Source organism: Cydia strobilella, chromosome 4, assembly GCF_947568885.1.
Source record: "Cydia strobilella chromosome 4, ilCydStro3.1, whole genome shotgun sequence".
Taxonomy (NCBI): Eukaryota; Metazoa; Arthropoda; class Insecta; order Lepidoptera; family Tortricidae; genus Cydia; species Cydia strobilella.
The window spans coordinates 13,101,696-13,166,914 of record NC_086044.1 but is presented as its reverse complement, the minus strand read 5'-3'; the positions used below and the strand labels follow the sequence as shown (position 1 = coordinate 13,166,914).

At 37.1% G+C, this 65,219-nt stretch overlaps 2 protein-coding genes across 4 annotated transcripts; one reads left to right on the top strand and one right to left on the bottom strand.

Annotated features, from left to right (window-relative positions):
• Nucleotides 1-5,007: 5,007 nt before the first annotated feature.
• LOC134741072 (26S proteasome non-ATPase regulatory subunit 6) lies at nt 5,008-14,048 on the top strand. Its single transcript, XM_063673835.1, has 6 exons — nt 5,008-5,417; nt 5,666-5,840; nt 6,599-6,758; nt 7,256-7,440; nt 10,134-10,309; nt 13,486-14,048. The coding sequence occupies exons 1-6, from the start codon at nt 5,140-5,142 to the stop codon at nt 13,658-13,660; spliced, it is 1,149 nt and encodes a 382-aa protein (XP_063529905.1). The 5' UTR covers nt 5,008-5,139; the 3' UTR covers nt 13,661-14,048.
• Nucleotides 14,049-14,816: 768 nt separating this feature from the next.
• LOC134741046 (homeotic protein spalt-major) lies at nt 14,817-43,803 on the bottom strand. 3 transcript variants are annotated; one of them, XM_063673794.1, is made up of 9 exons: nt 43,355-43,803; nt 26,581-28,341; nt 25,507-25,686; nt 25,109-25,242; nt 20,633-20,728; nt 20,055-20,280; nt 18,961-19,139; nt 17,232-17,399; nt 14,817-16,915 (listed from the first exon to the last, which is right to left on the bottom strand). In XM_063673794.1, the coding sequence occupies exons 1-9, from the start codon at nt 43,422-43,424 to the stop codon at nt 16,553-16,555; spliced, it is 3,177 nt and encodes a 1,058-aa protein (XP_063529864.1). In that variant the 5' UTR covers nt 43,425-43,803; the 3' UTR covers nt 14,817-16,552. The 3 variants fall into 3 exon arrangements, with proteins under 3 accessions (XP_063529864.1, XP_063529865.1, XP_063529867.1); XM_063673795.1 differs by having other exon boundaries at nt 43,557-43,802; XM_063673797.1 differs by lacking the exon at nt 25,507-25,686 and having other exon boundaries at nt 43,355-43,799.
• Between the last annotated feature and the right edge of the window lie 21,416 nt (nt 43,804-65,219).

Genomic DNA, 65,219 nt, shown 5'->3' with positions numbered 1-65,219 from the left:
CCTAGTCAAATATAAATTTTCTATTTCATAGAAAACAACAATAATTAAACAAGCAACGAACAAGCATGACATGTCACGTACTTATTTGTTTGCCACAATTTCGGTTGTGGCAGCGGTGGAAAAGTGAAACTATGACAATGACAAAAAGTTATATATTGCTCTCTGTCACTACTACTGAAAGATACATAAGACTATCCCGTTCGGTCATTTCGCCCCACCCCTCATGACCGATCCATGTTATACTAGATTCATGTTGTTGAATTATAGTTGGTCAAACCAAATTGGCAGTAAATAAGAACAAAGAAAACTATACTCGTAAGATTAATAGAGAAACGTAGATAGCAGTTATTTTTAGACACAATTTCTATTTTTAAACCCGTATAAAACTAAAGAGTAGGTAATTTGAGTGTGACGTCAACGTTACATGGTAGTGCTCAGAATAATATCTAATGGTGTCGCGAAATGCGCGATAATTGTAAATAACAACCTAACTAGCAACACTAATTCCGGAAACGGAACACAAAGATGACAATATACAATATCTATGGTAAGTGACGCAACTTTTTCGTTTTCTGCAAATATGGCGATTTCATGTTCCTAACTTGCTCTGTTACTAAAAGTTAGATTCAGTGTTTGTGGTCGGAGATTTCCAGATTCCTGTTCGTAAAAGCAAGCTAAGTATTTAGAGATAAGAAAAAATATAGCTATTACCTAATTCACTTGATGCATAAAGTTATTGACGACCGGTCTGGCCTAGTGGGTAGTGACCCTGCCTGTGAAGCCGATGGTCCTGGGTTCGAATCCCGGTAAGGGCATTTATTTGTGTGATGAGCACAGATATTTGTTCCTGAGTCTTGGGTGTTTTCTATGTATTTATGTATATTATATATATCGTTGTCTAAGTACCCACAACACAAACCTTCTTGAGCTTACTGTGGGACTTAGTCAATCTGTGTAAGAATGTCCTATATAAAAAAAAAAAAAAAAGTTTCTGTGCAATTATATGTGTGGTCACTACAACTAACTCCTTCAAAGCTGTTGGCTTGCACGCAAGGTGCATGATACAAAACTACGGTCTTTGACCATCGGGCATACAGGTCATGTATGCAATAAAAGGGGTATAGCTTACCTCGAGGCAATGCAAGAACGATTCGCATGATATTCAGGTTTGGCACGTGTAGTGGGGGCTTCAGGTGTCTGTAAGAACGATGCACAGACCACCTGGTAGCTTGTTTCACCGCAAACTTGGTATGTCGGGCCTCTAATAATGAAATATATCTTGGTACCAGGGTATAGGTCTATAAGTAACAAATAAGAACTGTTCAATGGTGAAAGTTCAGCCTAAAGGTGTTGGCTATCAATAAAATAAATAAGAATCATTCTATGAACGATTCCGTCGTAAGTGTTTGACAACTAATCTACAATAATACAATAGGAGTCTAGCTGTACTGATTAACAATACAAAATAATTATCCTTATAGTTATTTAGGTAATCTTAGTGATTCAAGTAGAATCAATTTTACCAATCTTTAAACAGATCATGCCATTTTTAAACTTCTTCTTAATTTAGCTGCATAACAATCATGTTAGGGATACCAGATGAAAATATCATAATTTTATGGGTAATTTTGACCTCGAAGTTTTTTCGTACTTCTAATTCCAAAAAAAAAACCAAATGTTATGAAGATTAAATGTGGCGTACATTAATTGGTGTGATTGCGATTTGTGTTTTGTTTAAATTATAACCCATAATACATTTTATTTTACGTTTTATTTATTGAACATGTTTAGTTTTGTACCACCTGCGCGAATTATAGGAGGTATTTCATTGTTCATACGCCTAAAAAGAACGGCCCATTGACATTTTATTTAACAATTTTTTAATACCGTCAAACAAGCTAACTTTGCCTCCAGGGTAATCGCCCCAACGTGATATCAAATATTGGGGTAATTTTTATCAATATGGTATCCCCACGTTTAGACGTCATCTATGTCTATCCCTTACGGGCGCACGCGGTAGGCCGCATCTATAGAAATATACTAGATCTATGCTAATGGTAGTGTTTCATATATGGATGGTATAGAAAGGATCGCAATCTCTTATGGCAGAATTGTTGTAAAAGTGACCGCGTTAAGCTTTAAATAATAGTTCCTAATCTCTCCAGTGGCGCTAGTTAGGCTGGGACATGAGTATAACATGAACCATATAAGGCAACAAATAACCCGACCAAATTACGTAGGTTGTTTTTGGTAGTATTTCGGTGTATGGTGGCGCCGCCTAATTCTCAGAATAATGACTAAAGCATAGAAGTAAGGCAAAAATGCTTCGCAAATATGTATACCCGTACTTTACTTCCTTACGAATTAGATAATGTGCCGAAAAGAGATGCATATATGCTTGTTATTTCTCATTTACGTACGGTGTCATAAGTTTGATAATTTGCTAGGGATGTAACTGTGTCGACTTTTTATATCGATAAATTATGCATAAGTTTATGCGCCGTGTAAAAGAATAATCACGAAATTGGCAAATTGATAGTCTGGCTAATGAAAGTTGAACCTGAAAAAACGCGGCAATTTCAAGAAATCTGTAGCAGGCGGCTCGTTGAAATGGATTGCATAACTTTTATACTTTTTAAAATTTTCATATTCTAAAAATCATTAAAAAGTATAAAAATTATGCAATCCCTGGAATCAAAGAGCCGCCTGATATGAAGATTAATGCATGTACCTAATATAGCTTTTATCTCATTTGCAGTCTACCACTCAGAACCGTCTAACTATACCTCTCGTTTTTTTATCATTAGAAAGAAGCGAGCGATCTTAACGTGTCGTTTTATCGAAAAACACTTTGAAAATAAGTCACAACAAATATAATATACGATAATTTACATACTTTTGCTTTCATAAGTAAAATATTGCTATATTTATAAAAAAACTTGTCAATAAAAAGACACGTGGAAATGGTTTACCGTTTTTTCTAATGCTAAAAGACTAAGTATAGTTTCTAGTCATGTACAGTCAGCTGCAGAGAAAAGGCACCCCCCCTGCATACAAAGTTCTGTAAATTAGTATGGACGTGGGGTACCTTTTCTCTGCAGCTGACTGTACCAAATAGGAAATGAAAAAGAAAAAGCGTTCGTGTAATATATTTTTTTTATTTAATAATAGGGAATATTACGCGAAACTCGGCGTAGGTGGCGCCACTATCACAATCTGAGGGTCTATCGCGAAACAAGAAAATCGAACTTTCGTTATCTAACATCTCTGTCACTCTTGCGTATTCGAGCGATAAAGAGGCAGCTAGATAACGAAATTTCGGATTCGAGTTTTCCGGTAGGTCCCCTGAAAACTTGTCAAAAACCTGTTAAAGGTACAGTATAAATAAGTTACTCTACGGTGCACTAAAAAAGCTAGTGCTGCACTCTGGTGGCAGAACATTGCAGTAATATCCCCTATTCCTCGTCCTTTGGAAATCTGAAATAAAAAGTTGAGTTTTGTGACCAACAATATTAATAAAAGGAACATTCATCAATGATCATTAATGTCTTTTTTGTTAGGGTTCCATACCCAAAGGGTAAAAACGGGACCCTATTACTAATACTTCGCTGTCCGTCTGTCTGTCACCAGGCTGTATTTCATGAACCGTGATAGCTAGACAGTTGAAATTTTCACAGATGATGTATTTCTGTTGCCGCTATAACAACAAATACTAAAAAGTACGGTCCCCTTGGTGCGCGCGTCCGACCCACACTTGACCGGTTTTTAGTATTAAACTATAGTCTGGCAAACACAATCTGTCAGTAAGTAAGAACAAAGAAAACTATAGGTACAGTCGAAGGCAAAAATATCGATCCAGACAAATGGCTTAAAAATATGTGAACACGATTTTATTGTCTAAGCGTACACATATTTTTGAGACTGGGAATGTATATATATTTATGCCCTTGACTGTACTCATCAATTAAAATGAGACAGTCCTGGGCCAAACTATAAGAAAGCTGTAAATGTCGATAGGTTATTGATCTGAGGTCGATACATCACTATGCCAAAAATATAACCTTTCATACTTAGCAGAAAAGTTCGAAAATATATGCAAAAATCTATATAGACTTGAATGCAAGTAATAATTACATAAACAACATATCGATTTCTATGTTTAGGGTCAGGTCCTATAAATTAATTTCTTCAAAATTGAACAAAACTCACCGATTAAAGGTTATCGGTTCATGCGTATTTTCTTTTCTTCCTGTATGCGATTTACAGCCCTCGATCACACAAGACATTATCACAAAGGGAACTTCAAACCATTACAAATAAAAACTCAGCACGTTTTCCAACAATCTTTCAGGAATAGCAACAAAATAATTAAAATAAACCAAGATGACCGCTGAAACATCCCGAAATATTTCAACTAAAATAATACGACTATGTCAAGTTGTTACAGTTGACACCTACCTGTGAAATAACGAACATATATTTTATTTGGCTGGATTATATTATAGAACCACATAGGACCATTTGACATTTCCCTCAGTACATCTTATGACAATACTGAAAAAAACGAAAGAACTTGCGGATTGTTGTCTCACTCACTCATAGACAAAAAGTAATAACGTGTTGTGAATACGATATCTTTTACCAAGCTTTTATTTTTGCCCGGCTTCTTTGCTTTAGTCATTATTCTGAGGCCTAATTACTGTTTTTTGATGGACACTTTTCATACATAGAGATTTGGCTCCTTTATACAGTCTTATACAGTCTCCATGGTTTCATATTTTCCATTAAATTTCATATCTAGTAGCCATACTAGTAGCAAAATTGTTTTGACAGTTCGAAAAAAGAGACTGATTTGATTAGTAGTCAAAATTAATTTAAAATTTAATGAAAGCAATTTTTAAAAAGAAGAAGTACAACAATTCCGGATGTATGTGCCATTTTGTCTACTAGTAACCCTTCAATGACCAAGTATTTTTTGACAGCAATCGAGTGACAGCTCGTCGAGCTCGTAGTTCTGAGGTTCTGACTGGCTAAGTGGCTAGTGGCTAGTTTGGATTTTGGAATTTTTGGATACGCCGTGTGAAATTGTTATTTCGTGTGATTCCTATTTGTTTAATTATTACATTTTAAATCGAAAAAATGGAGCTATCAGCTGAGGGGAAAACTCCCGAATACATGGCCCTAGCCGGCATTAAATTCAAGCTGACTTTGCCCGATTTAAAAAAAGATGCACAGCTTCGGGAGCAACTATTTCAAGGGATAAAGGCTGGAAATATGGCCCCCTATTACAAGGAGGTCTGTGCTGAGTTAGGCTGGCCATTTGATCAAAAGTTATATGATGCCATGGCTAAAGAGAATCAAGAACGATTATCTAAATTCGAGGAGGATGATTCCGAGACGCCAGTTTGGCAGGACAGGTAAGGAGAGCTTTCGCTGGCTGGTGTCCAATGTTCATTTCGTCTCATTCTCTCACTAAGCAAAATGTGAGACGCAAATATAGTGGAATACCAACCTTAAGCGTTTTGTTTATGTGCCACATGAATGTTTGTTGCATTATAGGTCATTGTGATCTTACTGTATTAATTTTGTAACAAATAGATCTGAGGAGATTATACCGATTTCACGTAAAGGAGTTAGTGTTTATACTTAAGTATGTAACTTTCAGATTGGACTACATGTGCTCTATTGGCGACAAAGAGGGAGCCACGGCTTTGGCTACTTCTAAATATGAAGACTCTACCTTGACCACCAACAGAAGACTTCACGCTATATTTGCGTTATTCAGAATTGCCTACTTCCACGGCTGCAATGTGAAGGATATGGGAAAGGCTATTAATAAGGTAAACATTATCTGTACATTGAAACTTGCAGGTCATGCTGAGGAAAACAAAGTGTTTTGTTGAGTCATGTACACCATAATTTTGTTATTGGTACTGATGATTAACTAGTTACATCCAAAATATAGTTGAATTTCCATTCTACTATTCCATTCTAGCGTTTAGAAATCTTACACTATGTGTGTCTAGTTTTGAACATAGAGGTTCATATAATTCAAATGTATCATCATCATTATTATCAGTTGATCTAAATTCCTAGTGTTCTTTGTTTCCATTGGCACTGGCATTATATGTACATCATGGAAGGATCCATTTAAAACTGGCATTTTTATATAGTGTTTGAATATAGTGTTGGTGAATACCAAAGAGCATCTGGTACCAATTTCAAGAAAGTTGAAAGTTGTTGTGTTGTTGTGTTTCAGTGTAGGGGTTCACACTCACAACATATATAGCTACTACTAGCTAGGTAAGATATATTATGGCTTCCAAGCCATAACCATTGATACGGTCGGCAAACTTGCGACGAAAAGCCTACTGCAGTAGAAATCACCTGTTTAAGGAAGCTTAAAGAGCTGCAAATGTTGTTTTCAGCAACATAAGAAGTCTTAAGGTTCATTTTATGGGTGACATAAAGGGCCGCAATTGTACCTCCAAAGAGCCACATGCAGTTCGCGAGCCTACATTTGCCGATTTCTAGTCTAGTGGCTATCAAAGCTTTATGGTAGCAATTTAGGTTATTAGCAGAATATATATATTTTCAGGCCCATGAGCTGGTAGACAAAGGCGGAGATTGGCGTTCAAGGAACAAGCTAAAGGCCTATGAAGCTATCTACTGCCTGGCTGTCAGAGACTACAGCAAAGCTGCAGACCTCTTCATTGACTGCGTCTCCACTTTTGAGTCTTATGAATTGGTTGATTTTGGTAAGACGATACTTTTATTATCTTAGGTCTATGGAGTAAAGTTTCGTAAGAAGTAACTTAGATCATATTGTATTGTATTTTTTTAGTAGTTGCATGATTTAAGGCAAATATTGCTTAATGCACGCTGTCTTGCAGAAGCTCCAAAATAAATTTCTTGAATAAAACATGATATTAGTTAGAACAAAATTATATGAGCAGCCCTTTTGAGTTATAGTCAATATCCCAGTTAGTTCAAGTTAAAAATGTAGAAGTTGACTAAATTATTACTTTAGCTTGGCATCTCTTTTAATCACTTTATAATTTCTCAGTGACTGGGACTTTATTATTATATGAGACTGAACATCTTGACCCACAGCTTTGTGCATGCTTTGCCCAAAACCGTGATTTTCATCTAGCAACTCAAATGTTTGGTAGTCTACAGTACTGCATCTTTTTTGTTCAATTTGCCTTACCTTGGAGTCTAAGGCTTAAACCTCTTTTCTGATGATATTTTTCAGGCACCATAATCCAATACTGCGTGCTAGCCTGTGCTTTGGCGCTGGAGCGGCACGCGCTACAGGCGGCGCTGCGGCGGCAGGGCGCCGCCGTGCAGGCGCTGCGCTCGCGCTTCCCCGAGCTGCGCGAGCTTGTCGAGTCATTGCATGAGTGCCGGTACGCGGATTTCATGAAGAGCTTAGCCTGGGTGAGCACTGCACTGGGGCATTGCCTTAAATGGGTCATTATCAGAGCGTTTTTGTCCCCCTAATTTTTTATGGGCATTTTCTATGAAAAGGGACCTTATTGTCGATGGTGCTTACACCATTATTAACAATGCTCCGATATAAATACAATGCCGCACGACGCTGTGCGGCGTAAGCGCCGTCGACAATAAGGTCCCTTTTCATAGAAAATGCCCCATAGAGACACTTAGGGGACAGAAATGCGCGTATACATATGTATATTCCAAATACGCTATGAAATGTGTGAGTAAAATATAATGGTATGCTTCCCACTGATATGAAATTTTATGTGTTTGAATACTGAATGTTTGTTCTTTTATCATGCAAAACCTCTAAAAAGATTTCAATGAAATTTGACGCACTGTTAGTTATTTTTTTTTATTTATTATTTTACAGGACCTTTATACTGTTGTACATATCGGCCCTATTAAGTCCGCTTCTTATAATTTCAGAACAACTATAATCTATTTAACTGTTAGTTATAATCTATGAAAGTACAGATATAGCTAATACAGATGTAGGGCATAATTCTTTACCATCGTATTTTCACGAAAACGCTCGAACGTGTTATGCTATTCCAGTCAGTCTCAGTATGATAAAAGGTTGACTGAAGTAGCATGACAAATACGAACGTTTCCGAGAAAATACGATGGCAAACAATTATGCACTAGCATCTGTAGCATACTTTATATCCTGGAATTTATCCGCGAAGGAGTTGATATGGGGGTTGCAAATTACTAGGAGAATACTAAATGTAGGAGGAGAAGGGCAGTTTAAAGACGGTACACCGAAAAAAAAATCTGGTTTTTGTAACGAGAATTCGGTAGACCCTACAATTTTTATCGTAGTATATGTGACAACTCTACAGATAGTAAACTCACCTATTAACTATTATATTAACAAATTGAACATTGCCCGTTACAAACGAATTGTAATCGCTTCAAATCAAATGGTTGGCTAAACAGAAAAAATGTAAGGATAACGCAAAATTTGTTACAAAAACAAATTCTCATTTACAATACATTCTAGTAGTATTGTAAAATAGTACATTTCGATGCTAGTGCGGAAAGTATGTCATTACTTCACGAGTACCGAAGTGGCAAGACTCGGGACGAGTGAAGAATGACATATCCGCACGTGTATCGAACCACGTTTTTTATTACAGTTGCGAAAAAATAAGAAAAGCAACAAGTAAGGAATCTAAACTTTTATATTATTAATTCTGTGACATCATTGACATTGACATTATTAAGACGTGTTTTTCTAGCTTTTATTCGACTAGAATCTAGAATAGATTTTGTTATTATTATTGAACCCACTTCAATGAGTTTTTTTTCAAATGCATGTTCTATGATACGATTATTTACGATTATTTGTGTATCGTATATTTATAAAAACAATACCGAATGTTGCCTTTGGAAACTTCAAACATTCTTGCAGTAAGAAAATACGCCTCTTCTTTGACAGGCGTTCCGTTCCATTCAGACAACTTATTAAGAACGGTTTTTCAACATTAAAAAATAAACGTGTTATAATACTTATAAATCTTAAAAATGATGAATAGGTAAGTAATAAAATATGAAATATGCATATTTTTCGTATTCTTACATTAACAGTAGGTTTTTATGTTGATTACGACGTTTAAGGGAAACTAATATTAACACTCATCAATAAGTAGTCATGAATTGGAACAAGTAAAAATAAAAAAAAATTAAAAAAAGTGAAAAGCACTAGTTCGCGAAACCAACTTTCCGCACGCTAAACAGCCACGAAAAGTAGCACTTTTTGAGCAACTGTATTAAAAAATATTTTTTACAGTACATATGGTGCTACTTTCTCGCACTAGTGCGTAAAGTGCACTTTTTGTACACATGTCGAAAGTTTAAAGCTCCATATGTACTGTAAAACGTTGAACGATACACGTGCGAATAGGTAATTCGCAACTCGTGTCGATTTAAAACACTCCCTGCGGTCGTGTTTTAATTTATCGCCACTCGTTTCGAATTTCCTCTTTTCCGACCTTGTATCGTAAATAACTATTTCCGTGTAGTCGCGGGCGGGTTAGCTTAGGCCAGGATTACACTTGTAAGTTTTACTGACGTAAGTAGGGACACAGCTATACTACAGAATGAGATATGAATATCGTTATCTCATTCTAGCAAATAGCTTTGTCCCTACTTACGTAAGTAAAACTTACAAGTGTAATCCTGGTCTTACATCATTCACATTATTATTTTATCAGCATTGTTCTGGAATTTTGACAAGGCTCGTTTAAGGAGCCAGGGGCCGTTTTTCTCTATTTTATCGAAATTAAATTTTCATTACATATTTTGTATTAAATAAATAAATAAATATTAAATATTAGGGGACATCTTACACACAGATCAACCTAGCCCCAAACTGAGCAAAGCTTGTATTATGGGTGCTAGGCGACGATATACATACTTATATAGATAAATACATAATACTTATATACATAGAAAACACCCATGACTCAGGAACAAATATTTGTGTTCATCGCACAAATAAATGCCCTTACCGGGATTCGAACCCAGGACCATCGGCTTCACAGGCAGGGTCACTACCCACTTGGCCAGACCGGTCGTCACACGTCACGTCATTAATGCATTTCATTTAGATTTTGTGTCTACTTCAGGTGGAGACCCAGATCTGCGTGGACCCCGTGTTCCGCCCCCACTACCAGCACTACGTGCGCGAGGCGCGCATCAAGGCCTACGTACAACTGCTGCGCGCGTACCGCTCGCTGAGTCTCGACAACATCGCTGCCACCTTCGGCGTCACCCGCGAGTTCGTTGAGGAGGAAATCTCCAAGTGAGTTCTGTTACAATAGAACACATAATATTAGCGTCAAAAGACGTTAGACGTAGCGTTATTCATAAACGAGTTACTGGGTTGAATTAGCTATAAATCGTTTGTCCTTATCTGTCTTACTTATGTATTTGTAAGAATTGTAATAGCATCGGTGTGCGGATCTGCATCCAATGTGAGAACCGCCAGGTTTACCGTTGAATTCAGTATGTGTATAGTCTGGCAAATTAATTTTGTCTGTAAAAAAAGGCGGCAAATTTGAAAAAAATGTAGGCAAGAATGGTTGATGTCCCATACAAATTTCGAATTTCGCGTCTTTTTAGGGTTCCGTAGTAAACTAGGACAGATACGGACATGGCGAAACTATAGGGGTTCCCTATAGTTTCGCCATGTCCGTATCTGTCCGTCCGTCCGCGGCTTTGCCCGTGATCGTTAGTGCTAGAAAGCAGCAATTTGGCATGGATACATAAATCATGTATGGCAACAGAAAGGTAAAATAAAAACTACAAAATAGTTATTTACAGTACATATGGTGCTACTTTCTCGCACTAGTGCGTAAAACAACACTTTTCGTGCATATGTCGAAAGTCTAAAGGGTCATATGTACTGTAAAACGTTGTACGATACACGTGCGAATAGGTAATTCGCAACTCGTGTCGATTTAAAACACTCCCTGCGGTCGTGTTTTAATTTATCGGCACTCGTTTCGAATTTCCTCTTTTCCGCACTTGTATCGTAAATAACTATTACAGTACATATGGTGCTACTTTCTCGCACTAGTGCGTAAAAGAGCACTTTTCGTGCATATGGCGAAAGTTTAAAGGGCCATATGTACTGTAAAACGTTGTACGATACATGTGCGAATAGGTAATTCGCAACTCGTGTCGATTTAAAACACTCCCTGCGGTCGTGTTTTAATTTATCGCCACTCGTTTCGAATTTCCTCTTTTCCGCACTTGTATCGTAAATAACTATTACGATACAAGTGCGGAAAAGAGAAAATGCGAATTACCTTTTCGCACGTGTATCGTACAACGTTTTACAGTACATATGGCCCTTTAAACTTCCGACATATGCACGAAAAGTTCTCTTTACGCACTAGTGCGAGAAAGTAGCACCATATGTACTGTAAATTTTTTTTAGGGTACCTCCCATACGAAATGTTTTTCTTTTAATTTTTTTTTCGCTTTAATTCAATAGTTTGGGGTATCGTTGGATAGTTCTTTTAAAACGAATAAGGGTCTTCACAAACCATTTTTTGATAAAGTAAACATTTTCAGAAATAATCGCTCCGAAAGAAAAAAAATATGTCCCCCCTCTAGTTTTTGAATCATCGTCTTTTGAGTACAAAAAGAAGAGTATGAAAAAAATCGTACAACAAAATCTTGACAAATATGTCACTTGGTTTTAGTCACTCGCGCGACATGTTTCGGAGAGCCTAGGTGTCAAGCACTAAATACTTTCAATACTATACTTTTAATGAAAACTATAGCGAACATGATCAGTCCAGTCGTTTTTGAGTTATTGCAGTCTTCTCTTCTTAGGGCCCCTTACACCAACCCATTAACCCAGGGTCAACCCGTTAAACTGTTAACCCAGTGTCAAATTGTACTGGTAACCATGGTAACTCCAGGTTTAACCGGTTAACTCCAGGTTCGTGAATGGTGCAAGTGGCCCTTAGTAAAAAGACGTACAAAGCGCTGCGAAGTTACTCTCTTATGCTTGTAATCATGATACTTACTATATAATAGCCCCCGTTTCGCCTATTCTAATGGAATGGTAACTACGGAACCCCATACTGAGCATGTCTCGACATGCTCTTGAAAAATAAGTCACAGCAAATATGTTACAATGATAAATCATATACTATTCTTCTTTTGCTTTCGTAAGTAATATAAACAATTTTTTTAAAGCGTTTTTTAATATTTTTCAATAGGGATGATGATTGATGACACATGTTGAATTTTATAACAAAATCTAATAAAATAGATAGCAAATGAGCAATTTATCACAATAATGTGGATATTAAAATAATAAATGGAAATAATACAAAAATACAGGACCTGAAAGTTTCAAAATTTAAGTTTTTCTTAAACTTAACATGTGATACTAAATCAATTAATTTATAACATCTGTATGTAATTACCATGTTTAAGCAAATAAATATTTCATTTCATTTCAAACTTCCAAAAAGGTAAAAAGTAAGGGTACCACTACCATTCGATTCGTTACATTTTATCCAAAAAAAGAATGTATAGCAACTATTGTAGCATGACGCTACATCTGTCGTTTTGTTTTGGAAACTACTTGCTTGTCAGTCATGTCTAGTTTGCTTGTTTGTTTAGTCGTGTCGTATAGTGTGAATTGATTCACGCAATTACGGTTAGATGGCGGTTTAAAGAAACACATGGAACCTTTTTTAGACGGTGATATTTTCGATATTGGCAGGTTACAATTGCGTTGAATTTTGATTTTCTATTCTGATTCAGAAAGTTTTCTTTTCTTCGGGGTACTTCAGATCCGCATTTATTTAAGGCATTTTTTTTAAATTCTAATTGCCCCTAATTGTCAGGCGAAACTAATATTCGGCAATAAATTTAGGTACGTATCACCCGTTGAAACAGCCATTATCGTCCATAATCTCCATCTCATTAATCCATTTCTTTCCTTCTACAGCTAAATTTATACGCCGTTATCTTTCGCACGTAAACCAGTTCACGCCAGTGCGGAAAGCGGACCGTCAGAAAAACAATTTGTTTTGGTTATATAATTTTTTTAAATTCCATGTGTAGATTTTTTAGTGACTTTTGGAAGTGCTTATCAAATTATACGTTTTGTGCAGAAGTATTTGTTTTACTGCACTATATAACACGCAATATTTCACCGACAAAAACGCAGTTTTCTTGTTTTGTCTATACTTCAAGATGGGCTCTCAGTGACCTTGACGTCACGTTCACTTATCGTTTTGTTAGAAGCGTTTCGCGATTGAGGTACGACTGTCGGACTTTGACTATCATTTCTGACTTTTGTATTGCTTTAACACAATGGGTCCCATATAGACATTTGATCCTACAAACACACCTGATCGATTAGCACCATTAATGGAAATTTGTCATCTAGCCTATTAAAAGACACGTCAAGATTGTTTACCTTTTTTCTAATTTTTCTAAAAAAACCAGCTTCACGGCGGCGGGGCGGCTGGTGTGCCGCATCGACGCGGTGGCGGGCTGCGTGGTGACGGGCGCGGGGCGCGGCGCCGACGCCGACCGCTCGCAGCTCTACCAGGCCACCATCCGCGAGGGCGACCTGCTGCTCAACCGCGTCAAGAAGCTCGCCAGCGTCATCAACTTCTAGGTGCTAGTGCTACCCGTTCCCCTGATCTAGGTATTATCTATCCGTGTGCTTGCCCTTTCACATGTATAGTGAGTGCCCCAATTTAAGTACCCGCGTCGCCTTCGACTGTACCGCGCAGATACAATTGAGTTGACTGACAATTTCTTGTTGCTATTCTGTCCCATCGGCCAGAAGAAAACAGTGAGAAATTACATGTGATGTGAAACATGTGAAAGGGCCAAACTTTATAATATTAAGCCACAATTGTAACATTTTAAAAGTCAATTGTACGAATTTCATCACGCATATTTTAGCAGCAATCTTATTATTTACCTACCTTACTAATAATTTAATTGTACCTACTGAAATTTATTTTATAAACATCTCAAAATAAAATTGTAATAAGTAACGTTTTTTTTCATTTTCTCAAAATGTAGGTACAGGTACCTTTATTTTTATTTAGAAAGAACAGTAGAATTGGTAAGTTGATATTTGTGATTTTGAATCAACTTTTTCACTAATTTCGTTTTAAACTCATATTTAAGGGGCTGTCAACACCCAATGTCCTTGAAGTTGATGTTACTTAAGCAGTTTTTTAAGAAAAACTATTTGTTTTAGTAAAGCAAAAAAAAAAAATGTTAATACTCATTATATTTCAACCATGGCCGTACTCGATGCATGATTGAACGAAATCGGCTCGATAGAAAATAATCTTTATTGTTTTGACAATTTTAAAACATTGATTGATTGATGACATTGAGAGAAGAGCCGTGGAATGAAGGGTAGCCCGTACATTCTTTGACTCTTCTCTTTCCGCACAGACTACCTAAACCGCTAACTAGCAATGTTACACAAATAATCCACATTTTTATCAATAATTTTCTTATTATTCCCTTGCCCAGGCCCAGTAACATGCGAGTGCGACAGTGCTATCTCGTTTACTTTGATACAAATAGACAGTGTGCGCGTTTTAGGTATTGACAGCCTCTGAACGTACAAACCATTACGTGTTCGATCCAGTTTGAAGAAGTTCTTACCGCACGTGCGAGAATAGACCTAAAATAATGATGAACTATTTTGTTTGGTGTATGTAAAATAAAAGGAGGTTTAAAGGATAAAGGAGAACAAAAAAGAAAATAATTATTAATATAATTGTTTTTTTAAATAATTTGAATACTTTTTGGACATTTACATAAACATTTAATAATTTACAATGATTATTTATAGTGACATGACCATGACACATCATATTCATGACTAATACTACTCTCTAGGATCTATTTGCAACTTGAAAATTAATGAATCGTAGGTGCTATGAGAATTTACTCTTTACAACTAACTGTAGTGAGGCCTACCGCCCCACAAGCCATCGTTCAATACTAAGAGTGCATGCATGATTTATACTCCATATAAATAATTTAGTAGGACATTTATACACAGATAACTAGTAATCATAAAACATACATAGTTCGTTTAAAACCCAACACGGAGACTTGTAATCCGCTCTTATGATAGCTACCGATAGTCCATAGGCATCGGTGACTATCATAAGAGCGGATTACACTATCAATATTATCATACAATACTTACATGTCAATATCGTATTACATAAATATTGATGTGTATTGAAGCAGATTTGAAGAATGAAATTGATATGATTGACATGTCAGTATCACAAATTATTAATATTGATAGTAAAAACCTTGCCATTGAGAAAATGCATATTGGAAAGAAACGTTACAGTAGTCCCGGGAACATCTCGCAAGGTCAGTCTGAGTACTGGCCAAGTGGCCATACGCTAGCGGTAGTTACCTACAAATTTCAACAACACTTCAACAGCCGCTCGTATTTTACAAAGATATGTCAAAGTATTCTAAAGCAATATAATAGCTATGACTCTAAATACTTACAACTATGTAGACCTCAAATGCAAATACTTTTTTAATTTACATGATATGAATACGTCATTAACCTCTGTTACAATAATTTAAACTTAGGTCAACAATTGGTAGGTAGTTTGAAATGTGTGCCTTATAAATACAATATGTTGTAGTCACATACGGCATTAGGACAGATATTTTATTGTACAACAATGTAGGCTCGGCGAGCCATGTGCAGGTGACTGATGTTCGATGTAGTATTAGGCACTTAATGATTACCTACTAATATTTCGTGCCCGAGATTAAATACGTTTGAAATAATAATTATGTTGGTTGGAATGTGGCATAAGATAAAAATCATGCATATTGCACTCCACTCGAGTGTTGTACAATAAAATGTACTATAATTGTCTGTAATATTAAATTTTTCGCTATATTAATTTATAATTATATCATACATTTTATTTACATTTATAGATATAATACTTAAAACTTTATTTAATTTTTGGGATAATTTATCTATTTATATTTACTTTGATGTTAGCACATTTGACTGTATTCAAGTTACTTGGCATTACCGAAGTAATTTGTCGAAACTAGATACAGTAACAAATGTGCTCTATCACAGAGTAATGACATAATACACGCGGGGCTGCGCGCCCCCATTGCCCCCGGCCCGTACTCATGCATATATAACTTACTTACTGTTAAATAGGTACTAGGCGTATAACACTTGGAATAACGTCATTAAATAGCACTACGCTTTGCACATTTACAGTCGCCCGTTTCGTCGTAATTAGTCCCTTAAACTCCGGCTAATATAATTTTGTACATTATAAACATGACGTACCTATATCTAGTAGATATTATCTACTAGGTTCACCCGTCGACGACGGCGTTACTAATATGACCATCGCACTAATTACATAAGAAGCTCACATCGCGTATCAATATTTGGAATGTGTTCGGGTGGGAGCTCCTATGAGACCTGCTTCCGACCTGATATAAATGCAGTTCCAATCTTTAGGTCCGATTAGACCGTGAGTCCTTCAGTGCGGGCGGGCGGAGGGAGCGAGGCGAGCGGGTGCGGGTGCGGGTGCGGGTGGTGCGGCGCGGGCGGCGACGGTTGCGCGGGGGGAGGCAGCGAGCCGTGCGCGGGCGGCGACCGGTACTGCTCCTCGTCGCGCATGCGGCTGCGCTCGGCGAGTTCCCGCCCGCGTTCAGCGAGCTCTCGCATAGCGGCCTGGCGCTCGTCGCCCTCCAGCGACGGCGGCCGCTCCAGCGGCGATGCTGCGCCTGGGCGCACGCCGAACGCACCGAAGCCGAGAAGGCCAGGGAATTTTCCGGCGACGCCGTTCTGACCCGCGCTTTGTTGGATCACAGATATTTCGTTCAGCTGTTGAAGAAAATTATGCTTTAAGCTTACGATCATAATTTAAGTACTAAATAAAGCAAGTCCAAGTAGTCCGTGAGTCAGTAGTAGTATTTTTGTAAGTATTAAATAACGAAGAATCAAGAGGCGAACAGTGTAAACACGCTTGTAAGAAACTAGCGACAAAATAAAAAATTGAGACAGTTTTCTTTGGGTCGGTTTGGTAATGGTTGATTTTGTCGCGCATCGCTCTCGTATCACAACAATGAATGACTTTTAACTTGGGTAGCGTATTTAAATGTATATAGGGTAGGTAGTCAAGTCTGCAGTAAATATTTACCTTTTGCTGCATGCCGTTAAGGAAGGGCGCGGGCAGGTACGGGTAGAAGAGGTCGGGCCGCCGCAGCAGGTCGTGCGGCTCGTGTAGCGGCCGCGGCGGCAGCTCCAGCGACATGCGGCGCCCGCGCCGCGACGCACCGCCGCTCCACATATGCGTGCCCATGTGCACCTGGGGCACAAGTTGCACATTAGTAAAAAAAATGTATTTAATAGAAAAAATCCGACTTCACAAAACCGTTTGAAAATTATATACGACCATAATGCATCTCATAACTATTACAATTAGCCCTTGTCTTGTTTAGCACTTGTCGTGGAGGAGTTCCATTTTGGCCTTCATGAGTAGTTCCCTTTCACCAACTAGCACTGTTAAAATGCAAATGCTTGGTTTATAGATGAAAATAAAAGAATCGCTATAATTAGGCTTGTAAAATTTGAGTTCCCTCAAAACCTTATGGGGTAATTGGAAACAGTCCGCGGGGAAACTGGAAACACTGAAGATTTTCAATTTAGTATCACTTCCAGGATCTTTTTTTATCTCACGGGACATATAACAATTTACAAAGTAAAAAATATTGGATTTTCAATCAGTATGTAGTAGGAATCATTAAGAATGCAAGGGGTAATCGGGAACGCTCTCGTTTCCTTAGTTCCTAATTACCCCAATTGAATAATATCAATCAAAACGAGTATCACTCATGGTTGTAATTGTTTAGATTAATCGTGGCTACATATGCGTAACTTCGACATTCACTTAGGCACAAGGCCTCTGTTTGTGTTAACATACTCAAGATTTTTTTGTGTAATAAATAAATAAATATTATAGCACATTCTTACACAGATTGACTAAGTCATAGTGTATATATATAGTAATATATCTTACTGTTTTTAATTAGCCGCCGTTCCCAATTCCCCCAATCTCCCCTATGCGTTACCAACTAATGTTTTAAGTCGGTGCCAAGCCAAGTAGTAACAATACCAGTCAAAAAAAATTAGCTTTATGTCTATAAATCCCATTACAAATGTAATAAATAACAGTGAAAGTAATTCTGTCTTCCTAGCTCTTTGTCATGGCTACACAACTGAACCGCGTTAGCATGAAGGTAAATTCCTTGAATTGTGGGACTCTTCGAACCCTAAAAAGAATAATATTTTATTTCATCCTTTTTGAAGTCTGTTTGGTTTTGTTTGTAAAAAGTTTTTAAGTTATTATCTATGCTCGAATGGTAAGTCACATTTTAATATCATTTTTAAAAATGGCTTAAGAAAATAAAAATTAAGAAAATTTCCGAAACGAGTTATAATAAAGTCGAACAAGATTATTTATTTTAAGGAGAGCAACAACCGAATTATGAAAATATTTGCGCGTATTTTGAAACCTAACCTAAGACTATATTAATAAAACCTTTAAATATTTTTCTACTATTATTTATATAGGGACGGGATGAATGCTTACCGAGGTCAAATAATGTTTTCAAGGTTAGTGAGAGCAACTAGTGAGAATACTTTTTACAACCATGAAAAGAAACTGGAACCGTTTCTGGACTACTTTGGAATTATACAAAATTGTCACGGAAGGAACTGTTGCCTGCTATCATCAGGTTAGGTAACAGTCTAACCCTCGTTTTCTAGAACAATGACAAGACCTCGGGTGCTAAAAAAGCACGAAGAGAGGTCTACCTATTCGAATAGTGGAGTGATCAGTGACAATAATGAGTTTTATGTGGACTGACCTTGAGATTCCCTTTGGTGGTAAAAGCCTTCTGGCAGACTGCGCACCGGAAGGGCTTGTCGCCAGTGTGCGTTCGCATGTGAATCTGCAACGCCGATGACGACGAGAAGTTCTTGCGGCACACGCCACACAGGTGCTTGGAGGACACCGGCGGCGGAGGGTGCGTTGGACCGCTTGCCACTGAGGAGACAAGGTTAGTTTAGTTTAGTCAAATTATTATCACATTTTGCTATTTACATAAAGTCAATAGGGAGAATCGGGACTAGTGCGTCGTCGTCGTCATAGTAGTTTTCATGCGACAACTGCGGTTTTTCTAAATTACACTTTTAAACTTAGATAACTTATAATGGAAGGGTTAGAGGTCCTTTGACGTGGCGACTTTTCCCTTTTCTAGCTGGATATTTAAAAACAGTTTTGCCACACTCGCCACAGAGATCGCGTTTACTACTTAATTTGTTTACTGTCATCAGATATTAGGTACGATTTATGTTTGATACTTTTATGGAGTTGGGATTTAATGACATTATAATACAGCTGGCCAACGCTTGTTGGTATCTCACTTTCACTCCGAATGTTAATATGCAATTATCATTCAATTTCCTTAGCTAATATATATTATAAATTTCTCAATTAGACACTTTTAACTTCTTATCTTAAGGAAACCCGGTATGAATTTTTAAATATAACGCTAGGGACTGGGTAGGTATAGGTAAGCGCCGCAGAGTACCGGCGCCGGCGGGTATGGAAATATCACTAAATCTAGTTTTCCTTCGATTCGACAGCTGGTAGGTTTCCTCTAGAAAAATTCTTCGTCTCAGCGCGACTGTTTTGCTTTCAAAGTCTTGTCCAAGTTTTACTACCTAACCTATTAATCAAATATTACCTAATTCACAAAACACACATGTTAGATACATGAACGAGGAACTCCTACCCCTGGTCCAAAATATTAAAAACATCATTATGAGCGGGATAAGAAATTTTAATGAAACCTGTCATTTGTCGTATAAATAAATCGGTGGATCATGGATTCTCGTGGTGAGTCTCGATTTTACGAAGATTTTACTAAGGCAGAGCGTAAAAACAGCATCAACTAACCGCTAGGTCGCTTGGGCATCGGCGGCATGTCGATAGGCGGGGCGTGCGACATTGGCGGATGCGCCGGGGGAGACCGTTTCAGCTCCAGCTTGTCGGGCGAAGACCGGCGCTCCGGGCTCGCGTCGCGCTCTTCGCTCGGCGGACCCGGCGGCCCCGGCATCCCCTTCTCGAACGACGGTGGCATGTCTCGGATCTTGTGCGTTAGCATGTGCTGCTTCATGTTGCCCTGGACAAATACATATAATGTTAGGAAACAGGAATAAGCAGTCAGACCGAGAAGCTTGTGCAGATAAATATAGTGCCTTTCAAATTTATATTTACGTAAATATTGTCTTCTTAATTGTCAGATCAGTTGATTTTTTTTAAATGAACAGTTAGTATAAAGGACACATGAAGCACTGCTTAAAGTTCACAGCCATTCTAGTACCAAGCAAGCTTTTTGTTAATTAAAAACAGAACGCCGTGTCGTAGCATATCTCAAACTGTTCTATGGAAGTACAAAGGTATTTGAATAGTTTATAAAAGTTTAGCTATGACACGAGATCTGCGTGACACGCTCAGGCGTCAATCACCCATACCGGATAAACGAAGGCGTTCCAGAGATCCAAAGCAGTGGCGTGCGGCGGGCGAGGGGCGCGCGGGCGCCTACCACACCGACAACCGCCGCCACTGCTCTGGAACCACAAAAACACGCAACATTACACACACACTCGCACACCGTTAAATGGGGACAAACAATTTAAGTCGGTACACTACATGCCGAAAGGGACACAGTTAAGCTTCATTTAGACGGTTACAGCACTTGCATGCAATATTCGATTCATTGCTAATAACTACAGAGTACAATGAATTCAGTCGAATCGACCAAATACTGCAATGTAACGAAAATCGCATGCAAGTTCTTGAACCGTCTAAATAGAGCTTTAGAGTATTTAAACATATAAATTGGACGCGGACATTGGAACTAAATGTTTCGTGCCGCACCTAAATCGATAAAAATGTTGTTTAAAACTTCAAAAGTTAATTGCTTTAAATCGTCATGTCTCGGCTTAGATGGCAAGCAATATATCTATGTACAATATAATAATACCCCGTATACTTCTGTCTTTGTATACCTTTATCTCAGTGTGGCCAAGGCACAATTTTAATTCCAAAAACATCTGTAGGTAACTAATTTATAGTCTTATCGAAACGTTATTTGCTAAAGGATCTATCTTTACTAAAGGAAAGACCAACAACAATAAAATAATTCTTTAAATTTGCTACTCCACGCTAGATGGCGCTACAAGAAGCCAACAAAATGAAAGCTGTCTGCTAAATATTTTATAATATTGGTTTGTTTGTATTTACTGAAATAGATATAAAGCCGGCCAAGTACGAGTCGGACTCGCGCACGAAGGGTTCCGTACCATTACGCAAAAAACGGCAAAAAAATCACGTTTGTTGTATGGAAGCCCCATTTAAATATTTATTTTATTCTGCTTTTAAGTACACATTTGTTGTTATAGCGGCAACAGAAATGGGCATTTCTATTTAAAGTTGTACCACCCCCAACTTAAATTTTGGAATTTTTATATTTTTTTCACTCAATCACGAGCTCTTTCGGTCCTAATACGAGAAAAAAAGTGTCCTCAATTTTTTCATACAATTTATTTTTGTCCGTTTTGTTACGGTCATATAGGTAGAAGGTTGTATAGAAAACCGGTACCAAACGGACCAAAAATTTTGGAGTCACTTTTTTTCTCAGTCAAAATGGAAAAGCTCGTGATTCTTGAGTAGAAATAATATAAAAATGCCCAGTTCTAACACAAAAATTTTTGGTACAACTAAATAGAAATGTCCAAATACATCATCTGTGAATATTTCAACTGTCTAGCTATTACGGTTCATGAGATACAGCCTGGTGACAGACAGACAGACGGACAGTGGAGTCTTAGTAATACGTTCCCGTTTTTACCCTTTGGGTACGGAACCCTAAAAACCTGTAAGAGACTTCTTTTTATAGCTCTATCAATTATAAATATTATATATTAAGTAGGTGATTCCTATGATGATGAATTTGTTGATAACCTGATGAGTTCAATATAATTATTTTATGCACATATTTATTCGGAATTTAAATACTTATTATACAAATCGTCCTTAAAATTCGTTGATAATCATGCTGTCGGTGATGATTTTCATTTCTTATAGGGCATTTTAATCTTTAACTGAATTTGTTAGCAGGTACTATTAACATTTAACTAATGCCATGAAAGTAGGTATTAAGCGCACCTCTACGAACACACGCGCAATGCTACCGTGTAACTAGATTTCAATATTCGATAAAATGTTTGACTCGTGAACTTTCGTTAGGTGCCGGTGGGTGTCGACTTATTGTAATTTCAAATGTGCATGTAAACGGCACGGATAGTCCCCAATCCAACGTATCCATTCGCTGCGTTTGCTAGCATCCCCAGCTTTTCATTGCGCATATTCCAATGGTGATAATGCGAGAACATTATGGTTAGTGTTGGCAGAGTACTGTATTAGGTACTAATATATTAACTAAATAAGAGTTAGAATAAGTACTTTTAATTATATTTCAGAATTCATAATTTGATACTTTTTAAATCCCTTTTTCGCGGCTAAAGTAGGTACTTGCTTTTTGCTTTTTTAAATACGTAAGTAAAACAACCTATCTATTTACTGTTTATGGTCGCGTTATCGCCTTCGTATTTAATTAGTATTGCTATAATTTTACCATAAAACGTTGTAAGTACAGCTACATATTAGCGGCGTTTGGGGTTGAAACCCTGGGGCCGTGGCGTCGTGGGGGCCTAGCGCGCGTCGCCTCTATAAGGAGCTGTCAAAGCGCCTTATAGAGGTTTCTGGTGACAAAAGGGATCAGCATAGCTATCCAGCGGGGCAATGCGGCCAGCCTTCTGGGCACCCTACCGAGTGACCAGGATTTAGGGCATATCTTTATGTTTTAAATATTTAGTTGTAAAACGTAGTTATATTTGTAAACCTAACAAGAAAATATTTAATTATATAGAATAAGCGTAACACCAAAATAAATCCTTAAATTTAGGCTTCACAAATTGATTTATGAAGCCAACGTTTTAGGTTTGATGTCACATTTAATTCGTACAGTCAGCAGCAGAAATAGCTTAGCGCCCTTAGCGGGTAAAATGTTCAATATAATGACCTACCTAATCATAAATATGCCTGATTATTTGATAAGTATATCTCAGGGTAATATTATACCTATCAGTTTCAGTTCTAGTCGTATAATTATCTGAATAGGTGTAGATAGATATGGATGCCGACGTGCTGAACTAAAGGTAACTCGGGACTTTCTCTTTAGCAATTCAAGAATGTTCACGATCACGATTATAATTACAAGCAGGGACAAAGAATTTATTCTCTTGTAGTGAGCGTAATGTACTCGTATGTTTATTACAACTTGTCGGAAATTATCTGAAACTGCAGATCACTGCCGACGCGTTAATTATTCCCACGTTTATTTCGAAATTACACCTTACGTAGGCAGTTTCGGACATACATTATTAACAAATAAATTCTACACAATCTATAAATAGGGGAACACATTTTATAAAATGACATACGATTGCATTAGAGAGGTCTTTAAACTTATAACTCGCGGCGCCGTCATAAATATTAAATAATATTATATTTTACTGATAAGACCAAAAACTTTTGGTAATATACGAAAAATGTTACTTTGTCGAGCATAAATAATCTTTTTATGACGAGAAGCGTAGGTAAAAGCTCAAGGATTTATAAGCAATAAATATTTTACGACGTGAATTAATATTCTGATCGCTTTCCGTGACGTTGTTTTTATGAGTTATCATTTTTGTGTCGCGCCTCGCGAAGCGACTCGGGCGGCGCGAGCGCACGGGCGCAGCGCGCAGCCGCGCAGTGTCCCTGCCTCTTGAAATATTGGCCGAACCGGGTATAAACCAGAATCGCCATAAACGTGATCCATACAAGCTTTATTTATTATTATATAAAAAAATTAATTAATTCGTTTAGCGTAAGATGATATTACCGGACAGTCTATTAAACATTTCCCGCGTCCTATGTGCGAAAAGTTAATTTGATTAGTAAGACTAGTTTTAAATATTACCTTGTACTTAAATTCAGCTTCTTATTTTAATTGCGAATACAGTTTTAGACTGTAACAGAAATGTGTTAGTATAACGAGTTGGTACTATTTTATTATTTTAAGTAGGTATCAACGTAAATTTTTGTATTGGACATTTGAGTCGGCGTCTGACAAGAAGGCATCAGTACAGTTTTGATTAAATCGGATCAAACGAGCCTACAAGTTTAACAAGTTGGTCGTCAATTACTCGCAAGTCGGCAAGTCGCGTCGGCTCGGATGCGCGGAGACAACGGCCCAAACTAATGCGAACTAGAGGCGACGACTAGCGACTTGTAATTACAGCTTGCAAAATTAATGCACTCAAACTTCTCTGAAATGAAACCGGCGCAAGAACTTCCTCGGCGTTCGGGCAACTTGTCTCCTCGACAGCTAACTTGGAGTTCGATGCTCCGATCACTTGACACGACTACTATCTATTGGACTCGAACTAAGTATTTACATCTATTTACGTTACAACAATCACGATTGTTACAAGCTTGACTTTACGCTCAAAATAGCCACCGCCTATTTATTTACACGCCGTAAAACAATTTATTTTGCGAGTCAAAGATTTTATTGTCAATAACGTTTATGCAGATGTGGGTCTACAGAAAATTAGTGGAAATGTAAACGCGCATATATCGCTATTTGTGTTACAATAAGATATGGACTGGCCGCTGGCCAAGAATACTCGATCGGTGTCGTGTGTCCTCTTATCTGATTATTAAATAAACAATTGTAATATTTTATACGCGATAAGTAGGTATATATACTATATACTGCCTAGAATTCTCGGGTCCACTCAATATCGTGTTAACAGAAATGATGATAACATGGAGGAGTATTACGGGACAGAAAACAGAATAAATACATAAAGCAATAAAGATGATAATTCACTAACCTTTGTTGAAAAGCCGCGATCGCAAACAGTGCATTTAAAAGGTCGCTCTTTGGTGTGGCTTCGATAATGTATCTCCAGGGCAGAGTTGCAGGCGAAAGTCTTGTAGCAGATGTTACACGTTGTGTTGCCGCGCACTGTACACAGACAATTCCTCTTTACAATACGAGTATTTTACACAATGTCACACTGTATTTAAATCGGAACGCACGATTACACTGTAGAAGTAGTGATTCAACATCTTCTAGAGTTAGATAACTGTATAATTACAATCAGCGTGTATTCGAGCGCCCGGCAAGCGATCTTTCTTTAGTTGGCAGGCGGAGGATGAATGATTCGAGGGGAATGGACGTGCGGGCGACCGGGGCGGACGAAATAATAGATTCCCGCTTAGCGCATACCTGCGGGAGGAAAAGCGAGTCCGAGCGGGCTGAAGGGTGATCCTCCGAGAGCACCAAGCGCCGCGAGGGGGGCCGGCGGCGAAGGCAGCGGCGAGTGCAGCGGCAGCCGCGGCGGCGTGGACAGGCAGGACAGCGCCGGCGACGGCGGCGATGCCCGCGCGCTCCGCCCGCTCTCCGAACCTGTCGCCGATGGGAGGGAAGCCGTTGTGGTGATGGTTTTTACTTCGCATTCGGACGCCGAGGCGCAGACGGAGAGCGGCGAAGTTCGACGATCCTTCGTATCTGAGTCGTCGTCGAACTCCCTATTAGCGGGCTCGCGCTCGTCCCGGCCGCTCTCATCGTCGGTCCCGCGGGAGTCCGCCCGTCGGTCGCCGGGAGTGGACGGAGTAGGGAATAGGGGCTGAGGGACACGGTACGAAGGAAAGTCCATGGTGTCTAATCCATTGCTCATTGGTGCATATCCGTTAATATCAACGTTGCGAATCTGATCGTATTGATTGCCTGTACGCTCACCAGTATGTAGGCGTATATGTTGGTGCAAAATAGAAGGATCTGAAAACTTCTTGTGACAAACCGGACATTGATGTAACATTTGAGTGGGAGGTCTAATACGATGAACGCCCATATGAGTCTTTAAGTTGCCTTTAGTGGTAAAAGCGCGACCGCACAATTTGCACCGAAACGGCCGTTCGCCTGTATGTATTCGATAATGCATTTGTAAAGCGCTTTTGCAAGATAGAACACGATGGCATACTATGCATTCATTAGGATCGGATACTTTGTTATCTATGTTATCTACCAACTGTTGTAATTTTGTTGTTTCTGACGTTTTTGTTATCTCTATCAAGTTTTCCCACGAGTTGTCGTTGCTACCCGGACGGGGTAAAAGCGAATTATAATACAAAGGATCGCGAGCTAGATCCACGTCAAGAATGCCATGGACAGAGGAGTGGAACGGAGTTAAACTACCTGAAGAAATACTGCTAGGCGGGGAGTTGGGAAACAAAGGAAAAGTGGGAAATGTACGTAGTCCCGTTGCTATTGAAATTGGTCCAGATATCGATGAATTCTTACTTGATAAGTTTTCCGGTTGATCTGGATCGGGCTTCACATGCGGACTTTCTCTGCCGATTTGATCTTCATTGCTGTATTTTGAGTCCATGCTGCAGTCATCGTAAGGCGACGTTGAAGGATATCGGTCATGTTCAGTCTCCTGAGTTGCATCGTTCTCTTCTGGTTCTCGCTTGGGTGATACGCGTTCTGATTCTTCGAAACTAGAATCCCGTTGGCTCTCTTCATCCTGGGGCTCAGATTTGAACATTTCGGGTGCAGATCGGGAAGGGCTCGGCGCGGATGGTTTACTGAGATCAGCCGGAGCATCTTGTTCTTCACGCAGTGCGAATAGTGGATGAGGCGGTAGAGGTTTGTCTCCCAGTGGACGTGGAGGCAGTAGATCGTGGTGCGGTGGTCTGTACAACGGCAAGCCTGGTGGGAAAGGTGCAGGTGCGCCTGGAGGGAACTGAAGTGGATGGGGCGGCATACCCGGGATGGGCCCCGGCGACAGTTGCGCTAATAACGGAGGGTGATATTTGTCCAAATGCTCTGGTATCGGGTTAGGGTTCATCTTGACGTGTGGAAACTTCGCTGTATGTCTTTGGAAATGGACTTTAAGATTCCCTTTAGTCGTGAATCGTGATCCACATACGTTACATTTAAAAGGTCGTTCACCTGTATGCGACCGGATGTGAATTTGTAGCGCTGAATCGCTTCCAAAGACTTTCCCGCAGTATCGGCAGCGATGTTTGAAGAAAGGTTCGTTTCGCCCTCCACTTTTTCCATCGTAGGGCGACATTTTTCCAGACTTACGAAATGCTAATTCGTCTGCAAGGTTATTCGCCAGAAGACCTTGTGATGCGTTATCGAGTACTTCTTGGGCACGCTTTTGTAGCATTTCAAGCGTATTTGGTTCGTTGAGGGATGGTGGCGGATCATTATTCGTTATGATCGAAGATGCTAAAGAGGACGATATGGAACTGTAGGGTGGGTGGGACATCATAGGTGGCGTAGAGGTTGGGATTTTTGGAATGGAGATTTGCTCTGTCTTAGGAATAAGATGCGCGTGCGTTGACGGTAAACTTTGGCTAGTAGGAGGCATGGGTACAGGAGGTGTTGGCTCCCGTGGCGGACGAGGCGGCGACGGTGATCGAGCGACAGGCGCAGGCATGATCGGTTCGTCATTCGGCGGCGGGCTTCCGTCATCATCTCTCGGTCGTGTTAGCGACAGTTGGTTTTGTAGTTGTCGTATCAACTGTAGTTGAAAAACTTGTTGATGTTGTAGCGTAAAAAGTGTACTTTGTAGGACGGCAAGTTCGTGTAGCGCCGCTTCATTGTCGGCATTGTTCGCCATCGCTGTGGCGGCAAATTGCGCTACAGCGACTTTCGTGTTTTGGAGCGCTTCAAGCGTCACGTGTCCGGCAGCGGGAAAAGGTAGTCCCACTGGCGGCACGTCGGCCTCGGGCACTTCTGCTTCTCCTTCTTCGAGGCTGTTATTATTTTCTGCATCTTGTCGATGCCTTCGCACTTGTTCTAATCTTTTGTTTGGTTCATCCATTTCTTCGTCCCCTGATACGACCATCTCCTCAGGGTCGGAGTGCATTCTTTCCTCGCCCATCTGTAGCGCCTTCTCATCACACACTCGTTTGTGGTGCAGGAACTCGTGCAGATTATCGAACTGCTCCTGGCAGCGCGGGCACATGTGCGCCTCTGTTCTAAGTCTCGCTTCTTCTGGTATGACATTGTTAATTTCTTCTTCCGAACACGAACCGGAACTTTCACCTGAAACAAAGAAAACTTCATTACCTAGCGAAAGATTTTTTGTTTTATATTGTGTACAGAAGTATGTGTCTATGTTCTTGTTTATTTTATGCTAATTAGGGTATTTCACCTAAATTCCTACCTATGTTAATGTTATTTATTCCTAATTTTATGTCAGTGTCGCCATGAAATCGCTCAATAAATTAACATTACTCTTTAGGTACCGCTAAAACTAAAATAATCATTACTTTTTTTGATACTCGTCACGTTTAGAGCAAACTATGTAAAAGGATAATTAAATTGAATGTCATAATTTATTTAAAGGATTACATTACATTTACCTAATGAATTAAAATACATTCCAACGTTTTGAACCATTTACCGGCACTCGATATGATCCTTTTAAATTGCTTTATTTCATTAATGAATATGGCAGTAAACGAAGAAAAATATTAATTAAATGGTAATTTAATTGTAAGGATGTTTTTATGTTTGTTTTAATCTAAAAGTATGTTTTACAAAATATTTTCTTAGTAGGTAGGTTCTTAAGTACCTATTCGTTTTGAACAAACATTAAAATAAAAGAAGTAGGCGGTGCAGCCTCTATTAGGTACTGAAGTGTTCATGCGTTCAGTGTTTCTTTTCTGATCTATTTTTGTATCAACATTGTGGTACAATTTTCAAAGGAGTTTAAATTAAATTGACTGACTGACGTCACTCACGCTTTAACCTATCAATATTTATTTCTAAAAACATGAAAGTTTAAAACCGCATATATTTCAGCTGTCACGAGTTGGTCTATAATTAGGTGTCTACCCAGGTATTCATCTGCATTCAACCCGTCCGAGTGTCCGTCACTGTCGATCCATACCATATCAAGTAGATTTTTACTATATTCAGTAAAGATTATAAATACTCTTATTAAGCACTTGTAAAATAAGGAGTTACTTGTATGTACAAATGAAGTAGGTATGATTGTAGATTTTTTTGGATAAAATTTCCGGTCAGTATAGCTAGTAAATTATAAAAAAAGACATACACCTACTGCTTATTTTAATATTTGTTTTAGTAGATTTTAATTTAAAATAACTTCGTTTCAGTCTTGCTTCTATGTGTACGACGTACCTTTATAATGAATAATTATGGGAGTTTTCATTAGCGTGAGTAGTTAAGAAAAGTTAATCGCAGTCAGTTTTGTGACGACAATTAATCATTAAGAAATCTTTATGGGAATCCACTTTTTGCCTTTTTTACATAGTAATGATTATGAAAAACACCAAAACAAAGTTTTTATGTAATTTAATGCTTAATTATTGTCACAAAACTGAGAGTGATTAACTTTCTCTTAACAACTCACGCTAATTGGGTGCACTATTTTCTAAAAACTCCCATATTAGTACTTACTACATTTTGTGTACGTAAACCATTAGGTACCTATAAACATTGTTCGGTAACTGCTTCGATGCCTGCCAGACACAAGGTTTTGTGGCAAATCGGATCAAAATAAGTAGATATTTATGCCAAACACACAAGTTCGTGGTTAGTTACGGCTAGCCAAGCAGCGTCCCAAGTTGGCTCTGTTCTCCCCGCACGCTGTGACAGTGACTGACATTGGTTAAGACTCATGCGTCAGTCTTGGCGACGCTTTTCGAGTGCCTAGTTCTTGCGAATGTGTTGTGATTTTTCCTTTGATGCAAAAAAGGACTTAATTTTTTGTGTAAGAATCAAAATCAAAGGAAAGGTTAGTATTTTAACATTAAACTAATTGTTGATAAAGCTTCCTGTTTTCGTGTTATGTCATTGGCAAATCACAACTGTAGGTGTCTGAATTTTTTTTAATTTTAGGAATATATATTTGGGACTATTCGGATCAAATTTCGAATCAAGTTTTATATTAAAAAAATTGCATGAGATTTGCATGTTTGTATTAATTTGGTGCTTTCAGGGAGTGTGGAAATGTGAAAAAATTAGTCAAACTAAGTAATAAGTAGGTACCCACTAAAATAACTATCAGTTCGATTAGCTGCCAAGTCGTACGATTTCCCGTCCACAAGCTTGCAAAGACGCTTTTAAGTGTTTCGTAAAATACTTAATAAAACGTTGTGGTCGATAACCGGCATTGAACGAGTAAGCAGAAAAGCTTTTATGATAGCGGTCATCGCGATGAAACACTTTCAGGTTGAAAGTATTTTTCAAGTAATATATTTTATTTACAAACGTGTATTGTATAGAGCTACAGTTCAAAATTTAATGGGTGGTAAGCACGTTACAAAGCTACCCAATTTATTGAACACATAAATGCAATGCAACTAACGTGCCAATTCGAACAATGATTTAGAGATAGATATGAAACAGAAACGATAACCAGATATTTAAGAAAGTCATGTCAAATTTGACATTTCCGCGATTCCGAATGTCCTCTTGAACGATCTCTTTAAGATTTGCTTAAGATATTACTTAGACATCCAATGGATAGATATCCCAAAACGTCACAATAATTGTAGAAAGAAGCGCTGGTGGCCTAACGGTAAGAGCTTGCGACTTGCAATCCGGAGGTCGCGGGTTCAAACCCCGGCTCGTACCAATGAGTTTTTCGGAACTTATGTACGAAATATCATTTGATATTTACTACCAGTCGCTTTTCGGTGAAGGAAAACATCGCGAGGAAACCGGACTAATCCCAACAAGGCCTAGTTTACCCTCTGAGTTGGAAGGTCAGATGGCAGTCGCTTTCGTATAAACTAGTGCCTAGTGCCTACGTCAATTCTCGGGATTAGTTGCCAAGCGGACCCTAGACTCCCATGAGCCGTGGCAAAATGCCGGGACAACGCAAGGATAATAAATGTCACGATAATTGTAGCGTGAAATGACAATTGGTTTCTCGAATCGAACTGCAAAAGATAACTAGTTGAGAACTAAACTATAACGTATCTATTAGATCTCGTATTGTTCTCGTATCTAGTAATTATCACGTTGTTCGAATAGACCGGTTAGAATAGCTTATATTTTAACAATGTTACCAATGTATGTACCTATTGGTAATATTTTTTTTGACGGAGTTATTATTTGATCCGTTTTCAAATCTGGACTTATGGGGTAGTGTTAAGTTTAAGCATTAAATTATGTTCTAATTATGTAATTGTATTTTTTGTATTGTTTTCTGTAATGTATGTTCATTAACAATGGATTGCTTAAATAAATAATGTCCTTTTTTATAAAAATACTATTTAGTAACCATTAATGAAAATAAAACCTGATTCACCTTGGCCTAATTTGTAAGTAGGTAAAGTTTAGTAAGAGTTAGTGAAAGCATATCCTAAATTAATAAAAATATTTCCGAAAGATTTAAATCTTAAAAATATATTTAAAGGGACGAACGTCAGATACTTGCACCGTACGTAGGTACTTAAGTATATTTTTGGACGTAGAATAGAACGTACAAAAATAACAATAGGTACAACCTGTTCTTAATCACTGCGAAGTGTTACTATGACATATCGATTACTAGTGTATATTCAATTCAATAATATTTTGTTTAATTTATGAAAAAAAAATCTGTTTAATTTTACTGCATAAGTACATCGAATCTACATACATGCCTACACAAACTTCAGCTAGTTTCATAATTCAGTAAATACAATGTAAATATTCTGAAATGAGTGTGACGTTAATTAGGTACATACTATAATTATATTAGTAAAAATCTTTCAATTCTCCACATATCAACATATTTTTATTTCGTAATGGCCGTGGTGTAACTACTCATCACTAGGTGTCGCTAGCAACCCGTTAATGAGATAGCTTCCGCCCGCCCGGAATTTGAAATGATGTTGAAACTATTATTTCCCTTTAACTGAATATTATTAATTTCGTTCGACTTTTAAGTGCTTATTAGTTACACGGTAAAATAATAATACATTTATTTATTCATTTATCAAATATAAATTTTAATGGCTTACCTACTTGTGTACTAATTCTAAAACACCAAAAGTTTTAAATATAAAATAACAGCAGTTAGGTAACATTAAATTTATCAAGGATTTTTACTTTTTTAGGGTTCCGTACCTCAAAAGGAAAAAAGCGGAACCCTTATAGGATCACTCGTGCGTCTGTCTGTCTGTCCGTCTAACACAGCCTATTTTCTGCGAAACTACTGTACCAATTAAGTTGAAATTTGGTACACATATGTAAGATTGTGATCCAAAGATGGACATGTAACGTTAACAAATGAATTTTAAACATGGGGGCCACTTTTGGGGCGTAAATGAGAAAATTAAAAAATAATGAAAATCTTTATTTTAAAACTATATCGTATTACATATCAAATTAAAGAGCTTATTGTGAGTATCTCAAGTATATATTTTTTATAATTTTAGGATGAACAGTTTAGAAGTTATTTAAGAAAATAGGCAAAAAATGACCATTCGCCCCATATTCGCCTCCTTTATTTCCGAAACTACTGGGTCTAAAATTTACTAAATAGTTCTGTACCTACAGAGATGACAGGAAAACCTATTAGAAATGTGCAGTCAAGCGTGAGTAGGACTTATTAACTAAGTTTTTGATCCGACCCATAGGGGTCGGGGGGTTTCACATGAAAAAATGCATTGTTAAAAATTGTGTAATGTCTTGGAACTCGAGTCCGACTCGCACTTGCCCGGTTTTTTTACTTAAGTCAGTTTTTAATTTATTTTATATTATGTGTTTTGTGTAATTGGTTGTGTATATATTTGTAAATAAATTTAATCTGTATTTAAGTATTTTTTAGGGTTCCGTACCTCAAAAGGAAAAAAGCGAAACCCTTATAGGATCACTCGTGCGTCTGTCTGTCTGTCCGTCTATCACAGCCTATTTTCTCCGAAACTACTGGACCAATTAAGTTGAAATTTGGTACACATACGTAAGTTTGTGACCCGAAGACGGACATGTAACGTAAACAAATAAATTTTAAACATGGGGGCCACTTGTGGGGGGTAATTGAGAAAATTAAAATATAAAGTTTTTAAAACTATATCGTGTTACATGTCAAATGAAAGAGCTCGTTATGAAAATCTCAAATATATATTTTTTGTAATTTTAAAATAAATAGTTTAGAAGCTATTTAAGAAAATAGCCAAATAATTACCATTCCCCCTTTATCTCGGAAACTACTGGGTCTAAAATTTAGAAAAAAATATACAAAATAGCTCTTTACCTATAGATTACAAGAAAACCTATTAGAAATGTGCAGTCAAGCGTGAGTCGGACTTAATTACTTAGTTTTTGATTGAAAAAAATTTACTTGGTTTTTAATCCGAACTACGGATTTTTAAAGAAAACGTAACGTTTCACATAAAAAATAGGTATATTGTTAAAAATTGTATACTGTACGGAACCCTTGGAACACGAGTCCGACTGGCACTTGGCCGGTTTTTACTTAAATGAACAAATATTCAAGCGTAACAGACAAAAGTTTAATTAAAAGTAATACCTAGTAATAGGTTGAACTATTGTAGTGAGTAGTCATTGAGTTACCTACAAGTATAAATAAATATTGTGAAGCATATAATTATACACCGCACTTGAGTGGGCATTTTGCGAGCACGTCAGTTAGTAACGTTTCATCATCATCATCATCATGTCAGCCGATAGACGTCCACTGCTGGACATAGGCCTCCCCCAAGGCTCGCCACTCCGACCGATCCTGTGCCGCTCGCATCCACCGAATTCCCGCGACCTTCACCAGGTCGTCGCTCCATCTCGTTGGAGGCCTACCAGCAGTTCGTCTTCCGGTACGCGGACGCCACTCCAGAACCTTCCGGCCCCACCGGCCATCAGTTCTGCGAGCAATGTGCCCCGCCCACTGCCACTTAAGGTTTGCAATTCTGCGAGCTATGTCTAGTAACGTTTGCAAATAAATAAATAAATTTTCGAGCTGTCAGAGTTAGGTATTAAGTTTAACATATCGATAATAATTCAATGTTTTTAAGAATAATAATAACTGCATCAATAAATTGCTTTGATATTTAGATTAAGGTAATATTTAAAACTTGACAATTTAAAAGTGCTTGTTGCTAGGCCTATTTGAATAAAGATTATATTGACTTTGACTTTGACTTTGGTATTTGTACTTAGTATTTGTAACCTGGTATTTAATCATAATGACGCATGTTTTTATTTGTTATATCTCTCAGACAGTTAATTTTTGTATGGAGTAGCTGTCACGTAACGTATGTATTTTTAGAAGTTTAGCATATTAATTTACATGGCATGTAACTTTTAGGAAAAACATATTTCCTAAATAATTTTTTTATTAAACCTATCAACAAAAAAAAAACTGTAGGAACTGTCATAGGAATCATCATTCGACAAATCAAAATCATGCGTCATTATGATTAAATACCAGTACCCGTACCATGAGTTACTAACAGTGTCAAAACTGACATATACCTACGCTAATGTCTACGTAATTTACTTTCTATACATCTCGCTCGCACTAATATTAGAGTAGAAAGTAAGTTACGTCCTCGATAGCGTTTATGTCAGTGCCTAACTGGGGGTAGCCACAAAGGTTACAAATACTACGTACAAATACCTTATTCTGACAGCTCGAAAATTTATTGATTTTTTGCAAATGTTACTAACTGACGTGCCCACAAAATGCCTCCTCGAGTGCGGTGTATGCATATATGTAGTAAAAATATTTAGAGGGCATTTTTATAGCGTTTTTTTGTTTAATGTATTTATTATTATTTTTAACGAGGCCAGTTGCCGTATAATAATTTTTGGGTTTCACGAAGCCTGTGCTGTGGACATTAATATCGTGTGTTTTTTAATAGTACTTTTGTTTCTTCGATTGGTAATAAAACGAGTTATTGAGATTAGCGATACCGCAGTAAAATCGAACTTTAAAAGATTATCAAAGTGCAACTTTGTCTCTTTAGTGAATTACCTAAATGTGTAAATTAAATTTGAAAGAGCCAATGCAAGAATTAACGTACAATTGTTTTTTTTTTATTGATACCTGTTATAAACTGAAATAGATGTCATATATTAAAGAAAAAGTGACGAAGCCCTCTAGTGGTGAAGGCCGGATACGAACCGGCGTCTTTAGCAATCCGAGCTAACGCCTTGAACCCCTTGGCCACCCAGCCACGGCGGAATCCGTCCCAATTTCTCGACTATATGCCATCTTACTAAGACTAGGCGTCTTTGACCAACTCTAAGGGCAAGCAGTACGCGCTTGAACCTTCTATACGAGTTCCTTACGGAATTACGATAAATTAATATACTTAAAAAATACAAATCAAAAAATTTAATAAAATAATTTGATTTGTTCCCAAAGTTGTGTATAGACCCATGCTGAACAAAACCAATAAGATTAAGACGAGGACTAGTTTTAGGTCTACGAAATTAATTGTAAGGCTAACAAACAGATACCATAAAGTGCAGGTTGCAGGCAATCATACCCTTGATTCGTGATACCGATATTTTTAATTTGTTTTATTTATTTGGTTCATCAACAACTCTTTACACTGGCACAGAAAGAAAGAATACATACAAGCACTTTCAGTGATATTCTAAGCGCAACAATCACATAAAGGTAAACACAGCATGCATTTCATACAGGAAAAAACAAAAAAGATCCGACAATATAAACTTAATAACTATAGATAAATGCAATGTTACTCATTACAAATGTTTCATTATACTAGTTGTGGATAGACAATTATGTACTCGTTTTTTGAATTTGCTTAGCGAATCAAAGTGTATATCCGTATGATCACTACATGCATTCAGAATCTTACATAACCGCGATATGGGTGAGTTGCTGCCAAGAACAGTTCATCTAAGAGGTGGACAGGGAGGAGTAATGGGTTTTCGGGTAGTTCGAGATGGAGCACGTAAAGAGAGAAGCTGTAATATTTGTGGACAATCTATTTTGAACCTCATCAGTTTGTACAAGAAAATGGCATCTACAATTCTACTACGTACCTATTTGTAAAGAATCGTTCCCGAAATGTTCTAATCTAGTTTCGTACGAGGGCCTTTTTATATATTCCGGTTGAGAATGATGTGTCGTAAGAACCGCTTTTGCACACGCTCTATCCTTAAATAATGAGTTGCATAGTGAGGACGCCATACAATACTACAATACTACACGATACTCCTTCTGTTATATAATTATATTTTTGTTTTTCCAGACTTAAATTTTTTCCCATTTCTTATGACAAATCCCAGCATTTTTGATTAGTGGGAGCCACAAAAGTGAGTTTTTGATCAAAAAGTACATCTAGGTCACGCACTGTGTCCACCTCTTGAATTGGATTGTCGTTGTGGTAGTAATTAGAATTTATCATGATATGTTTTCTAGAAAACTTACCATGCATAGATTTGTTAGCGTTTAAGGCCATTTTGTTTTTACTACACCATTCGACGACATAACTCAAATTGGCTTGCTTACGTCAATATCAGAATCGATTGTACGAACAAACTTCAAGTCGTCAGCGTACATAAAAATGTTCAAATGAAGTACCTATGCTATTCGGAAGGTCATTTATAATAAATATATTGAAAAGGATAGGTCCTAAGTGCGAGCCTTGCGGGACGCCTGACGTTATGCTATCTAACAGTATCCTAAAACGAATTTAATACCTATATAGTATTGGCTAAAATACGTACACATCTACCTATTACGGCCCTATGCTTTATTTCATACAAAGCTCGAATCTTTGAAGGTTGGTTCTATAATTACATCAAATTCACTAAAAAAACTAACAAGACGTGAAATTCACGGTTAATAAAGTTCGCGTTTAACAATTTTAATAAAATATCCACTAAGCTTCTTGTTTCATTCGTAATAACATTTTTGATATATAAATATTAAGGCAAAAAGAGTAGGTATCTATACTTAGGTAAAGTTATTGAAAAATATATGTTATGTATGTTATCAAACATATTTTTTGAACATATAAATTGGTACCAATGTCAATTACATTATTATAATGAGCTTAGTAAAACTTTGAAAGTTGATATTGGTTGATTTCGACCATAAGGTCCATAAGAAAAAAATGCTGTCGACTTATTATTAGTGATATGCAATCACATAGGTATTTCGTTGGTATTCTGCCTTTTCGCCGAAAATTTATTTTCTGAATTTCACTTGCCTTACTCTTCGCAGATGATTTACTTTGGCAACCAACAATCGCTAAACTTATATTATGACGACGTTTTACTTGATAGAATTATTGTTAATTAGATTATTATTATTATGATGACCAAATCTGGGATAACGGGGCGCTTATACTAAAGTGACGTAGCAAAATATTTTATCGACAATTAAATATATCGATGTTACTGTCAACATCTAAATGTTATACTAAATAAATATATTTATACAAAATCGCTTTGTATACTGCTTCTTAAATTCTAAAAAGGTGTGGTTTTGAAGAATTTATTTTATTTTGAACCAGGTCAGTATTTCCACATTGGCACTAAATGTTTTATTCTAATCATTTTATATCGTTATTTATTGTTTCTTAAACATTACTCCATCTTCATTTATTGCTAAAAGTAGGTACATAAAAAGTGAAATTTACCTTAAGTCATAAAAATACCATTAGGCACATAAACCATTTCGAGACAAACCTTATTTATTTTGTAAAATATGCCTGAAAGGAGTTCTTTATCAAAACTATTTTGACAATACATATAATGACTAATGGGCGGCTGACAGATGTAAAATATATCTATATCGACATTTATTTATCGAAATCAAATCCCTAGAATGTGCCCAGAGTTATCACAGGTTTGATGATGACATACCTACAATATTTGGAATACCTTTCACTTACTCAATCATTGCAATGGCTAAATAGGTATTTATTGATATAATAACGTCTAGTTTTTTGACAGAGCCAACATAGGTGCGACGACGAGCGAAGCGAGGAGGAGCGTGTTACGTTAACTGCGCCAGAACAGACTTTTTTCATTGTACGATGTTAACTTACAAAAATAAACTTTTTGCGTAGGTACCTATTGTACTTATTAGACTTACGAAGTCATTCTGCTACCTAAAATCAAAGAGAATTAAGTAGACATAGAGTGCTCACTCCATACATCAGTTTTGTCACCAGAAATACTATTATTTTCGCAGTCGACATCTAGCGTCAAGTAGCGTAATTATCAGTATGTACTGCTACTCGACACTAGATGTCACTTGTGTCGCGACGGACGAAAAGTGTATTTATTGCTTAACAATTTAGAACTTATATTATAAGCAGAAGGAGTTAAAAATAGAGTTCCGGTTAATCCGGTTATAATATTAGCTGAAATCGTTGAGCATTAGACTTTCCGTTCGTCGCGACATCTATTGTCGAGTAGGTATTGATTTCTGCTACTGTCGACTACGAAAATAATAGTCATTTTGGTAACAAAACTGATGTATGGAGTAAGGACTCTATGTCTCCTTAATTCTCTTTGGTAAAATGAACCGTTTTTAAAAGTGTCTATTTAAGTTGTTGTCTAAACATACAGTTGCTAACTGTTAGGTTGGAAAATCATACGAATTATTGTGTTGAGTTGCCACTTAATGACAACGTATGCGAAAAATTGGGTTTGAAATAACAATCGGCCAAATAATTTTCGACAATAACTTAGATAATCATTACCTACTTACGTAAAATGTAACGTTACGTAAGTATGTAAAATTATACACGGTGTAACATGAGGAAACCGAATAATTTTAACGGCGTATTCCTGATCATATTTAAAGACTAAAATGTCCCATAAACTTTTCTGTAATTCGACTAGTTTCAGAATTAGTACCAATTAAAAAAAAAACAAGGTTTTATTGTTACATAGTGCAAAACACATTTTTGATAGCGATGTTGTCACTATGGGACGTAGTCTAATTATCCTTATTGATTAATTAAATTGATATTGATTTACGGATACAAAAGTAAAAGTCCGTTTTAAGTGATAAGTTTACCAATAATATTAACTTTTTATGTACAAATACATTTATAAAATCGAAAAAAAACAATTTTTTTTTTTTTTTTGCGAATTTGACCTAAACTTACTACATTTTTTCCTTCTTTTGGCCTCAGAAAAGCGTGGTTAAAATCTTTCGGTTTCCTCGTGAACACCTTGTATAATGTGCCTTAGTTTAGTAGGTAGGTAAGTACAGTCTGTATGTAGACATTTTTTTGTTTATTTATGGTAGGTATTTGTTTGTGTGTCTAGTTAGTTACCAAATTAAATGTAGTTTATTTTCTTTTACTATTTTGTACAGTGGTCTGCCTAACATCTCTCAGTTTCTCTTAATGGTAGTTAGGTAGATACTTATATAATATAAGTATATTGCCATTTGGTTGATATGATTTAAGGGACAAGTTTGTCTTTGTAGAAATGTTAGATATGTGTTATATGCCTCTCGCTGGTTTATTTTTTATTGAAGTGTTTTACTAAAATACTAATAAGCGTCGTTTTTGGTGTGTGCCAATACCTCTATCAAGTTAAAATTACCTACCAAAATTATGTGTAAGAGAACGCTTTTACAAGTGTCATTCCTATACTGTCACTGTATTTAATAGTCGTTAATTGTACCTACTCCATTTCCAAAGAGGGGGTTGATTGGATGTTTCCTCAGCTTATGTAAGTAAATACTTAGATCTAATGACAATGCAATACCAAGTTTCTGCCCACTAGTATTAAGAAAACAAAATCGAATGCATTTAAAGTCCTTGTTCGTCACTTTAACACAATAAAACAAAATTCGTAACGTAACGTAACAAAACTACTCAAGTTTGTTAGAAGGAGACGAATCTTGTTTTATCTATTAGGTAAAGAGATATTTTATAAATAGGTATTTAGAACCTTCCTTGGGTTGAAATTTAAGGTTAGTACGGTATTCATATATGTTCAACGCATGACATGTATCAATTTTACAAGTACCTATCCTATTTATTTATTTATTTATATCTACATGTAACATATTTATTGGCAATTTGGCAACAATACGGTTAAAAATTTCCGGCTTGTCAACCATGATTAGGGATAAACAGAAACGGCAAACAGACTAATAATTTGTCACTGTATTATTATCCATAGGTATTGTTTTTAGGATTGAAGAACATAACGATTGATTAAATATAAATTCACTATTTTCCATTATTTATCGAAATATGTAAAATACGAGGCATATTAGCCAATTTTAAAATTGTTTTTATAGAATTATCTACCAATTTTTTTTATAATCTCAAAAATAAAAACATAGTTGGCGAGGATTAGGTATATTTGTTACATATTACTTCTTGGCAGTATTATACTATAGTTTTATTGTCTGTACCAAAGATAGATATAACTCCGTAATAGATGGATACAGTCTAAGGAAAAAACGAGCCTCGAAAATCAAGAAAATTTGATTCTCGTACAGAGGGCGCTACTAGCTTTGGCCTACTGTCGTATAGATGGCGTTGACGGTTTCGTTTGTTATTTAACAATTTTAACGCATATCAGTGAAAGAACATAGGTCAAAATCATAAAAATAATTAATGCAAATAAAAAAAATCATTTGTCCATATTTAAATACATTTTATCGTATTTTTATAAATCTTCATTTTTAGTTTTAAGGTGTGTCGATAGATGGCAGTGAATTTACTGGGGTTACAAAATTTACTATGACTGTACCGCTCTATCTTATTAAATCCTCTTTGTCTGTACCTAAGTATACAATATGTGTTCAGTTCAGTATATTTCATTAATATAATCGCAGTCAGGTAATTGATTAGAAAACTTGTGGATTGATAACAGTGTTACCACAATATTTTAATAATACAGTATCAAACATATAAAACAAGTTATTGTTAATGTTAGTTCTCCGAAATTTTGCGGTGACAAAAAAAAACAAACAAAGAATTGCATGTCCGGTGCATAAGCCGCCGCGTTTGAAGCCGTTCAATTTTTTTCACGTTTATGATGTTTACACCGAAAGCGAGCGATAAAGTGAGCACCGACACAAAACACAGTAATCCAAGCCTTACTGCGGCGAGGAATCGAGGATTAACCATCTCATTTGAGGCAAGATGCCGATGCGTTTAATAGTTATTTGTAAGATGAAAATTAGTGGTGTCGCTGTGTGCCCGTTGACAGCGCGCAGCGCTTTTGCGCCGCGTCCGAAAGGCCGGCGGCCGCTGCATTACGCACAGAAAAACAAACGGCCACTGTCCTGCAACCGCCGCCTAAACCCACCATTATACTAAGTGTACAAAACATCTTGCATTGTTGTTTATTCCTTATATTGTTCAAATCATAACAGGTTCAAATCCCTTGGGATGATGATTGGCTACCTGATGATATGATATCTAAGAATAACGCAATTGGTGCAGTATTTAAACTTTATTTTTTATTAATTTTTCCTTTGTATTATAAAAATCACAAATATTTCTCTATGCAAATGCTTGTTAGAAGATAGTAGTGTTGAGTGTAGTAAGAATAATTGCGATATTAAACATGTTCAAATCCCTTAGGATGATGATTGGCTACCTGATGATATGATATCTAAGAATAACGCAATTGGTGCAGTATTTAAACTTTATTTTTTATTAATTTTTCCTTTGTATTATAAAAATCACAAATATTTCTCTATGCAAATGCTTGTTAGAAGATAGTAGTGTCTGAGTGTAGTAAGAATAATTGCGATATTAAACATGTTCGTCTATAAAACTATTTTGATTTGTGGCCATGATGACGACTATTTCAACCCACGTACAATAAATTTATTTATTATTTTGTTTTATCGCTGCAATCACCATTAAAATATTTTAAGTTGAAAGCTAATTAATCTACTTAGAGAAGGTATATAAATTATATCAAAAGTAATTATTCATCATCGAGTTGTACTAGTAAATGGAAGCATTATGCATATCAACGTTTCATTTTAAGCGCTGGGACCGGAACATTAACAAGTTTTTCGAATTTATTAGTGGACCAAACAAACAGTGAATATATTTCATAAGAATGTGAATACGTTATTTTAATAGTTGGCAGATAAAACGCCGCTTAGTATTTTATAGAGCACTCGTAAAACTGGCAGTGAGATAAGCCTACTGTAACGGTGTTATAATAAAAATTTGACAGCTCTCATATATAGTTGTAGAGCCTAATCACTACTTAAGTTTGCGAAGTGTCTACTACTCAACTAAAATATTTTTACAAAACAAGGTGGGTAAATATAGTAATAACAGGTAGGTACTAATTGTCATTTTCTTTTAAACTACTAAAATGCTTTTTTTTATGTTTAACAATATTTTTGCGCAACCATACCTAGGCCTATTGCTAAAATTATGAAGAAAGTTCACTTCTTGTTTCTAAATACATACCTACCTAATTATTAATGCCTAACAGTAATTTAAAATAACGTTCATTAATGCTGAACACTAGGTATAATATAAAAAAAATAATGTTTTTCTAATTTCGTAAATAAGGTTCTTAAAAATCAAGAATAAAGTTCTTAAAGTTTTGCACATTATAAAATAAAACAGATAACCAGGAAAAAATATCATTGTATTATCCCAGTTGTATAATAATATTACTAAAACAGGTACCTAATTCTACAGGTGAAAAACCTGTGAAAATTAAAAATACAATTAAATCAATAAAAAATAAGTCATTATTATGTTGTGACACTTGCGACAATTATTGAACTTACTATTTTTATCTTGATCATCAAACTTTTAAAGTTGTAGTAAATTTATTATTGTTCTTCCTCCACTTTTTATAGCTATATAAAAAGCTATAGCTATATATATTTTTTTATATTTACCCACCTTGAAAAATAAATTCGATTGAACGTGTCAAACTTTGAAAGCATTAATGGTAAACGTAAGTCTAATTTCCTATAAATGAAAGCATTAACTTTTGGAAACTGCATTCACCGCTAAAAACTTTTCTTGTCACTTCACTAAGCTTGTTCCGCACCTACCTGCGGCCGCGTGTTTCCCTCGTGTAAGCGCATTTGTTTGTCATGTGTGGAAATTCACTGCACTCTACTCACCACGTTGAGGGCGAATTTTAGTGCTCACTTTCTGGTGGATGCCGAATTTTATCGTCGCTAACTGAATCATTGTCGCGGACCGCGGTCGGCTCTACGAAAACGTATTCACGGTAATCTTTCTTGTCAAAATATATTCACTGTTCCAAAATGTATGATGGTTGTGTAGTGATGTGCGTGGTGGGTTCGAGGGTGAGCTAGGTACCGATGGAGACGCGACGGACGCAGGCTGGCTTCACGCGCGGCATGGTGTCGGCAGCTACAGCCGGCGCATGGCCCCGCAGCAGGGCTGGAGGTCGGCACTCGCGCGTCGCGCAATGTTCGGGAGCTACGGCGGACACGGGGTACGGCCGAGCGCGCCACTCGCCATCTGAAGCGCGACTGAGCGAGGCGGCGGGTGACGGGCGGCGGGCGGCGAGCGCGCGCGCGCACCAGGTATACGGTTATGACAGGAGGCGGGGCCGCGCCCGGCTCATAAATCAAACTTCGCCCATTCGCACGCGCCGCACGGGCCCCCCTCCTCCATATTCCATATTCGGGGCGGGGCATATTTTCATAATCATAACGCCTCATATTCATAAGCGATATGTGGCGAGTGGGGCTGCGAGGCGGTGCGCGCGGTGGGCGGCGCGAGACCGCTAGATGGCGACGCTCGCGCCCCACGAAGCCTCCCACATACACTAATTAAAGCTACACGTCATCTAATTTATTGTTTTGAAGACCGTCAATCATAACAAAAAAAAGTATTTTGAATAAATCGTTTGATCTTGACTTCTTTGACATCGACGCGCTGGAATGTTTTAGCGGTTAACTAAGTTTCGAAAAGTTTGTAGACAACTTTTTTAAACTTTTATTTAAGTTGTGACAACTCTAATAAGTAATAACAATAGTTAGGTGTAGGTACCTTGGTATTTACTTAGGAAAGTCAAGTTCCATCACTCTCGTAAGTAGTCCTTCATACCGTATGTCGACAACGGCGACCCCTACAATTTTCTCTGGCAACCAGCTCGTCAATAAAAATAATTGCAAATTCCTAGTGTCAGGTTTCTTATGAGGTCGTTCGTTTCTGCACAAATTTCTGATAATGTATTTTTTTAATTGTGAGGAGATACTTCTATATTAAATTTATATCTACTAGCACATACCTACTTATAGTTGCTAAATTAAGGCCAAATTATTGATAGGTCGCCAAATTACTCACTTATTCAATTATATATTATGTATATACCCATATTACTTATTGTTACTTAAGTGCTTAAAATTTCTGCTTATAATGGAAGCAAGAATTGGTTTATTAACTACCTACTTAGTTTAAGATTTATGTAAGCAATTACTTTCATATGCATGTTGTGTTTGCCAGTTATTGGGTAAAAACTCGAGCAATTTGTTCTTATCGTTTCACGTTTTCAATAAGTTTAAATTTATGTATTGCACCTGTTGGCAAACCTCAATAAATAACTAATAAACATAAGATATAGGTACTTATTTATGTTAATATTATCTATTTAATCGAATAGGTATTTGAGTGGCTTTTGGGCACCACTTACTTAACAAACATAGTTAGGTACCGTAAAATCAGGTAACTATAGTCCTTAAGTAAAACTATGGTCCAGTTTTTAATATTGATTCTTAACGAAGCCTTTATGATTTGTACTCGTTACATTTATTTTGGAGCTTAGATACACTAATGCACTTTCTATATTATATACTCCACATAATTTTAAAAATACTTATACATACTGGAACTTGAATTTGGACCGTAGTTGTAAGTTGTGGACTAAAGTTACCTGATTTTACGGTACCTATTTACATTTTTATTCATGTATCAACACTTATCTAATACATTGTCATTGATATTCCAAACGGCACCGATCCGATTTTGATTAAAATATCCGAAGCATAACTTGTAGGTACTGTGACTAATTCACCACTGACATGCGTAACTAGATCCAATTTAATTAGAAAAAAAAAACTCAGGGTAGTTATTAAAAAGCGGAGACCGGGAGCTGTTAGATTAAATATATAACTTTAAAAAACTCGTGTCATTCGATTATAGGATTTATCAAGTTGAGTTAAGTGTCACGGGTCACCCTTGCTAAGGTGTGACTCCGGAGCGGATAGGCCTCCCGGAGCGCGGGGAGCCAATTTGCTATCTGCCAGTCATCCTAGCCAACACACGAGGTGATGAAATGACTTAGATAATTTGATTAGCCGATCCCAGCCTGAGTTTAGAATTTAAACGATGACTGCTGAATTTTGTTGCAACTGTTGAAATCGTTCTTGTAGTAGGTTGTAGGTACGGGTACTATAATATGGGTTGATCTTATGTAGTAAATCAGTGGCGGATTAGCTACGTGGCAAAAGTAGCAAATGCCATGGGCCCCGCGCGTTTGGGGGGCCCCGCGCACGTAGCGCATTGCGGCCGTAAAAAACCTAAGTTGCACTTGGTTCACTTCGTCCGACAAAATTAAAACAATCCATGGGCCCCATAATAAAATTTGCTAATGGCTCCGCGCTGGCTTAATCCGTCACTGGTTGTAAACAAATAATTATGTAGGTACCTTTACCTACTTAAACTTATCAAAACATCTATTTTTATTCATAAAAGTTAATTCATTCCTTCAATTAAGACAATATATTTTATTTGAGACAGACGAGTGGAGTAACTTATCTACCTACTTGTTTACAAGTAGTATGTTGGTAACACTATGATTAGATACTTGCAAATGATAAACCTGTTTTGCGTGGGTAGTTTGGTTTAAGTTTTAACACTAACACTGCTTTTAAAAATAAACAGCAATGTGCGTTTTAAATAGGTATTGACACAATAACACCCACAGCGGTGTCAAGGTCGAACGTTTTTGTCCCAGCGTTGTGATGCGACCCTCCCACTTGTTGACACGGCTTTTCTGAATAACAAAAATCATGTAAGTACTAAAAATGAACACTGCTTCAAACTACATATATCTCTAACTTAGATAAATATTTTGTATACATACGGTTATTCCAGTTTAATGCTCGTACTACTAACGCCATCTTGTGCCAAGCGGCGAAACTAAACAACAAGGAAAACTTTCGCGGAAAACATTTGTGCGGTGTTTGGACACTTACTGTGCTGTGTTTTTGTGTTTGATCGTAGGAATTGTATCCATGTGTTACCTGTAGGTATTTGTAAAACTATCACGTTGAACAGAATCTGTAGGTATTGGGAGAATATAAACGGGGGTTTTAATGACTCTCTAATAAAATTTAATTATTAAACGAATAGAAAAAATGTGTTGACAAAGAAGCTGATATTACAGTCTCATTAAGAATTACCTACGCAGAGTTACCGACCTAAGAGGTACCTAAACTAAATTTGCCGGCGTGTAGGTTTATGAGATTTTGGCTAGGTATATACCTACCTAAATGAAACACTATTATTTTATTATTTTTTATTTAATTTTTTAATTTTAATTTTAATAATATGTAATTCTATGGATATAATTAAACCGAAATAAAAGCTTTACAATTTAATTTAATTTATACAATACATACAAATCCTATTAATTGCACAACCTCAAAATACATTTACAAGGAAACACACATTATACATAAAGACAGAGGTAAACAAAAGGCGGCCTTATCGCTAAAGAGCGATCTCTTCCAGACAACCTTCAGGTAGTGGAGAAATTAAATTCAACCAATTAGGCGGTGCAAAGAAACTAAATTGAAAACTTAATTTACTTTGTTTTCATAGTTTGAGTAGGTAGTTATTTTATAGGTATTTTAACAAAAAAGTCCGAATTACAAAATATGTGTTCAAAGTTCAAACTGTTATTACTTCACTAGTAGCTAACTCTAATGACAACTAGTTTATCTCATGTTCTGAGAGTAGGTACTTTTAGTTTGTTAAGCAATTCTAAGTCGCAGTCATGCGATAAAAACTAAAGTAAGAATGGATGTAAAAATAACAATACGTCCTAAAGGATTGAAATCTGCTTTCCCTAGACGCCACCTAGGGGTCGCACCCCTATTCTGGCGTCAAAAATGAAAACACACTGACAGTGTAGTGTGGGAGACCCATACATTGGTTGCAGAGTTATCTTTTTGAGAGTTGAAAAACGTTGCAACTTCTACTTATTTCGTCTGCTGAAATATTATAGCTGCCCGTAGCGTGGCGAATGAAATATTCAATTAAATTAAATCAACTTTACAGTTGAGGTAACAGATTCTAACTAAAGAAATTCCCTTTAGAAACCGTCTAGGCTAACTTTGCAGTTGTACCGAGTTTGCCGTTACAAAGTGTCGGAGTGTCACCGTAAACGTCATACATATATCCATCACGGAATTTGATGTGTAGTCCCTGCAATCTGTTCGGAGTTTACTTGGTTCGGTTCTACCTATGCATAGAAGTTTGTCTGCAGCTGATTCTTCTTACCAATCCTTATAGAACCATGAACCTTACTATAAGTTCAGATAAATTAATACCTTATTACCTTTACTCTGTTAGAATTTGAAGTCGGAAAGATGGTAGAGATATTTCCGTTCTCTAGAATCATTCTACCGAAATGTTATTGTTTTTAACCTCAATTGACTAAATAGTTCCTGTTTATGATGACATCTAATCCCGTATGAATTAATGATAGAAACTAAGTTTTCTGAATGGTTTCACCTAGCGAGGTGTTATTTTAGTGCTAACGGACGGCTGTTAAACCGAAATAACTCCGTAACACGAGTCACATTCGATTTAAACACACACATTTTTGAAAACGTCTGTTTATCCAAACGAAAGCTCGCGTCTCCGTCACAAAGCGTCGGTCTAATGTCATCGTTTGTTTACTTTACCGGTCGCCACTGTTCAGTAAGCACTTACTGTTTACGTTTAGGTTATCGTGAAGTTGCGGGGAGTAAACGTTTCGATGGTTTAAAACGTCCGCTACCGGTGAAGGGGGTTGAAAGTTTAAATTAAACGCCAAATTTATTTGTTATGTATGGCGATCGGCGTGACCGGCGGGTTGGTGCGGGCGAGCGGTACGAACGCGTTCATAAATTTGAATATGGAAGTGAGTTCTAATGGCGTCGCTGTTTATTTTTACTGCACCCCCAGAGCCGTACGCTCGAATGCGACGCCGAATTTATTTCCATGCATTTTAATATCTCCCTCTGAATAGCTATTGCCATTTTCACGCGGTTTTATTGCGAGCTCTGTAGGTATGTTTATGTTCTCGTTTTGTTAGGCGCGCTTTACGATTGAGCGATGGACATATTGGCCGAAGCCTCGCAAGGGAACATCGGGTGTAATTAGCGGCGGGCAGGAGACGCTCGCTCGTGTAATAATAAACAAGTTTTCTCTGATGTATGAAACAAATTCTCGGCAGCATTATTTGTCGAGATTGGGTATGTCAAAATTAAGTCATTAAAAGTGGACATTGATTGATAGGAGCTTGTGCAAAGGGCACGCATCAGGGAAGCGTACGCAGCACGAAAGTGCTGTCGCGCCGTTCACCGACCCGCCGCGGAGCGCGTCCCACGGCGACTTAGCGGCCTGTTACCTTGTTTACTCGCCTCTCCCAGCATCGACTCACTCAAGTGCTAGTGCCCTTCGTTGACTATACGAATATATACCCACCTAACTTTTATGTGTTTACAAATTGTTCAAATTTGTACAAGATATACTATATAAAATCTTATTACCTTTTTAACTTATGCTGCTAAAGGCCTATAAAAAGGTAAAGGTTCATTCTATTTTGAATCTTTATTTTGCCAAATCAAAATTGCATTTGCCTTAGCTAGTTTTTATGTGTGGGCGGTTAGAGCCTACACAGAAAATACAAGGTAGCAGAATACTTGCAAGTGCACTCGAGTGAAAAGCCTCTACTTGTTAAATTTTGACTCACCAGACTCTACATTATGAAGCGTTTACGAAGAGTCACGGTCCACCACACATAGGCGCTTGCAAGGCGCACCATTGATTTCCAGTAAATACCATTTTATATATAGGTACTATACCTAAAACAACAGACCGTATTAACGTGGTATTTACAATTGTTTTCATAAATATCAATTCTTTGTTTCATACATTCATACGAATTAAAAAAAAACAATAGTTACTAAATCAATATGAAAGTGCCAATAATGTATATGGTGACGAGCTGTCTATTAGTCTTTCTTAGTGGCAAGTGATCTGTGTCCTACGCTTTACAATGTTTCAAGGAGGACGCGCGTAACTGGCCTACATAACTGTTTCTCACCGATTTAGTCAAAAGAACAAAGAAATGCTCAGGGCGATACCAAAGTAAATTGTAAATGTCATTCGGAGATTGCAGTGTGCGTGTACAGTATTTATTATTTTTATTTAGCGGCACGAGAGATGAAACGTTAATGTTTCAAATTATCGAGAAAATATTGTAGACATGGGCCGCTTACTGAATTACAACGGGCATTTAAACCGTCAGAACGTTGAGGGGTGAACATCTTTGCGAAAATGCATTTCGGCATCGATAATTAAGCGCCCGTCAGCGCTGTTATCTCACAGCAATAACTTACAATATTCTTGGGTTAATTTCTTTTATTTAGGGATACCTACTTACCCCCTTATTAACTTCCCCCCTCCCCTCTCCCCTTAACCTCTGTAAAATATTGCCTCTTTCTAAAACACACAAATGTCGAAATGACGGATAAGGACAAACGATTACCAAGGGCTTGTTACACTTGTCAGGCGCTTATGAATAAAGCCATGAGTTGCAAAGATTTCCAATAAAGTCAGTTCATATGATAATTATTGTTTTAATTATTGTTTAAGCATAATGATTTTGTGGCTGTTGGTACTCCTTAAATAATAAAATGAAATAAATAATACACAGATAGAGAAAAATAGCTACACCCCCACTCTATGAACTAGTTAGTTCATCGATATACATGGGAAAAGGCTTTGTTTCGCGGAAAGTTGTGAGATAAATCTTGAGGGACGCGGGGGCACGGCGCGGTGTCCGCGGCGGCCTCAAATATAAAAGTGTCCGACGCCGGCGTCCGGGGGCACTCCACGGCCGGACGCTCATATTTTGTTATTTTATTTATATTAAAAGTAATGGTTTCCCGCGTGCCATAATGCTCTAGACGGTTTTTGCGCATTTCTTTTGTTTTTCCGCCCGTATATTTTCACTTAAATGACGTAGCCACGAAGTGCCCTCTCATCTTTGTTAGTTAACAATTTAGGGCGTGCACTCACAGAATCGAGAATGAACGCGATACGTATTACATTTCTCGTCAGCTGCAGTAATTACGTTTTATGTCGTCTCGACAATAATTATGTTCCTACTATACCTGTCTCGCGTTAATTGGTAGAACAAATACTGTGCTCATAGTAATGTAGCTTTAAATGTATGGATAGCATTAAACAGAACATGGCTATTAAATTAAGATTAAATTACTTTATTACACAAAAGTACTAATTCATTCTAATATAAATATCCATTAAAAACGGATAAACAGGTATGCATGTACCTAATGTACTTTGTAAATTACAGACTTCGCATAGTCTAGCTAGTTCATAAAGTTTCATGCACTCATGCACATAATATATGATGACTTCTTTTTGCTTAAGTGCATGGAGGTGTAGGCGTCCATAGGCTACGGTGATAACTTACAATAAGGCGGTCCGTATGTTTGTTTTCCACCGACGTGGTATAAAATAACATGCAGTTTACAAGAGTAGGTTTCACGAACTATACAGATTTCTTTACCATTTAAATTCAGTAAACGTAGACGCTCTTACATTGATACGAAGGCATAAATTTACTTACCATAGTTTTATGCCATCATAAACAAGACATACAGACATCTTCACTGTAATATAATGCATGGAAACTGCTCGAGTTAAAACAACCAAACAGGAGCCGATGCGGTCAGGACATTTTCACCTTATGATTTTTGCGTTAAAGGTGAGATTTGAGTGTTGTTTAGCGGCATAGCATGTGCTGGTTGGCAGCAATCTGCACAAGCAGAAGCGAGGTGTTGCGGTGGCATGAGGCGCGGGTTCGTTCCGGAGAAATAGTCCTTATTGCGGGGGCACGAGGGTTGGGAAACGCTCGGGATCGGCGGTAACGGCGTCGCTTTTCCGGGGAGGCACTACCTCGGGTGCAGCGGGAGCGCAGCCGCCACCCCGTCGTAAATAACGCGCGCTGGCGGGCCGGCGAAGCACCCGTGCCAGATTCTACAGCTAGAAACAGTTAAACGCTCATAATTTCGTACTGGTTAAGCTTATCTTTGTCTCGTGTACGAAATTCGTGGCGCCGCCCCCCTCGCGCGTTTTCGCAGACATTATTTTATTTGTTGCGCCCGTCCGGGCCAAAGTTATAATTGTCGTTCGACATACCGCTGCAGATTCTGCATAAACTTCCGCGACGTCGTTTACATTGTTTAAATAACTTTGTTTTGCTTCATTTTACAAGTTTCCGTTCTCTGCAGTAGGTTGATATGAAGAAAATAAAAGTTTTTGAAACTCGACATTTACGCTGTAATATTTGTATATTTTATTTGCATATATGGAAAAGGAAAACTACATATTGACGCTTTTAATTTGCTGTTAGCATCAACTTTTATAAAGTATTTAATTCAAGATTGTGTGGTTAAAATATATTACTACAATAAGAAGAGATAAAAACATTCTACCGTAAAGTTAAAACAAAAATAGCACCCACAGTAAAACAAGGCTTGTTTAGCTCGCAACTAGCAAGCATAAGCTTTAGGCAACTTTTCATGCAGATATACGCTGAAAAGGCATTCGAGTACCGCAGATAGCGTGGTGTGGGGCGGGAGGCGCTAAGCCGGTATCATCCTGCCTTATCGCGTCGGGTTTATAATAATTTTAATGCCTTATGCTACATCCCCACGTACATATCTACATGTTCGACGAGCATGCTTACATCGAGCATGTCAGTCACCAATGTCACCATTGTTAATTTGGCATCGCATTAAGGTGAAGCGTTTGTCGCTTACTTATTACAAAGCCATTCAGCAAATACAATAAAAGCTACTTTTTTCCACTTTGTCTTCATTAACGTGATTACGTATATCGATCACGAATGAACCAACAGGGATATGAATACATATTTGTACTTGACAAAAATGGCGCCCAACGTGGGGCCATGTCGACTCTACCGCAAACACGCCACTACCGGATACCTAGCGCATACTTTTATAATCGCAAGGATTCGCGCCTTGTTGTCACCCTTGCGTGTCCTCAATCTCGCCTACTTTATTCGACGCCACTGGTGAAAATACTCTAGGGGTTTCATTGACACTGATTCCGCTAGCTATCATAGTAGCGGGCGCGTATTTAGAAACAAGTACGCCGTGCATCGCATGAGTATGAGTATAAGGGCGCCAATGTGACACACTGATATTGAAATCTAACAGGTATCATATTTAAAATGTCCAAATAGGCCCAAAGTTGTTACACCTTTATGAGAATTAGAGTATTTATTTACCTACTTACTTGAGAATTTTGTGTTATAAATTTTGAGATAGTTTTGCAACAGATTTTAATTACCTTAATTAAAAGTAAGTGCCAATAAATTGTTAACCTACATAATAATAATACTCTTAACTATCTTACCAAAACAAGGCTATACAGTTCCCTTAATTACCTCGAGAGAATGCTCATAAACTGTGCAAGATCAGCCAATTTGCCAAAATGGATATAATAAATGACAGCAGTAATAGAGGCGGTTGAGTGTGGCATTAATAGACGCGCCGAAGGCCCATCCTCTCCGCTGAGTGGTTTCTACGCAGCCCCTTGATTTGATATACATTGCTTGCCTTAATAAGCATAATATATTAAGAAACTTGCAAACTTTCCAATCTTAACAAAGCTTAAGTATCTACTTCTTGTTGTTCATTTGACTTTGTCTTATGTTAAGTTTAATAAAGTTAACTTGAAAGAATAATTTTAAATGTGGGTACCTAAATTATTTTTATTAATTAATTTCTTCCTAGGTTTATTGCGTTATTTATAAACGCTTGTCAAGTCTAACAAACCCATGATATTTGTCCTAATCTGTCATTTTGACATTTACGTATTATGTTTGTTAGGAACGGACAAAATTAATTTAATTTTAATTTTTCCAATAAGGGGGTTATTTAAAAATTACGAGTATTACGACTCATAATGACAATTTCTACGTATAGGACTTTGTAGCCCTGCAAATGTACGAGCCGCGATGTAAACAAAACCACAATGTGCCGGTACTCGTCAGCGTACAGGCGAGCAGGTTCGCGGGCAGGTAGGGCGGCGGTAACGAGCGTTTTTATCCAGGGCGGGCGGATGATGGATGGAGCCACTTCCGCCCGCGACGGCCGCACTCCACCGCTACGTTTGTGTATTTATCAACATTAATTTCAATGTGCTAGAGGAAATATTGCCTTGCCTGATTGTATTTTGTAGGCTCGTTTTTGCTTTAAGAAATAGTGTGGCTGTCTGTGAACCAGTTAGCGGACAATCCGAGTAGTGATAAGCTCGGTTACGGTGAACTACAACAATAGGTAGCGTTTACTAGTGAAATTACTACAAATTCTAGAACACGTTTTGATATCTGTGCGCTGTGTTACGCAGGATATCGAAAAGTAAATACGCGTTTTACGAACGGTAACATTGTGGTTTTTATTCGGCTTAAATCTACTTTTTGTGCGCTACGTTGGAACTAGGTAATAAATCGAGAACAATAATAATCTTTTTATTAATGGTTCTTTACCTCGGTAGACCTGTTTTATTGCCTTCGTTAATGGGCGATGATAAAATGTTATTGATGGTGAGGATAAATGTTCTATTTTATCTTCAAATATTGAATGGATCATGGCCATTATTGTGTAACCGATTGATAAAAGATTTAATAAAAATAATCACAATGTAAATATGTAACAAGACGATGTAATTCAATGGCTTCAATGTAGATACATACGTGTCTATTTGATTAGAATATATTTACACTTTGACCCACTTAATGCATTAAACACTGGTAGTATTAAATTAGCATAATACATTGACCAATATAGTCCATATCAAAGTCTATTATAATTATTATGATTAAACCATTGGCGCGTTAGCTAATGGATGCAACGGTGAGCTTAGTAGTGTAGTGCCTCCACCAAGTTGCGCAAACAAAACGGGTAGGTAGGTACATCCTTTTCTCAAAAAAAGGTCCTTTAACAGAAAGGTTAGTATTGCTTTGCACCCTCTTTATCTTTATTAAGGAAAGTAAAAAGGAAAGAGGTTAAAGCTTAATGTTTGACTCCGATACGTACTCACCCCCAAATTAAAATTGTCAGGCATTGGAATGTATGCTATTAGGTCATTTAGAACATATTATACTAATGTAAATAAAAAGTGATGTGAACAAGCAGCCAGAATCAAGTCAGTATTTCTTTAAAAATAATTAGGTATCTTAATTTTGTAATCAAATAGGTAAAAATTATACAGGGCTGTACCTAGCCATTGGACAAAGCCGAAATGTACATATGCATTAGGGTATTTAGAACCAGTATACAAAGTATCGTAAGAACCGGTGTAACGATTACGAAAAAACCGGCCAAGTGCGAGTCGGACTCGCGTTCCAAGGGTTACATTACACATTTAAACACTGTATTTTTTATGCGAAATGTCTTTAAAAAACCCGTAGGGGTCGAATCAAAAACTAAGTAATTAAGTCCGACTCACGCTTGACTGCACATTTCTAATAGGTTTTCCGGTGATCTATTAGGCAAAGATCTATTTTGAGTTTTTTTCAAAAAATTTGGGCCCAGTAGTTTCGGAAATAAAGGGGCGGGGGGAATGGTCATTTTTTGCCTATTTTCTTAAATAACTTCTAAACTGTTTGTCGTAAAATTATATAAAGAATATATTTGAGATTCTCACAATGAGCTCTTTCATTTGATATATAACACGATATAGTTTGACAAACTTTATTTTTTAATTTTCTCATTTACCCCCGAAAATTAGCCCCGTGTTTAAAATTGATTTGTTTACGTTACATGTCCATCTTTGGGTCAGAAACTTACATATGTGTACCAAATTTCAACTTAATTGGTCCAGTAGTTTCGGAGAAAATAGGCTGTGACAGACGGACAGACGGACAGACGGACAGACAGACAGACAGACGCACGAGTGATCCTATAAGGGTTCCGTTTTTTCCTTTTGAGGTACGGAACCCTAAAAATTAACAATTACGTTTTTTTTAATTTGGAGCATTCTGTATTTGTCAGGAGAGGTCATAAATAGTATGAACCTTCTTCGACCTTTTTGATTATCTTTTTTATTTAAGACACAAATAAGATTCTGACTTTTGACAAATGTCATTATTGCCGCATAATTTCAACAAGTTGTCAAAAGCACTGCCAATGATTAATACAAACTCGGGTTATTTTTGTGGTCGATTATTGGAAATAACTTTTGGTTGAAATTTTTTGTTTTATCCTTTGTTCTTATTAAAAAAATATTAACCCTACGTGGGAATTCAGGATTTGTCCAATGGCTAAGCCCTGTATTAATAACATGAACGTACGGTCGCCATCACATCTCAAAAATACCTACACTAACGACAAGACAATATGTAGAGTCGTGTTCTTATCTGTGAGCGCCTTGTGTGCTCCGATATGTCTGATAGCAACTGTTATTTTATGTCTTAGGACCAATACTAGATGTTAGTAAAATTATAATTAATAAGAAAAATCATCTGTAGGTAAGTATTTAACTAATAGAGGTACTTAGTTAAGGTGTAATAATCGTTTTGAGCGATGAAGGAGTAAGAAATTGTAGGCAGAGCTAGTCTGCATGAGATCTTATTTATTTAAACGGTGGTAACACGGTAGCTTGCAAGGCTTGGCATATTTTTTACATTATGTTTTGTGCAATTTGCATGATTTTATTTACCTCAATATAGTTGTATGTTAATTTACTTGTACACTTCTAGGCGGGAGGTGTATTCAGATTGTAATAATGGTACGACAGGGAGGATCTGACATTAGATATCAAATATCATGATATACAGTCAGCAGCAATAGTTGCTAAGCGGGTGAGGTGTTCAAAATGATTTTGACGCGACTTTATTGTTAAGACAATATTATAAGAGCGCGTCAAGGTAATTTTGAACACCTCGCCCGCTTAGCAACTTCTGCTGCTGACTGTACATAATCATATCGATATCAAAATTTAAAATCTAATTGGGCCTCCTCTAGTTTACTACACGTTAGCGTGCCCTATTCCGCATAATCCCCATATCTCTACTGCGATGACCTTATTTCGTGCGTGAACGCCGATCGATGCTCCGAACTCCGATGCTAATCTTACTATAGACTTAGATGTATGACATGATCATTGTAAATTATAATTGTTGCTGACACACTTAACTATTTTCAAACGTAAATGGCAGATTCTTATTCACCATTCAGAACTAGTCTTATTTTTTAAACAATACTCGTAGTTATGTCTTTAAATAGTAGCTGCTGTATACCTATTGCACCTTAGCTACACATACTCGTACCTACCGTGTTTAAGTACTTACTACTTACATAAAAACGTGCAACATTTTTTTTTCACTTATTTGCATAACGAATTAAACAAATGAGACCTTCTACCGGTATAATCAATTGTTTTTAATACAGGGAACTTATAAATTGTCGAATTATAGTAATAAGGACGCCAATAATGTGTAAGGTCTCTATCTGGGGCTTGGCATTTGGATCACTGTAGACCTTTATTTAGACACAATAAAATTTGACATTACCTGCAATGTACCTACATCTTCGAAATATGTACTTTTGTCAAAAAACACCCCACATATTTTAAAACTATCACCATGAGGTCTCCAAGAGGTACACATCGATATAATCTGTACATGCCCAGGACAAACCTTTCACTGAAGAGAAAAAGCGTGCATTACGTGGCAATATAATTATTTAATACTTTTACTGACGATTTTAAAGCCCTTCCAATAAAATTATTCAAAAAGCACTTGTTTGACCATTTGATAGATGGCTGTTATTATTCAATTGATGAATTTTTGGCACGTAAATGTAAATTATAGGTATATTGATTATGTTTTATAATGACTGTATATTTTTATATTAGACAATTTATGATTTTATTATTACATAATTATTATTAATTGTATTTTTATTTATTTTTCAATGTGACATTTTAATGGAAGTTTAATATTAGATAGTAATTTAAGAATATTTGGTTGCCATGTACTATTAATTTAATACTATTATGGTATTTATGGTAAATTAAGGATTGGAAACAATATTATGTAAGATCAATTAATACCCTTTTTACACAAATAAACTATTCTATTCTAACATTCAATTAATAGTAAGACCAATATGGGGTCGCTTAATAGATCGAGGTATTAGAATGGACCTGTTCATATTTATGCAAATTTAACAGATATCAGATAAGCAATCGTGTCCATAGCGTGGTTACAAAATAAAGTACATACTTAGATCACTACTGTAGGGCCATAATATTGTGTACCTACTTACAAACGGTTTAATTGAATTTATGGCCACGTCCTCAAATGAATATGAGTAGAACATTGACAGTACTGTTAATGAGGACTTATGCTGATTACGCATTCATGGGGCTCGCCGCACGGTGAGAACATCGTAACATAAATTTCGCGTATTACTTGCGTCGACCGGCGTGCGTTATGAAATTATAATAAGTGCTTGATATGCGAGGCGTTCGCAGCAGACGTGTCTATCGCCGGCGACACGTCGAAATTCACGTCAACGAAAAGGGTTTTTGAACGTTTGTTGGTCCAATGTTTATACGTCATTTGGCTTTGCACGATCGAGTGTTGTGATTGAGGACTGAAGGTCGCTAGCACATCACTGGCTAGCGACCGTGCCCCGTGTACTGGCATATTTTCCTTTTTATGACACGAATACATTTTAAAGTTGTGTCAGTAACCCACGATTCTACAATCTTACTAGTACTTCTGATTATTATACAATTCCAGCTAAGACATGATAACATAATGTACCCTTGGTTATATTTTTTGGTTAATATAGTTATTCTGTCGTTTGTTATTATAAGTACACAGTTAATTCTTCATTTTGTAATACCTAACCAAAATTTGAAGGAAAGGAATGCTGGAGAGATCGATTTTTAGTATTATCGGCTTGTATGGAAAAAGGAAATGTAGAAAATAGTAGTACCTTTTTCTGTTCAAATTTCCTGATTTTAATTTTTGTTGTTTTTAGTACACATCATATTTCATACCATACCAATCGGATGTTGACACTTATTGTATGTGTGTACTAATTGTGGTACAATATGTATAGCATAGCAGCTACTAAATGAGGACAGGTCATTAAATAGGGGTATTATGGTATTTATGGTAAATTAAGGATTGGAAACAATATTATGTAAGATCAATTAATACCCTTTTTACACAAATAAACTATTCTATTCTAACATTCAATTAATAGTAAGACCAATATGGGGTCGCTTAATAGATCGAGGTATTAGAATGGACCTGTTCATATTTATGCAAATTTAACAGATATCAGATAAGCAATCGTGTCCATAGCGTGGTTACAAAATAAAGTACATACTTAGATCACTACTGTAGGGCCATAATATTGTGTACCTACTTACAAACGGTTTAATTGAATTTATGGCCACGTCCTCAAATGAATATGAGTAGAACATTGACAGTACTGTTAATGAGGACTTATGCTGATTACGCATTCATGGGGCTCGCCGCACGGTGAGAACATCGTAACATAAATTTCGCGTATTACTTGCGTCGACCGGCGTGCGTTATGAAATTATAATAAGTGCTTGATATGCGAGGCGCTCGCAGCAGACGTGTCTATCGCCGGCGACACGTCGAAATTCACGTCAACGAAAAGGGTTTTTGAACGTTTGTTGGTCCAATGTTTATACGTCATTTGGCTTTGCACGATCGAGTGTTGTGATTGAGGACTGAAGGTCGCTAGCACATCACTGGCTAGCGACCGTGCCCCGTGTACTGGCATATTTTCCTTTTTATGACACGAATACATTTTAAAGTTGTGTCAGTAACCCACGATTCTACAATCTTACTAGTACTTCTGATTATTATACAATTCAAGCTAAGACATGATAACATAATGTACCCTTGGTTATATTTTTTGGTTAATATAGTTATTCTGTCGTTTGTTATTATAAGTACACAGTTAATTCTTCATTTTGTAATACCTAACCAAAATTTGAAGGAAAGGAATGCTGGAGAGATCGATTTTTAGTATTATCGGCTTGTATGGAAAAAGGAAATGTAGAAAATAGTAGTACCTTTTTCTGTTCAAATTTCCTGATTTTAATTTTTGTTGTTTTTAGTACACATAATATTTCATACCATACCAATCGGATGTTGACACTTATTGTATGTGTGTACTAATTGTGGTACAATATGTATAGCATAGCAGCTACTAAATGAGGACAGGTCATTAAATAGGGGTATTATAGATATTTTGTGGAGGAGGATATCTTATTATTATCTTCGACGGTCTATCTTTCTGGCCAGTGAATAATTCGGTTTTATATAAATAATTTGGGGTCCGATCCGTGCAGAAAAGTGACTGACTAGTTTCGCGGACGGCCAGGGCAGTCTCGCCGAAATAAAGCGTGCCAATCAATATTAACACACCGCAAACAGCGTAAATTGTAGCCTAATGCCACGCACACACTCACGCCGGAATACGTCCGATGGAGCCCTTATATTAGCCAGGGTGTTCTTAATCTTGCTTCGGCTAGCGATTGCAATTTTTTATATATATTACCGTTGTAGATCCGTTAGTTTATTAAGGTGTACTTACATAGCATAATACCTTCTTACGTAACATGTACCTACTTTTTAATGATACTTAGATACAATTCACACGATACACGATCAACCAAATTTAAAAAAAGCGCGAGAGACAGTTGAACAACCTTTGTTTACGTTCTTCTATCTAGTTTGTATAGTTTTGTAAGTTGTAAATACATTCATACGTATGTATTAAGAGGATTTATTAATTCTGAAATAAATAGATTAATATTTGTATTGTACCAAACGTTCTCTAGCTAAGTTTGTTGCTGTCGTTAGGCACATCTGTAGGCACATGCTGTATGTTGCGCATTACCTACTTAAACAAGAAGCACACAGCGAGCAGGTATAGCCTCGTGCACACACACGCACACATGCGGGCGCAGCCTGTAATAACTCGGAACCACAATAAATCAATGTGATTAATGTCATTAAGCACTATGTGCCGGCCTCTATATTCCGTCAATATGCACTGTTTTACGACGCGCTGCGTCCTGATAATTAGTCAGCTTTGTTAGGACCAGCGATGTTATGTCCAAACTGCACTCATGAGAAATTAGATCAATCAAATGATGTATACGGCGGTAATACGCCAAATGTATACAGCGAACGATATTGGAAATTCGACGCGACTTGTTAGAGATCAAAGAGGCATATTACGAGGCGATCATAAACACTTCAATGCAAAAAAATGATCTCTGCTATTTCTCAGGTCAGATCGAAGCGTTTTTAACGATTACCATATTTTAGAATCATGTATTTTATTGTATACGTCCGTTTGATGGATTGATCGTAATTATATCGATTAGAACGGCATCGCAAATCATGGGAACGGCTAGGACAGGCCGCGCTAGTTGACATCGTTATCGGCGCTTCACATCTCGATTGTTGGTTCGGTCACAGTGCGCTCGCTCGATTCAAGCTTGCGACCAGTTTCATACTTTATTTCATCTCTATGATCCGACCACGATGCGTGGACACGGCGCGTAGACTGTACCTATTCAGTATCGATTCTGTGGCCTATTTAGATTGTTGATAGGACATCTGACAGGCAACATTCGAGTTCTGACTGCGTAAGATTTGAAGAATGTCTCTTGCCCAGTAATGGCTTTAATGAGACTAAATATCCAGTTAAGCTACCAGTCTATGATTAATACATTTTGCGCAATTTGCATAATTGAATTGATTATATCGAATCCATATTATACGAACAACCGTGAATACAAATTCAACAGTTAGTAGGTAAGTAGTATGCCAACTAGGTAATTATTTCCATATCTGCATCCATATACGCGTCTTTTAATTCAAATATATCCACTGGCAACTGGCATGTTTTTAACTGGATAAGATAAACATTATCCCTACTGTAAGCTTAAATAAAAAATGTCAGTACGTGAGAAATTATTCCGTATATAAATATACATATATTATTTATGTCGATTTATGATTATAATTATAAATTAACTAGGTGGACGGTAAATAAGTAGTAGGTACATCTTCTATTTGTCTCACTGGAATTGCTATACTAATATTGGTTTTTATGAGTATTTTGTCTGGGTCAGATTCCTGTATAAAAATGTGTCAACGAAAGTGACTCGGAACTTAATATGCATTTCATTCCTTCATGTTTATTGATTGCGAACGTATATTAAAAATGTTTATTTGCTTCTGATGAGTTTTGCCTAATGTACAGAGAATAGAGATTCCGATTGATACTAGTTATCGTTCACTTACTAAATACCTATATCTATAACTAGGTGGACCTAGTTGTTATCACCTTATCACTGTACGTCTTTCAATACTTATAATTGATTAGTATTTCTTTCTCTAATCCAATTATACTTAGAACATGCTTACTAGTTAATTTAATACTTGGTTCTATCGGCTAGTTTATAGGCTAATTCCGCGCGGCACCGCCGCTCGGATGCCGATGACCATTTCGGTTGGTGCGCCTGCGCTACAAAGTTCGCAATCAAATAAATATTTCGGCACAATTAAGAAAACGCCGGCGAGGGTAGCACTCGTGACAATCGGACAACGGGATGCCGTGGAGAGGCTTGATTCAAATATTATCTCGGGATTTGAATTTGAATGGCGTTATTCATAAACGTACTACAAGCCTCAATTAGCAATTTGTATTAATCTGTAATTTTGACTTATGTATTTGAATGAAAATTGATAACACATAAACTAATTGAGTCTGGTAAAGTTTTAAGAACAAGGCGGTAACTCTGATTAATTTTTAACAACTGGATAACAGAGGTAAAATCAAGCAACCCAGTTACATCTATCAAACGCTATCAATTCGACAAATGGTCATGAGTACCAAAGATAAAATAAATTGATATTGGGATCAAAATATAAAAGTACCTATACGTCTGACCGCCAGTTATTTGCTTCTAGGTTAACTAAAAATATACTAGTGAAATGGTCCAAGTCTTGAAAGATTTAATATAATATATAGTATATTACTTATTTAGTATGGGACGTTCAGTTAAGATATTATGTTTATCTTAAGATGATTCTCCATGCGTTTCTGTGTGCATCCGCATCTCTGCCCACATCCGCTGAAGTATTTTGTTTATTGCTAATGCGATTTTATTTTTTATTGCTTTTTATTTATCTTTATTCTGCGATTGCGGTTTATTGTATTAAAATAAATAAGAATTCTTCACTTTTTAATTTTATTCGACGCAGTACACAACATCGCTGCCTGGAGAGAAAGAAATAAATTTTAATAAGCGTTTCTTTTTTAAGGCGTGATTCTTCAGTTAAAAGCGATTTATTTTTTATATAAACTTGAAGATAAACTGTATTCATTAGAGATCGACTGGAAAGGGTCTAAAATAAGAATAAATGTGAGCAAGTTGGTGTTGTCTGAGTTATTGTCGTTAATCAGGCGTCTCCGGGAGGCACGTTGATTGGGTCGCCCCGTATGAACGCGCGGCATTGTTCCCTTTATTAACATTTGGCTTAATTATACCACTCATACTCGCCAGCCTATACGTCCAGGTTGGCCACATATTTACTGAGAAGGAAAGGGTATTCAGTTTTTTGGGGATGATGGGTCTAAATTACTCTTGGCATCAATAAGGATCAACTGAGTGCAATAAAATGGGTACTTATACTTTACATACAAACTAGTCGAGTGAATAGTTGTATGTGAACAATAGGTACATAATATATGTATTAAGGTAGGTAACGAACTCGTGACAGATATGTCTAGCAACATGTACCGAACTAACTCTCACGGAATAGGTATGCACGATTGTACGGCTTTTATTTGTCCGAAAGAGTTCTATTATCGAATATGCATTATTAACTCACCATCGACACGGTAATAAAATTTACATGTCCTGATATAGATCAAAGATGTAGCCGGGTAAAATTTTCACGGAGAAAAGAATCTTACCATCAAATGTTTTGGGAATTGCCATTAACACTAAATAATCTAAGTATTAAGCTGCCATATAGGTGAACGAATTTATTTACGTCGGAGTCGAAGGTAGCTCGGAGTGTAGGTAAGGTACACGGCGGAAGTACATAAATTATGTTTATCGATCGATCATCGCCAAGGCTTAGTGACACACTCGTTAGATTTATGCCTTCATTGTCAGCATCGTAAACTAGATCTCCATAAAAAGGGACATTTCCTATTTAAAATTTATATCAAAGACAATGGTTGACAAAAACTCGGCGCCTCGCGAGGCTTGCGGCCGGGCCACGGCGCCAACTGCCAAATCTCTATCGGACGCGCGTAAATTACGCCTTTTTACCTGGATTCCTGTTTTGACATATTTAAGGCATTAGTAATAATTATGAGTGCCCCGGTAAGTGACGCTTGTGAGCGTGCCAGTGAGTTTTGACACTATCTTAATGACAGACGTCGGGTGACAATAAATATCGAATCGTTATCGGCACCTATCCATGCTTGCGTCATGCGGGATTTGTATCCTAAAATAGACCCCCCAAATTGTAGATGCAGTTTAACATCATCGAAATTATGTTATAGTTTCCCGGTGCAACGAACAGTTGTGGAATTTGGAATTGTAAGATATTGGAATTGTAGCAATGGAAGCTAATTGCGAGTAGTATTGGGGTGAGGAAGGTCGCAAGGGTCGCGCGCACATCTGCTATTGTTGTTCACCCACGCGCCGCATCTTTGTTAAACGAGTCAGTTTTAATTGCAACCCGATATCTGCACTTTTATGTCATTCCCCACTTGTATTAGCTTCAAAGCGCTTTCCAAAAGTTAAAAGGTCACAACTGTCTCAAAATAGAATAAAACTGCAGGTATCTACAATGTTGGCAATTGGAATCTAAAATCTGCCCCTGGACTGGATCATACTCGCAGGGAAATGCAAAACGCTAGGCATGTTTGCCAACCAATTTAGGACGTCAAGCTTTCATAGAAGTTGGCAATGGTAAAACCTATTCCAGTATTTTCCATTTCCATTTCCTATATTTTTTTGCAACGAACGAATACCTGCCAGTCTAAACACACGGAATAAATGTATCTAGGAATGACGGTTAAAAAAAGATTTGTCATGGTGCTATGAGGTAAAATAAAAAAGATAACTGAAAATACGCCATCTGAAAAACCGATCATGTGTTCCGGGTGGTATGAATAAATCAGATATAGCGATGCGACTGGAGTAGGCGCCAGGGGAGCCAGCGCAGGAAGAGCCCCCGATCGAGTTATAAAACCTTTACTGAGGTAAGCTGAAGATGCCTGCGTAACTAAAGGTTTACGATGGCTCATTCAGTCATTAGAGTCTTTTGTACGGAGTTGACGCATGGAGGAGATAAGATCGAAACCGTCGCGACTTGTCTTTATTTACGTATGAGAGTTTTGACAGCACCGTCTGCCCGCACTAAACTAGCATTATTTACGGCAAGTGCGGACCCCACTCGGCATACACCACAGATATAAATTACTCTCATCGAATTAAGACAAAAGCTAGTATCGATAAGGCGCGCGATTACGGCACGCCTCGTTGTTCTGACGAGTGCAATACTGATAGCCAATATTTTTTCCA

Coding starts and splice junctions, on each gene's coding strand:
- LOC134741072 (XM_063673835.1), top strand. CDS start 5,140: ATGGAGCTATCAGCTGAGGGGAAAACTCCCGAATACATGGCCCTAGCC. Junction 5,418..5,665: donor ACGCCAGTTTGGCAGGACAG/GTAAGGAGAGCT, acceptor TGTAACTTTCAG/ATTGGACTACATGTGCTCTA. Junction 5,841..6,598: donor TGGGAAAGGCTATTAATAAG/GTAAACATTATC, acceptor ATATATTTTCAG/GCCCATGAGCTGGTAGACAA.
- LOC134741046 (XM_063673794.1), bottom strand. CDS start 43,424: ATGATTCAGTTAGCGACGATAAAATTCGGCATCCACCAGAAAGTGAGC. Junction 28,342..43,354: donor TAAAATTCGCCCTCAACGTG/GTGAGTAGAGTG, acceptor TCTTTGTTTCAG/GTGAAAGTTCCGGTTCGTGT. Junction 25,243..25,506: donor ACTCGCTTTTCCTCCCGCAG/GTATGCGCTAAG, acceptor GTCTGTGTACAG/TGCGCGGCAACACAACGTGT.